Source organism: Homalodisca vitripennis, chromosome 2 (genome assembly GCF_021130785.1).
Source record: "Homalodisca vitripennis isolate AUS2020 chromosome 2, UT_GWSS_2.1, whole genome shotgun sequence".
Classification (NCBI taxonomy): domain Eukaryota; kingdom Metazoa; phylum Arthropoda; class Insecta; order Hemiptera; family Cicadellidae; genus Homalodisca; species Homalodisca vitripennis.
This window is the reverse complement of record NC_060208.1, coordinates 228,342,832-228,414,920: the sequence shown is the minus strand read 5'-3', so window position 1 is coordinate 228,414,920 and position 72,089 is coordinate 228,342,832. Positions and strand designations below refer to the sequence as shown.

General features: G+C 32.9%; 4 protein-coding genes across 6 annotated transcripts in view; 1 reads left to right on the top strand and 3 right to left on the bottom strand.

The window, feature by feature from the left end:
* The window catches only part of LOC124355470 (leucine-rich repeat neuronal protein 1-like), a 13,838-nt gene extending 980 nt beyond the window's left edge, over positions 1–12,858 (bottom strand). Inside the window, exons 1-7 of one of the 2 annotated variants that reach the window (XM_046806620.1) lie at positions 12,611–12,858; positions 9,545–9,904; positions 6,879–7,076; positions 3,059–3,237; positions 2,678–2,888; positions 2,104–2,238; positions 1,713–1,765 (exon numbers count right to left, since the gene is read on the bottom strand). In XM_046806620.1, coding sequence (XP_046662576.1) covers positions 1,713–1,765; positions 2,104–2,238; positions 2,678–2,888; positions 3,059–3,237; positions 6,879–7,076; positions 9,545–9,901 — 1,133 coding nt within the window. In that variant the 5' untranslated portion in view covers positions 9,902–9,904; positions 12,611–12,858. Of the gene's footprint in view, positions 1–1,712; positions 1,766–2,050; positions 2,239–2,677; positions 2,889–3,058; positions 3,238–6,878; positions 7,077–9,544; positions 9,905–12,610 lie in introns of both variants that reach the window. The other variant, XM_046806619.1, reaches the window with a different exon arrangement.
* Positions 12,859–24,748: 11,890 nt separating this feature from the next.
* On the bottom strand, positions 24,749–44,749 carry LOC124355469 (platelet-activating factor acetylhydrolase IB subunit beta homolog). Its single transcript, XM_046806618.1, has 4 exons — positions 44,578–44,749; positions 39,304–39,510; positions 37,470–37,592; positions 24,749–26,403 (listed from the first exon to the last, which is right to left on the bottom strand). Exons 1-4 carry the CDS (start codon positions 44,641–44,643, stop codon positions 26,122–26,124), a joined length of 678 nt encoding a protein of 225 aa, XP_046662574.1. The 5' UTR covers positions 44,644–44,749; the 3' UTR covers positions 24,749–26,121.
* A 1,667-nt stretch (positions 44,750–46,416) lies between these two features.
* LOC124355468 (store-operated calcium entry regulator STIMATE-like) lies at positions 46,417–65,116 on the top strand. Of its 2 annotated transcripts, none has more exons than XM_046806617.1 (6): positions 46,417–46,583; positions 48,544–48,687; positions 50,318–50,462; positions 51,050–51,171; positions 60,157–60,353; positions 64,507–65,116. In XM_046806617.1, exons 2-6 carry the CDS (start codon positions 48,570–48,572, stop codon positions 64,705–64,707), a joined length of 783 nt encoding a protein of 260 aa, XP_046662573.1. In that variant the 5' UTR covers positions 46,417–46,583; positions 48,544–48,569; the 3' UTR covers positions 64,708–65,116. The 2 variants fall into 2 exon arrangements, with proteins under 2 accessions (XP_046662573.1, XP_046662571.1); XM_046806615.1 differs by having other exon boundaries at positions 46,417–46,733.
* A 6,972-nt stretch (positions 65,117–72,088) lies between these two features.
* The window catches only part of LOC124355467 (tRNA wybutosine-synthesizing protein 5-like), a 4,413-nt gene continuing 4,412 nt past the window's right edge, over position 72,089 (bottom strand). Inside the window, exon 2 of the mRNA XM_046806614.1 lies at position 72,089. This exon is cut by the window's right edge and continues 307 nt beyond it. The gene's annotated coding sequence lies outside the window, so the exon portion shown is untranslated.

Sequence of the window (72,089 nt, the reverse complement as noted above, 5' to 3'; positions counted from 1 at the left end):
CAATTGCAAAACTGAAATGGAGAGAGTCGTGCAGACCAGCTTTCAAAAACCTGAAACTGTTGACATTTCCTTGCCTCTACATATTGGAAACCTGCATTTTTTTCAAGTCCAAATGCGAGACCATAAGAGGTAGTGACATACACCCTTATGCAACGAGAGGCAGGGACAACTACCGATCTGTGAGACATAGAACGGTAGCTCATGAACGACTGCCTTCTCAGGCAGGAGTTCGATTGGTCAACAAATTGCCAAGCTCGATTAAAAGTGCCCCAATGCTGAAGGCATTTAAGACTCGTCTAAAAACAACACTGACCACTTACGCATTTTACAGTACGGACGAGTTCATGGCACACAACTGGGAGACATAACAATTGGCTTACTGACTGGGGAAAGGGTGGAACAATTCGAATGACTGGGAGAGAGTGAATGTCAAAACTGTATGTTAGAAAGGGATTTTGATGCAAGTATGAGTGAAAAATTTTAGCTTAATTCAGTTATCTGACGATTGCATAACATGTAATATGTTCACGCAATAAAACATTATTATTATTATTACTACCCAAGAATAGATCTCATAAACTGTGTCCTATTCCTCAAAATCACTAAATACATTCCCTAAAAGTCTATCATTGTAAGGTAAATTAACATTAACATAATTAATGTGACACTATGCCTCTGAATCAAAGAAGCCTTCAACCTGATGTTAATGACTGGCTTAAATATCAGAATTGGGAATCGATCACTAAAATTTATTATTACGTTGAAGTAACATTAAAATTTTAATTCTATCTCACATTTAGTTCCACGCTTTATTTTTTTAAAACCGTAAAAATATTTTGTACAACTGGTGATGAAGTAAATAAATAAAAAGTCAAGCTGTGACCATCCATATATTTTGTGGTAGTACTCAAAACTCTTAAGTGTTTGCTTGTGACACCATCTTTTCTTTATCACACAGGTTCTCGTCGTCACTTCTTCTCTACTCATACTCCATCGATTCTTGAGTAACTGTGCGAAGGGCGTCTAGCTTGTCATTAAGAGTATGATGATATACTTTCTCTACTCGCCATAATAATCAGCTCTCACACTTTTATTACGCAAATAATCACCAACAGTGTGATGTTTGCACTGAGACAACAGTTGATACATTGCACTACAGCGCATTGTGCAGTTTTTATGTGAGTTAGTGTGTTTATTTTTGCTGCGCCATAGCAGGGGGAGTACAGTTTGGTCCGTTACATTTGTACGCGTCCAATGTGCGCTACAAAAGTAAACTACGGTGTACTGTAATTTACTAACTGTACATTCACAGTCCAACACATTTGTCGTATGAAATGCGGTACAACAGTCAGAAAAAATGTTTTAATAAACAATGTTGATAATTTTATAACAAAACCCATTCTCATAGTTAAAACCGTGTTTTTCTGTAATTCCGGCTAATCCGAACTGGGTTTGGTCCCAATTAGTTCAGATTAGTTCTGGATATCCACAGTGTCCAGTCGGTCCCAGTGACAAGTCAGATCATGTTAAATCAGATACTTACACAATCCCAGCGACCATGTGCTGAGTTGAGTTGAGCTTCTCCATCATGGACACCAAGGTGGACACAAGCCACTGGTTATGACACTCACAGACCCAGGGGTTGTTCTGAATATCCACAGTGTCCAGTCGGTCCCAGTGACAAGTCAGATCATGTTAAATCAGATACTTACACAATCCCAGCGACCATGTGCTGAGTTGAGTTCAGCTTCTCCATCATGGGCACCAAGGTGGACACAAGCCACTGGTTATGACACTCACAGACCCAAGGGTTGTTCTGGATATCCATAGTGTCCAGTCGGTCCCAGTGACAAGTCAGATCATGTTAAATCAGATACTTACACAATCCCAGCGACCATGTGCGGAGTTGAGTTCAGCTTCTCCATCATGGGCACCAAGGTGGACACAAGCCACTGGTTATGACACTCACAGACCCAGGGGTTGTTCTGGATATCCATAGTGTCCAGTCGGTCCCAGTGACAAGTCAGATCATGTTAAATCAGATACTTACACAATCCCAGCGACCATGTGCTGAGTTGAGTTCAGCTTCTCCATCATGGGCACCAAGGTGGACACAAGCCACTGGTTATGACACTCACAGACCCAAGGGTTGTTCTGAATATCCACAGTGTCCAGTCGGTCCCAGTGGCCAAGCAGTTCGAAGTCTAAGAATCCTAGGTTGTTGTTATTCAGTGTAATCTGAAAGGCAAATTTAAATAAATTATTGCATAGTTGTAGATGACAAGTAAAGGTAACTTGATCATATTTAAACATATTAAATATATTTAAGAATCAAGAAGCTTTACTGTCATTAAATACACAAGTGTACAATAGAAATTGTCATGAACGTAGTAAACATGTATTATAAATAAAAACTATATTATGATACAATTATTTTCCTTTAGATGGTTGATGTATTTGTAATCTGAAGATAAACATTATTATACTGTTAAAAATTACTCCAGTTGCTCCAGATTTCAGGAGTCAACTCTGTAACAGCATCAAATTACAGACGCTGCACATGAGAGGAGGGTGAACTGGAGCTAAATTCAACTTTCACATCGAATCAGCGCTTTCCACCATAGCAGCTGCTTTATCTGTAAACATTGTTGTAACAACAAGTAATTAATTACAGTACCTTCTTGATAGGAGGCCAAGTCTGACCTCCAGGGGAACTGACAGCAGATTTGCTGAAAGCGGTGGCATTGATCTTCTCCAGCTTGGGATTATGGGAACAGTAGAACTCCTGTAGGGACACTAGATCATTCATGGCCTCAGGACCGATCTCTACCAAGTCCGGCATCCATGACATGCTCAGCACTTCTAAGTAAGGTAGATTCGGGAACTTCCTGAAGAATAAATATTTCTGTGATTAATAAATGACACAAGAAGAAACATGTTGCTCTTAAATTATGAGTAAATCCTCTAATATCACCAACACCTATTTAATATCAAAAATACAAATTTTTGAATAAGCTTGTTCTTATGTTAATTCATATGAGTATGTAAATGGGCTTACGAGATGTTGACAATAGGGTTCTCATCAATATGAAGCTGTTTGAGAAAGTGAGAGTCCTCCAGTGATTCTGGAGGTGAAGTAAACAAGTTACTGGAGAGGTTCAGGACCTCCAGGAACCTGGGTGTGTGGAGTAGATGAGGGGGAAACTCTTTCAGTGAGGTGCTCGAAAGGTCCAACTCCTATAAGAACACAGTATTTCTAAATGAAAATACATTTGAATTTCCTCTTCGAAGTGAAACTCTTTATATTATAGCAATTCAAGTTATAAACTGTTCATGATCTTTAACAATCCAACAAGTCCAATCTTTAACATTTTTTCTAATGTGTACTGAACTCTTAAATTCTTCTAGAGCATTTTATCAAATGGTTAGAAGCTGCACTTTGCCTTCCCTTTTTTACGAGTATCAGTTTAAAGCAGTGTTGTGATAAATCAAGCAATCACATCCAAGTTTTGCTCAACTCACAATAAGATGCTTTTCCAACGTTAGTAAGTTTTAGCCGTTTTATTGCTTAACGTAATTGAGGAGCTTATTTCCAAAAGCAACTAAGTCCAAAACTGACATTTCTCAGAAAACACTTTTTTGTGTCTTTTGCTTACGTGTTTTTGATTGATTATCTAATAATTCCAGTATTATATACGTGAATATATTATTCCTGTATAACAGATATATTTCCATATTTATGTCTGAAAATGGTAATTTGTATAGGATAGTTTTCCAAAAATGCACTATGTCTATGGACTTAGCAGTTTTAGGAAAATAATATTGGACTAAGTGAGGTTTGGAAAATAACATTTGAATTATTGTTAAATTGTAAAGCTTTATTTATATAATAAACTAAACAGTTAAAAAAATAATGCAATAAAATATTATTACTTGTAAATTAAGACAATATTGAGACATTTTAAGGCACGTTTACTATTTAAACAAAATGTTCTTCTTTATCAAACTATGTGAGGTTGGAAAATAGCATTTTGTTGTGACATTTGAAGCTTTAGTCATATATAAAACTAAACAGTTTTTACAATAAAACAATAAATTATTAAGATGCTAAAATATGAAAAGATATTGAGATATTTCAAAGGCAAGAATAATCAAACGAAAGGTTCTTCTTCATCATACTGGACCACTTCATGATCCATTACGTTAGGCTGGTCTGCATTGTTTTGAAGTGCTTTGTTGTAATAAGTTTCTGCCTCTACTGTAAGTTTTACAAACTTCAATAGATCTTGCACATCCTTCTTCTTCTTGGTACTTATTTTATTACTTTCATTTACAATGTTTATCACATTAAATACAGACAGCCAAATGTTTCGCATTTTATTTTTTTGGATCTGATGCTCATTCTCAGAATCAGTGTAAGTGTTCTTTACAAAAACAGCTGAACTTCCCTTTTTGTAGGCAAACACCCTTTGTTCACGCATTTTAAAAGGTAGAACTGATTTAATGATAACATTTGCACATTTTTTGTAGTTTAAAACTTTCCAATCAACCCCTAGTACTTTTAACTGGCCATACTGCTCAAGAATTCTGTAGTATTCTTGAGGTGACAGAATTTCTTGTTTTTTTCTGTAGATCTTTTCAACTCTGCCAAAGAGCCTATCTGGAGGCATAAAACTATGTCCCCTGATAGGAAAATGATGATAAACTTCTTTAAATATTTCACTTCGATGAACATAGTTTAATAAAAATGCCATCATTGTAGCATTTTTGTTTTGACTACATGTCGCATCAGAAAAAAGTCTAAGTTTAGTTGGAACAGTTGTATTATTGTCTTGAGCTTGACTCTTAACTCTTTCTTCTAAGGATGTCAAAAAATTTCCAAGGGCTGAAACAACCTCATTAGATCCTCTGCCTGATTGGTCTTCCTTCCATACATACATAAAGCAGTTCTCATGACTTTGTTGATCCTCGTGAATAATAAAAGTAAGATTATATACCCAAATCTGCCGAGCATAAAAAGTCTCAGAAATCCGTATCACAGGTAAGGGTTGGTTTTGTTGCATATCAAATGCTACTGTAACAGTATCAGGACTCTTCTCTTTAAGAAGTTCATAAAAACGCTGAGAACGTAATTTATGAAGTCTGTAGCGGCCCATAATCTGTGCTTTTTCACCTGGAGATTTAGACTGTTTCATCTCAATTTTACACTGTTCGCAGTAGCTACAGGTGTCAGATTTTGGGTTTCCGAACCCAATGTTAAATCTGAGTTGAAATATTCTAAAGAATTTACTGTAGGATGCAGCAGGCTTTCCAATCTCATTTCTTTTTGATCGCCACAAATTCCAAATTTTTTGTACAGAAAGTGTTGGATCCATATATACACGAACACTTTTAGCTCGCCCATAATGACTTTCCCTGCACTGTAAGGTGCCAATGAACTGGACAATAGAGTTTTCTATCTCGACATCTGTAGGTTTTAGTCTGCTACCACCCCTTTTTTCAATTCTGTCCTCACCAGTTTTGGAAAAACTCTTTGAAATACTGTTTATCCTGTACCTACTAATTCCAGTAATAGATGAAAAGGTTTGTGCACAAACACACAAAAGCTGGCAATTGCATTTTCTTATAAAGTACTCAGTTATTAACCTAGGCCTACGGTCTTTGGTCCTTGGCCTTCGCCTTTTCGGTTCTTTAGCAATCATATATTTTAATAAAAAGTTGTCTTGGTCTACTTTTGATTTATTACTGTACAACTTATCACGAAACTGTTTGATGTCATCTTTACTTAAATTTATTACTTTGCATATTTTGCTTTCTTGATGTTTATGACTGCAAATCACAGCAGGCTCACTGTGGGCAGAAGAACTATTGCGAGCGTACTTACGCATATTTTTAGTCCATTTTGTAGGGTCCCTTTTTCTCTTTCTGCTCCTTCCACTATCCACTACTGGATTAACTAATCCCTCAAGATCAAAATCACTCATTGGTTAATATCACTTATCTGTAAAACTTGACAAGTAAAATGTCAAACTGCAACACTCAGATAGAGGAACAACAACTAAACAAAATAATAGGTTATAATCTATTTTGTTTGCTAAATACAAGCTGGTTTGGAGTTTGTCCATGCAGCTTAAAAGTTCTTCATCATGATTGTTTTGTTACTTTGTGGTATGTAAACATCTTTTTATTACGGATTTTTTCACACAATCATGTTATGTAATATTTCACTAGAAGTAACTGCTGCAGTGCATGCGCAAGGACTTAGCGGTGTTAGGAAAATCACGGAATTGGACTTAGCATAGGTTTGGAAAAAGAACCAATTTTTAACAATGCTTTTATACTGGACTAAGTAGATTTTGGAACGAATAATTTTACGAGCAGATGATTGATAGTTGAGGCAAACTACCCATAGCATAACTCTATTATTCACAAAATGGACTTAGCAGCTTTTGGAAACTTGCTCTTCAATTGTAATTACTAGTGAGTGCTACTGTAACAACATTTAAAAATGTTAAACTGTCCCCCAAAAAGCCCATTTTGGAGAAATGGTTAGATTTTGTTTCCTAGAGGGGGTGTCCTGAATTTAATTTTTTTTTTTTTTTTTTTTTTTTTGTCCATTGAAGGTTGAGCAGGATCCAACCATGTTTTAAAATTAATTAATTTCAACTAACTTCCATTTTGTCCTGGGTTGAGATAGAAAGCTCTAGTTTCCACTGTTCTTTTATTAAGACCTTTCAAATAAGATGTCACTTAATGGGTCTTTACATTGTAAAATATTGAGCTGCCCGCCCTCCTTAAAATTATAAGGTCCTTATAGGACTAGGTGCAGTTTATGAGCTAAGCTTCTTGCCCTAAGAGAACAAAAGAAAAACAAATACCTTTAGAAAACTGATAGAGGTCAAGGCAACCATAGTCTGTCTGTCGATTATCCTCAGTGGATTGGAGTCCAGACTCAGATGTTCCAACTGTGGCATGTGCTCGAACAAATCTGCATCCAAAGTGTGTAGAGCATTTGCGCTGAGTTTCAGTACTCTCAGGTTACGCAATGGTTCATAAGTCTCTGGTGCATAATGGCCCTGACAACAGTACAACACAGAATCAGTATTATTTTAGAGACATTACTCAGAAACAAACATCACCATTTCAGTCCTTGAATTAACAGTCATTCACTATATAGGTGATATGTAAAGTGGTTTAACAGCTATTCCACCGGTAGAAAATAGTAAGAATCAATGGTGTGCTGAGTCAGTCGGCAGATGTAAAGTACCTCAAGGATCTGTGTTAGGTCCAACTCTCTTTATAATTTATATTAATGATTTATGTAATGCTCAGCTCTATGGTAAAATATGGTTCTTTGGCAGAAATTGAGAGGAAAACTAATCTTGATCTAGAGGCTATACAATGGTGGTTCTCTAAAAATTACATGTTATTAAATACCAATAAAACTAAAATTATAAATTTTAATCTTCATGGAGGTAGTCATTTTAAAAATAAAATTTTATATAAATGTATTTTGTTTGTAGTAAAAATGTATGTTTCTCAGATTGAAGAAATTAAACAGGAAACTTGTGTAAAGTATTTAGGGGTTTTCTTGGATAATGGCCTAACCTGAAAGCAACATTTACACAAATTGACAACAAAATTAAGTAGTACTATTCGTCTGTTCTTTTTTTAAGAAATTTGTTTGACAGTAATGTATTGATAACTTTATATTTTTCATTAGTGCTTAGTAGGTTGGAATATGGTATTATGTGTTGGGAGGGACGTATTATTCAAATTTGATAACTCAGAAGAGATATTTGCAACTTAAAGCCAAAAAGCCTAGGTATAAACCTTTTCCTCTTTTTGATTGCTATAAGATTCTTCCACTGACACTTGTACGTCTACAAGTATTAAAAGTTTTTTTTCTTAAGAAGTCAGGGCTGCAATTACAGTAATGAATATAAATCTAAACTAAGAAATGCAGAAAACGTTAATGTACCTAGACCAGTGTAAGTACTGATTTTAAAAAGTCTTACAATTACTTAGCACCTTATCTATTCAATAAAATTCCTTTGAGACAGATGCTGTAAAAATGTTTATATTTTTTGTAAACTAATTAGAAGTTTCTTATTTTCTAAGGGCAGTGTAGAACATTTCTTAAATGATTAATTAGTAAACAGATGTTAAGTTAGTATGAATTAATTAATATCAATTAACATTAATTAGTATGCAATCTTTAAGCCTTGTTTGTAATGTATTCTTACTTTTATTTTGTTTTTTTAACTCTGATTGTATTTATTGTTTTATGACACTATTGTTTATTAATGACAAACGAAATAATAAGTAATGCATATAAATTTCAATATACTTGTTTAATGTTTAGGAGTTTTTTCTTTTGTTTTCATAATAAAATTGTTTTATAAGTGTGTTACTGTTTAAGCCTATTTCAATTTTTTTTAATTTAAATTGCCCACCACACAGGCTTGGCCTTGGAGGTTCACATTTATTTTCTCTTCAAGTTTTTTATGTGTTTTTGTAGTCATAAACATATCCAGGAAGCTTGCGTCTTGGTGTGAGGTTAGCCGCAAAGTGGCAGTGTCAAGGTCAGGGGATAGAGCGAGCGGATGAGTGCCAAGCAGTGGTGGGGATACTGGGAGAGGATATTTACTGACATTGTAAATATGTCAATCACATTAACAACATAAAATTACTGAAAATAATTTTTGTCCTAAAAACATTTTGGTATGAGAGATTACTATGCTCTCTTATCAAGACTTATGGTAGTCTGTGGGAATGTACAGGATAGTAATGTATGTGTGATTGTGTAGAAACAGCACTGTGGAGTAGGCTTGCTTGACTTCAGGAACAATCTCCAGAGAAGTTTTAAAAGATTGGAAAGTTGTAAAAGAATAAATTTTTAATTCTAGAAATGACAAATTTTACATTTAACTAACACATTTTAAGAAATTAGTATATGCATAATCATAACACCCAGAATTACAGTGATTTCTATCTACCTTAGACTATCTACAGTGACTTAAACTACCAGTGTTTGATAAAAAAAAAACCTCACCCTACTTAAATGAAAAATCTAAAATAAAATACACCCAGAAACAAAAACTGCTGGATTGAAGACCATCTGCAATCTTTTTGAGAATAAAACATGCAAGAGAATCAGTTAGCAAATTGTAAGATGACATCCTATAAAAAACATTGATATGGAAGACTATGTTTTTTTTCATTGTACATACTACTTTATAAATCAATATAATTTATTTCAGATGAGAAAAATTCTTTAAATATCACTCTATCACTAGATGAAGTATGACAAATTAATTAAATTTACTATGAAATGTTGAGGAATTCAATACACCATTAATATTTTGTTAGTATTTATAATATTTATTATGTACTGTGTATGAATAAGATATTCTATCCACCCTGGATTTGAAAAGTATTTCCATCAAAGCGTTTAAGATACTTTCTATCTAAGAATCAAGCAGACATATGCACTTTGTTTGGCAGATATATTATGTATAAACCAAAATTGGAATTCACTTACCTGAAAAACAGCTGGAACCAACTGTTCGGAGGTCAAGTGGTTGTGACCAAGATCCAACTCTGTAAGGTTCTCAAGTTCTTTGAAACAAGCCGGATCAATCTTTACAATCATGTTATGTGTGATGGAGAGTTTCGTGACTGGAAGCTTAGGAAAGGCCTTGAGATGGATGATGTTGTTGTGATCAAACGAGATGATGGTATGAGTAGAACCAGCCCAATCTGAGTCATTGAAGTGGTCTTCTAGTGCTATGAAGCTGCAGTCAAGATGTTCGTTGTCGCAGATACATTTATGGCAAAGATCTGCCTCAGTGAATGCCATAAAGCCCACCAGGACACAAACGGTAATTAATATGCCCATGGTCTGAAAACAATTATGTAAAGTTGTTGATATACTAAGACTAATGCCAGAAAGATTTAAAATGTACTTCCTTACTGTTTTATCCTACTTTGTAGCTGTAAAAATATCAGATTAAAAGGTTGACAATTTAACTTTAATGTTTCAGATCAGTTCTGAATTTGTAGCATTTTGAGATCTATCTACTTTGATGTTTAGTTGATCTGTTATATCTTAACAAAAATATTAAGTTAAAAAAATTAATATTTTGAGAATATAAACCAGAAAAGAATTATTGGTCTCTGACAAAAACAAAAATATTATATGTATGTAATAATTCATTCTCTTACATATTAAGACTAATATACAAAGTTCTATGAGGTAGATTAAATTTATATAATTTGTTATGTTATTTGTGTATCAAGTACTATAAATTTTATACAAATATTTTAATAAGTTAAAATCAAATTTGATTTTTTAAATGTTTTTTAGATGATTTGAAAATCTCAGAACTTTTTATCACATAATTCAGATTAAGCTGAAACAATTATTTATTAAAATACGAACATACTGTAAACACACTGGAATTTAAGCCTGGGTCCATGGGTTGATAAACCAAAATGCTAATCGCTTGGCTACCAGGTTCAGCAAGTGCAATTAATTAATCTTTTGCAATAAATTATCTATCATATTATGTAATTTGTTTTTTATATAAATTGGAAACAAGAAAGCAATACTTTAAAATTCAATTGAGATTTTCCAAAATGATTGGCTGTAACAACATTCAAATATTTTTTATCTATGGAAAACTTTAAACAAAAGTTTCTTTAGCTAAGAGCATCAGTTTGAGAGCCCTAAAATTGTGAACGTGTAAACTTACTTGTCTACAATATTTCAGTAAAAATAAAAGTACTTAAAATTGAAGATTACGTACAAAGGATGGTTTTTAAATCAACAATACATGTATTTAAAGGTACTTCAAGTATAAGTTACAACACTTAATTAATTCCACAGCCTTCATAATTGTGAATATTTTGTTATACAGCAGGATTTATAATGGGGTGCAAGCGTTAGAGTGCACCAATAAATTTTATTTATTGAGAAAAAATCAGAACAATTTGAGTGTTATTGTCATTTCATTAAACACATTAATTGAAGCTTAATTATCATGTATATTGACTCCTGTAGCATATACAAGGAGGGAGATGTTTAGAAGGTTAACCCCCCTGAATAAGAGACATATAGAGGCCCCAAAATATAATCAAAGAGAAAAAGGTATCAGAACAAATTTATCATCGTTATACCAATTTACCAACTAATTCATTTATATTTGAGATATCAAACTGATTACACAGCTGCCTATCCTACTTAACTTTGTACAAAGTTTTTATTGACAAGATGATTTGAAAGGATACTGTAACAGGTTTTCAGATATTTTCAATTGTTATATGTTATGAAATAGATATCACATGTAAGTAAGTGGTCGAGTTTACTTATATTTAACAGTAAAATTATATTCTCTGAAACTGAAAACCACATTTCAAAACAGACAACACACGTAAGGACATTCAAGACCTTACGAATCCACACATCAGTAACCCTGAACATTGTCGAGGTAACTACAAATATCTTTGATTGTAACTAAACGATGATAAGGGACATTCATGATCATGAAAAACACCAAGTCAATTAATCACAAGGTCTGCCAGTACATAGGTCCATCGTATTTACTAACAAGCCATCATATTCTGAAGCATAGCTATTAAATATTTTTCCTCGTTTCATTATAGATGGACACAGATCTATCTACAAAAAATACTAAGAAAGGAAATTTACTCCTAAGAATTGTTACATTATATTGAGCAATTTCATTGCAGAAAAACCATAAACTTATCTGTTTTGAAATATTAACATTTTTATATACTCATTAATTTATGAAGAGTCTTGGAGCATTGGAAATATTTTCTTTTAATACCACTAGTGAATTACAACACATTTAATTTCAATTAATATTGGGAAATGTGTTGTAATTCACTAGTGATATTAAATTATTAATTTATGTTTATGTATTGATGCCATTTATTCATATTTTAACCATATTGAATAACGATTTTTTTTTTAACTGATATGACTCGGATACTTTGATTGAGGACCAATCTTCATTACACATTTCATGTTTTAATATAATTTTAGAGGCAATTCCAAATTATTAATTACTAAATGTCTGCATTTGCTGATAAGACTTGTACAAAAAGATTTTAGATTTGGAAATTAAGTACTTAATAAACATCGGTAGTATGTTGTATTAATATTTAAAAACCATTAAATAATCCAAAGATTTCCAATTGCTTTAAAAGATACAGTTAACCTTTATAATGAAAATGTAAGTGATGAACAATAACTACACAAATCCTAAGTTATTAAATGTTAAATTTAGTTCAGAAATTATTATGGATAACAAGTCAACAGATTGTTCTAAGTGTGGTTTTCGATTTCAGAGAGTATAATTTTACAGTTAAATAACGTAATTTTCATAATTGACTGAGCTGAGTCACTTTCAAACTCATGTACTTATACTGAATGCAAACTATATCACGTGAATCCCACTTCACAACTATGTGCTGTATGTTCACACAACAATATCATAGTGTAGGTCAAGAACAAGCAGATGATTTGCTCACTCTGTAAACTATTGTGGAAACAATGTTTGACAGACATAAAGCAATAACTTACCAAATTTACTGCAGGTAGTATAGAGCAGAGGTGTTTGCCTGTAGGTGAGGAGAATCCAGTGCTTCAACTGATAACACTGGCCCAACCCATGAGATAGCATGACAGATATCTTGAGTCAATAAAGTCTCACTCACTTCTCAGACCATAACTAATTATTCTTTTCCCCCTTTCCACATTTCTATTTTGTCACAAATATCACTTACTCTGGGCAAAACAACCTCTCAAACAGACTCAGTATGAGACAATGGACCTTATGTCGCAAGAACAAACGGTAACGTGTTTGAAAAAGATTGCAGATAAAAGTGTACTCTAGTAGAAATGACTCACTGTATTTCTCAACTATGACAATACGTCATGGCCAAATTGATGGTGACAGGTTTGAATAATACTTTGAAGAAATGTTCAGTGTTGTTTAAAGTATCTATTGCTCGTTTAATACCCTATAAATATAAAACATTGGAAATCTACAGCAAATATATGGAGATTTTGTGTTAATTGTTGATAATAATAATATAAATCGCTCTCTGATTATTCTGTATAAAAAAATTATTAGGGTTTTAATAACTATATATTCTTATTAAATATAGACCATATTTAATATATAATTTTTACAAATGGAAACAAATTGTGATGACTTATTGTCTGTGTAGCCATTTGGTCACTTGTTTATAGTATAATTTAATAAAACTCGACTCAATTTTAGATAATTTAATCATTTTAGCCATTATGGAGAGTGAAAAAATACAAGTGTGGCTTAAGAGGGTTAATCTATGATTTATCTTGAAGTTACTTAAAAGACAGTTATCAGAGTGTTAGGGTTAGAATTTGTTTGAATGAATTTGGACTGATCGAATATAGAGTCCCACAAGGCATGGTTCTTGGTGCTTCTTTATTTCTTATTTATATGGTAAACACAATTTATTTACAGATGATACAGCTTTGTACTACTCTGCTGATGATTCTGTATAAATGAAATAGAGCAAGAAGTAAACAGTTATATGTTTACTCTTTGCTAATAGTTTCTTGAAAGTGGTATTGAGTGTAGAAATAAATCAAATATATTAGTACCTGAGAGGAGACTGTGGGTTTAATCGAAAGATTGTATATGATACCTTAATTGTAGGTGTAATAAAAAGATGAGCTGCATTCACTGTAAAGAAATAGTTGTTTAGGATTCCATTTAGGATTTTGTAGCAGTGTTTAAATATTAAAAGTTCTGGTGAGGTAGGGAAGGTACTACAATGCAATGTGCAGAAATAAAATTTTATCATGGACTTTTAACATTAGTTTTTCACAGGATATTTTTCTCTCTACTATATGAATAAACTACAAGTCTGAACATCACATGTTCAAATCTCTACACTTGTACTCATTTTATTTAAAAATATATTTAGTCCGATATTTTCTTGTTGCCATCATGGTTACCCATAAGACAAAAAAAATTATTTGTTAACGCTCAGCCCAATGCCATGGAGTGGCACGCTCAGTCATCAAACTCAGTGTTGCCTTTGTAGAAATGAAGCTTCACGCAAAATTTCAAGTCTGTAGGTCACTTTGTTTCCGACATAATGTGACGTCAGACAGAAATACAATTTCTCCAACCCCACCAGAGATAGACTTCGCTTACACTCAGCCAATTAATTAGTTATGGATTAAGTGAATTTGACTGTATTATTTTAATATGGACAAAATAGTGTAATTAAATCTTACCTTAGTATAACTATCCAATGATCCTTAGAAACAGGTAACATAAACGCATATGTATCAGTAAGAAACGCAAAGAATCACTATTAAAACAACTTGTTTATTGTTTCAAGATGCACAACACAAAACAATTAAAGACAGGTTTGATTACTTGTGAATGGGTTCAAGGGCGGTCAGAGTGCTATCTACTTTCCCCTTGTTAAACTCGAGAACAGCTGCTGGGCATTGTTGAAGGGTGGTGGGTGGGTGATTGCATCTGAACCTATCCACTGAGATTGAACCTCATATTGTTGATATTTTTAATTACTAGATGAATGTATAAAATTAATTTTAAATCTATAGTGTAAAGTACATTTTCAATGTTTGGATAATTGTATTTAAACTTATAAATATACATCTGCCATCATGCATAATTTAATAAGTGGTGAATAAAGGCTATTTAAACTTGTATAATACTAGTCTTTCAAAGGGAGAGGCGAAAAGACTTAGCAAAAGCTTTAACCATTCAAATCTAGATGTATTGTACATGAATTTACACAAAGATATACATAACTAAAATCAAACTAAGAAATCTGTCCATTTTCCATTGATCCTTCTCTGTATACCATCCTTTCTTCAAATATCATTTGTGCCGGCCACAATTTTCTCCTATATTCAGTATATCTCATCTTTTTAAGAGTCTCAGCGTCTGTCAGACAGATTAGCTGACTCAAAAGGCTTTGCTTAGCCAGTTTGTTGGCTTTGTTTTGGAAACAGTGTATAATTTATAATAGTAGATGAATGCAGTATAAAAACTGATAAGAAAAAAATTGTAACTTTTTAAAAATATAAACCAAACCAAATTTAATACAAGGCAAAACAGTGATTTTGCTCATTTTGACCGCCTGTAGCTTTGTACAGAAAAATTTGTATGGTCATTCAAGTTGGAAAATCGATTTCTATTGCATTTTTCTTATGTATCAAAACCTAAGAACAAAAATATAAAATAATATGTTTTGAAATTTTTGTGATTTTGGACCATTTTCAGAAGCAAATTCCCTTAAATGAATGTATCAACATGAAATGGAACTCATTTCAAAACTTGGCAATAATGACCGATTTTAATAAAAATTCAACACTCCTGCAGTTGTATTGTGGTGAGTATTTTAAGAAAAATATGTTTGTGTGATTCATGAGTGAAAAATATATTAATAAGCACTCTATTGAAAGTTATTTCATTAGTAAAAGAAAACTTTTAATTTTAATTTCAGAACATAATGCAGCTCATACATATGACCCACATGATGTTTATTCAAGAGGCTGTGGTTTCTACAACTTGAAAATAAACTTCCACATGTCAAACTCAAAAGACAAGAAGTGATAAGTGTTTAAAGTGGAGAGGAGATGTACGGTAAATAATATAAGTTATATATAATCCTTTACCGCAATTATTTATAAATGTGGTTTATAAGCTTTTTTATATAAATGGAACCAATTTATTCCATTAGATGTACTAGGATGATGAATTTCAAGTCAGTAAGCTATTATCAAATCCATCAGAAGATCTCATTTCTCTGCTGTACATGAAGTGTACAACAAATAAAATAATTTATTAAATTATCAATAACACATGAACACAGACACAGATAATTTACAAATATGTGCATTATTATACATTTTGAGAAACAGTAGGCATGTGCTAACTTGCTTGACGACCAAGCTATGAGGATTGCTGCATCAGCTAGCTTTTGTACCATTTCTTTTATTCAGTATGACACCAATCTGATTACTTATGATGTTAAAATTACAATAAAATTGCACCTTCTGCTTCTTATTAAGGGTATTTTGTCTGTTAGTCGGTAATTCTAAGCAATATATGGGTCAACCTTGATTTTTCTCATATTACAATATAATGTTCCAATAGTCAATTAGAAAAGGAAATGACTAGAATTTCTTGCCGGAAAGCAGTTATAGGGAGCAGGCTACCGCCAGACGGTCATATATTGCTTAGAATTACCTATTAGTGATCAGGGGCACTGACGTGATCAGGGCTTCAAATTTGGAACTACTCGAGTTAATTTTTTTTCTAAAAGAGCAAGCAGCGCGAAGCGATCGTGCGTGATCTGGGTATATACTGAATTAATTTCAGTCCGCGCGGCGTTATCAGTCACTGGCGGCCGGTCCTAATCAGTTGCTATCGTGATGTGCAGCCGTTCGGATGTTATGACCGTCTGGCGGTTGCCTGCTCCCTATAACTGCTTTCCGGCAAGAAATTCTAGTCATTTCCTTTTCTAATTGACTATTGGAACATTATATTGTGATATGAGAAAAATCGAGGTTGACCCATATATTAGTTAGAAATTACCTGTTAGTCTGACAGCATGGTGTATAAACCACTTTTTTCTTTGGGGAGTTTTACTTTCAAAAATAAAAGAAATTCAATTTTTTTATTGTATTTATGTGGAGTACCTATGCTGTTTATTTTAAGACCAATCTTAATACAATCGGATTAATACTTTTTATTTTATAGCAATTTTGCAATATTATGTATGGTAGAATGCAGGCCAAAAGACCCGAAAATTTGTGTAAATAACAGTGCTGTGGCAAGTGAGGAAGTCTATGACCATAAAAACTATACACACCTTCCCAGTGTTAAAATGCAACAGATAAAGTCAATTTTTAATGACTTCTCAAAACTAGAGCTGCTTAGCAACCCATTTTCTGATAAACATCTGTTTTACATATTTAAGATACATCATCTCAAAAATAGTTTAAGTTATTATCCAATTTTTTTAACAGCATTAGGAAATTATTTTAAGGACATGGAATTTCCTTCTTAAATGTTTTTTTGAAACATGAACTTAAACAGAGAAAAATATCTAAAAGTTAATAAATACATAAACAAAAATAGAAAAGGTGTTTTTACTTCCTATTCTTAAGGGTGCGCTCTACCCAGTGCTTGAAGCCAAAAAGCAAGGGTCTAGGACAAATCGTGCCTTTATAATTGGGAGATGTATAGGAAACGTATAATCAAATTAAAACTAACATTCCACAGTATGCTTCTTGTAAGCCATTTTTCTAAATTTCATTTTGTATTGCAAAAACCAGATATTGAACCTACTAGTACGAGTGAAGGCAAAGTTGTGAGCCTTTAAAATGTGTACAAGATAAATCTTGCCAAACAAACAAAAATTAAGTTGATATTTTGTACGTGTCCTGAAAAATTGTAATAGAAAAATAGAGATTTTAACACAAAACAACTACAGCATCCGAATCACTTTAATCTCTTGTAAATGTTATACTTTAAATGTTGTAATCTTTTGTAAATTACTCGTCTTTTTGTATATAGAAAAAATTTTTAATTTCTGAAAAAAATGTATTTTTTAACATAAATTTCTTTAACAACAACAATTTATAATATAATTTTCTAAAACCTGAGTTAGCAAATGCTCTGATTTGTTTCATATAATACTGAGGGAAAAGATAGTTACCTTAACAATCCTAATTATATTGGCAATTATTAAATTAGATCTATCAAACCATAAAACATTTTTTCAGTACATTCCATATTATTGCTTATTTTGGAAATTCCATAAACATTTGTCACAAACTGTAATTATAAAATCCAAAAGACAAGAACCAATCCGTTACACAAGAACACAACCTAGCTTGTGAAACCCATAGAGGATTTTTTTCTAAGAAATTAATTAATCATCAGTTACAATACAATACATTACAATCTATTTATATAAAAGAAAGTCGTGTTAGTTACACTATTTATAACTCAAGAACGGCTGAACCGATTTGGCTGAAAATTGGTAGGGAGGTAGCTAAGAATTGGGAGAAGGACATAGGATATTTTTTATCCCGTTCCCATGGTCAGGATTCCGCCCCACTGGTCTCTAAAAGTTACGGAAATATCCGTAAGAAATGCACTGCAGCAAACATATATAATGCGACAAAAGAAATATATGTTTACATCATTTAAAGTTGGTTCTCAGAACTCCGTGCGTACATATTCTCTCGATCGAGACAACAAAGCAAGCTCAATCATGGCATCGGAGATATAACTAATTCGATCCAGAAGTGATACACGCGCAAAGCCTAAAATAAAAACCATACGCAATTTCGCTTAACATCTGAGGCTCATAATCATTAGACTGTAATAATAAGTACCTACAATATGCCTATTTTCGTTTCAAAATTACATTGAGCGCCATCATTTATTATATCGTATGTGCGCTAATGAATTCTACTTTTTGACTCCTGTCCACGCTGGGCTAATATAGTTAAATTATATACAAAAATCATAGAATATTGGAGAACAATTCCAGTTATTTCACAGGTGCATATTGAGACTGTTTTACAATTTTAATCTTAAACAGATCATGAGCTTCGAGTATCTTTCGGTGACTACCATTTATCTCAGAAGGGTAATAACAACATTCAAAAGAAATGTGCCTCCTATGTCCCAATTTTTCTGTAGGAAATCACATGCGAAGCCGTGGGTAACTGCTAGCTCTATATAAATTTGTTACACAATGTGATTCACAATAACATATGGGCAATAAGACTCATAAAAATTGGAATGTATTTATTATTTATACAAAATCTTTGGAAATTCACAAAACAATTCCGAGCAAATAAGGTATACTAAAAAATAAATACATATGGTTGTTAAAATATTACAAAAATTTCAACTGGTTTTTATTGTTAATATAAAATACTGAGCAAAACAAAGGCATAGAATTCTGTTGCTTGTAAAACGTAAACTAGGAACATTTTAATAATTGATATTGAATAACTAGGATACAATATATTTTTATTTTTGAAAAAACTTGTTTCAGAGCACAGATACATAAGAAATTGAAAAACTAAAACCTGATATTGACTATACAACATTTTGCATTTCTGCCATTTCATTACAAAGTCATTATAATGTAATGTAGTGTTTCTAGCTAAAATTTTAACTATAAACAGTCAAAGTATTAATTTACTTTATTTTACATTATTTAAAAAACTTGAAAATCTATGTTCTTGACAAATATGACTGTAATACCTTTAACACAATGGATTCATCTTCATATTTATATGGTAAAATTATGTTGTACTCATAACTGTAATTCAGAGATCAAAGTGAAAATATGATAGGATTTCAAATGCCACTCACAACCAATATATTAAAAATAACTTTTACTCCTCACACCAACACAGCAATTTCATTTCATTTCAATATAAAATTAAACATAAATTAAAGGATTTCTAATATGAGGTGTTCATTTTTAAAGTGTTTATACCTCTTTTAAAGTACACTTTTATTATTCATAGGGTAGTGAAAAACTTTGAGAAAATTATTTTGGGAGTGCAAAAATCCCCCTTCTTCCCCATACCAACACAACCACTTTAACTGTTTTAGTAATTTTTCAGTTTAGAAATGCCCTTATCAAATTTAAAATTTGCAACATTGGTTTCTAATTTTTATACTATATTAAGCTCTTAATTAAAAGTTGGGAGACAGTACATTTGTATATGATAAAGGAATGATTTTAAAATTAAATCAGTAAACCATTTTTATCACGATTTTTTGTACCAAAGATTAACAAATCATGTCTTATTCAAACACCTGCAATGCTCTAAAACAAACTTTATAGAGTGAAGTGTATTTTTCGGATAATTTATTTCTTTGACACATCAACAAAGTTATAAACTTGTATTAAAAACCGAATATAGCCACTTGTTTGCTTGGAAATCTGCTTTACTAGTATCTAGTATATTTTTTAATGCAAAAGCAATTATTTCAAATTTTATTTTGTTTTCAACAAATCCTAAAATTATACATCCATAATTTTAGATGGGCAATTACTAATTTACCACTTTACTGGAGGTGAGGGAATTTTTAATTTCATAATATTATATAGTTCCACCTGAGAATTTTTATCCAACTCAAATTAATCATCCAACAAACCAAGTAAACCAACAGTGGATATGGGCAGTTTTAAATTGAGCACCATGTAGAAGTTAAACATTAAAATAAAGACGATTAGTTTTACTTTTTTTAAACAATATTTTGGACCTCAACTTTAAAAACCCCTACAATTTAAAGCTTATTTGAAGGAAAACATGCAAATTAGAAAATTATATAAAAATAACAATAGAGATTATTACACTAAAACCATAAATAGTGTAAGATTTGAATGTTGTGTCCATTACATTTTTTAGCAAAATCAAATAACTAAATTGATCAAGTTATAACAATTTTAACATATGTGTAATAAAGTATTTTTTATGATGCACTTAAAACATTACGTCAGTGGTGTGTTGTAAACCAATTTTATAACATTGAATAGGAGTAATAAACTTTCATCAGAAGCTGTTAACCTTTTGGGGTCCAGGTGACTTTAGTCTGACAGCTGTTGCAACGTGAATATCTCACAAAAGAAGTAGGTTTGTGAATAAATTGGGTTTTTGTTAATGTTTATTTTGATGTACCATTTGATAAATCATTGTTATAGCCTAGTGACAATCTATACATTTTGGATTTTTTACCATTGTACTGATAAAATATTCAATGTTGAAGAACAACAGAACCCAAGTACATCACTATATCTTTCAAGTACACCGTTTAAAAGAGAACACCAACTAATCCACCAGTTTTTCAGTTTATCAAAGTAAGTATTTCTCTAATTTCATTTTATTTCCATGTTCATTTCACTGAACAAATACACTGTATTTATAATACAATATACCTTGTTATTTTAAAATTATATGTTTCTTACGTTATGAACTTATTTATATAGGTACTTAAAACATGACAAATACTTATTATCCGTACTTCCTACAAGTTTTGACTCAGGAAAAAATAACATAGGTAAGAACCTAATTAAATATATGTATATTTGCTTTATTTTTAGAAATAAAAATTGAATAAATTATTAATAAACTTTTTATCTGCCTAACTTAACTTTGTATAACACTGATATGAGGTTCTACCTTGAAAAAACTACAATACTTTTACAATTTATTGGTTTATTGTGACATGTACTTAAGTAATATTGAAATATTATTTGAATATATTTAAGTGGATTTTCATTTGCTTTGTAACTGCAGCAGCACACTTTTGATCAATTTTTTTAGGAGCTTATAAAAAAATCAAAGTTTTGTTGAAATTTTCTTTGAGCTGAAAAAGATTTTTGTTATAAAAGGAACCTCTCCACAGGCACTTGCCTCTAGAGGCCCTAGTTATTTTTGAAAATATTTCTTTTAATTTACGTGTTTTTTTTTTTATTTACAAGAATGTTAAATTTTTATTTAAGTTTGCTCATTAGGTTTGTACATTGTGTATACATTTGGTTGTTTAGGTTACTTTATTGATTTATTACATTGTGTATACCATTGTATATAATGTGTTATTGTAATATTTTCAAAAATAAATCATATTCTATTCTAAAAAAATAAAAGCAAATTTATCGTAATGAATTGGAGTTTTTGAGTAAATAAAAAACAGACCCCAAAAGGTTAAGGAGTTATGAACTGGAAATATAAACTGTATGTACTGTGTTTTTATCCTATCGTCTGTAGATGTAGTATCAATGTGAAAAAGAAAAAGACATCAATGAAAATGCAACCTCTTTGTTGTAATTTGGCATCACTGGATATTTCAAAATCGAAAACCAGTAATCTCTCTTTCTGGTTGACTGAGAAACCAGAGCATAATAGTTTGGGAGCATGAAATAATCCACTTATGTTCCACATTTGATTTTCAAATCATGCTCCTTAACACATATGTAGAAATGCATAACTTTCAATTAGGCAAAAGTAGGCAGCCGCCTAGGGAGACAGCTTCAAGAAGCTGTAAAAAGAAGAAAAATTACAAAAGTATGTCTAAATTACTTTACTTAACCCAGGAAAGATAGTTGGATAAAACGGGCTTGTATTACTTTGAAACTAACTTTAATCAGATCCAACATTACTGAAGTATCAGAGTAACGTAAACACTGAGTAAGTTGACAAAAGTATAAGGGGCCTATTTAGCTTTCCTCTATTTCAATTGATAATAAACATGTGTTTGTATCTCTTTGTAACAAGTAACCTTGAATACTTTTATATTCTAGACAGTTGGAACCTTCCAAAATTTCATTTGGATAGGTAAGTGAGAATGCTGAGCATAAGTTTAAAATGAATAGTATCAAATCTCCAATCGTAACTCTCCATTTTTGTATACACAGAAGAATGTAAAATGTGTTGAGAGACAATTTCCACAGAAATCCGATAGATCACAGCTTTTTTTCACTTGTTTCTGTTAAGCAAAAATCCTTACTTGATCAAATACTAGTAATGTCTTCAATTTTAAAATTTTTAAGTTTTAAAAATTAAGTAAACAATTAATTATAAAGGTTGCAATGGTATTGAGGAAAGCTACTGGACAAGTTCATTTTTTATCATTATTTATTATTGAGAAAGCCAGTGTTGCACAGTCCAAGGCATCAGACACTGAGTTTGTTAGACATATTCAATTCTGGCCCAACCAGTACTATCCACTCACACTGTACTGATTCTAACAATATATTACTCTGCTTGTTACATTTTTCATGCAAATCTACAAATTTTTTATATAGGCAATGGGCAGGGTGAGACTAAACATGATGAGCATCTACTTGTAAAATATTAAAAGAATGAATTCTTTGGATTCTAACTAACATATTTTTGTCCATTATGTCTGAAATATAGATACAAACTCGCTAAAAGAAACTTTTTCCTTTTGCTACCAATTTATGATACCTTTGGGCATGGATATAAGTATCCCCATATGATTATGTCTTTAAGTAAAATCTCCACATTAGCTCCTACATAACAATATCACACCCAGTGAGCTGGCAGTCTTCATACCTAAACAGCAAGAAGATTTTTGTACCTAAATGACCACTCACCAGTTCTTTGCTTGTGTGGTACTGACATTTTATTTTCGTTCATACAACTTCTCTAGCATTACAACGATATCTAATATAGTCAGTCACATTAAATTAGTATTTTATTAATTATTTAGATACAAAGCGTGTTGTTTGTAAATTTTGACAATGCACAGCACAGCACATGTGTCTGATATGAATTTATTATATTTATTGCATGTTTGTAATACTTAACGATAATAAAGAATCCATTTTATCTATCAAGTAGAAATTATCAGAGAATGACACGTTATAAGTCCATAAAACTTTTTTCTTAAAACAAATTGATGACTTGTTTTTAGTTAATTAAGTTATTATAATCATAATACAACATTTATGTGGTAATTTAAACTGAGATATGTTTCTAATTAGAACTTTCAAATCTATTATCAGCTTATGATATAAAAAGATGGGAAAAGGTAAGCTATTTTTTGAGAAGTAGAAAACGTACATATTCGTATAACTTCCAATGATGACAGCCTATTAATTCACCCGAGCAGAATGGACATAATTATATTGTTATTTGTTACTTTGTTAAATTGTAAAAGTAAATTCTGCCCTTACTTTTATATTAGAATCAATAGTTGTATATTATTTGTTCACACATATTATAATTAATGTATAATATCAAACAATGTCCTTCATAACTGTAATGAATTTTATTCAACAGGAAAATTTCAATATTTTTTATACCTTAAGTATAATTAATATAATTTACTATTATGGAATATGTTTTAATAAAAATCATGAAACACTGTTTTTAAATATTATTAAATATTAATAAAAACACTACTTTTCCAAATTGTTTATTATTTCAGGCGAGGCCTTTCAAAACCAAAGGTTTCATCTTCAGGCAACTCCACAAAAAAAGTTTTTTTTTTTTTTTTTTTTTTTTTTTTTTTTTTTTTTTTTTTTTTTTTTTTTTTTTTTTTTTTTTTTTTTGTGGAGTTGCCTGAAGATGAAACCTTTGGTTTTGAAAGGCCTCGCCTGAAATAATAAACAATTTGGAAAAGTAGTGTTTTTATTAATATTTAATAATATTTAAAGAATTTCCAATTGCTCCAAGAGTCTACTGTTTTTAAAGTCTAACCTTAATTATTAAGAATAGAGATACCATATTTATTAATAAACTATATTATCACAATACAGATATTTATATCTTAGTTTACTAGGCTCAAAGGTAGATCCTTGTTTCATATTGAACTCGCTAGATTTTAAGTGTGATTGTTTCAATGTGCCCAAACACCCACATTTTGAAGCTCAACAGTATTATTATTAATTTTATAAAAACAGTCTCGATAATACAATTATTATTGTAATGAGTTAATTATCACATTTTATGTATCTTTGTTTGGTAATATAATAAATGTTGACTAATCAGAATATTACACAACTTCAGTAGTACAGTATTTACAAAGTTTTAGTGGTGCAAATTTTAAATCACAAGGAATCCAAGTCTAATTGTTGGTTTAAGTGCTCTTAGAATATTTAGAATTAGGAAATAAAATGGTTTAAAGACAACAAATAGATTCTATAATTTACAAAGTAAATAGTAAATACAAACATATAAAATCTCTCAGAGACAAATGAACAATAACCGAACTAAGTTATTTGCTAAGTTCTACTTTAAGGAAAAATTATTATAAAAGATACAATGAAGAATTTCAACAATTACAAGATATGATTTGAAACAAAACAAAATCATCTAGAGGCTAACTGATCACAGACAAACTATCAGCTTGTTATCAAATAATGATTGAGAAACCAGTCCTTGCTTGGACCAACGTAGCGATAAAATAACTTAGCCTATCGTATTTTACATCTCAAATAGTCGGTGAGAAAAGTGTACTCTTTGAATAAGTAAATATAGGAGCCCAAATATATCACTGTGAAAACGCTTGTCTACTGTAACTACAGCAGGACTACTGAACCGTACTTTGGTGATGCTGTTCACTTGAGAATATCCCTGTAAAGTATGCACAATAATCGCACACGTGGCAGTGACCACGCAACCTAAGCCAAGCAATGCCTAACTACACATTCACCAAGCTCTGACCGGTGCAATGCTGGCCACTTCAAACACAACAGAGAGCAAATAAACTATACCTAGGCAAGTGAAATTACAATTTACTTTACAAACTTCATAATGAGTAGAATACAAATCCCACATTGCCTTAAAATTTAAAATGTATACAAACAATTTTACTAACAAGACATAACTATTTAGAAAAATAACAGAAACCCCACCAATATTTAAAATTAAAAATACATACAAAATTGAGAATTATTATAAACTTATGGATTATGATAATTGAGCAATTTTTATCTATTATCTGATATAGAAATTGTTTACAACTCTCACTATGTTTTAAAAATAGAATTCCATCTTTTATTAGTACAAAGAAAAATAAACTTGTGAATTATTTTTTTTACACAATATGATCTTGACATTTCTTTCAAAACTTAGTCAAAACGTTTACGATCCTTCTCCAATACATTCTGTTTACTGGCTAACTGTGTGGCTTAATAATCTCATAGTTATATCACAAAAAATAGGCAGTACATTTATATCATCAGAAAGCAAGATTTGTACATGAAGAATTTTTTATCCCAATCACCAATTACTGGTGAGCATTAAAACGATTGTACAAACTGCATTTTTCATGATTTACACATTAAATTCCCATTCTGAATATAATTACATATCTCAATTGACAAAGTACTCAGTCCGGTTGGCAGCGCAACAATAAGTGGTAAAAATATTATCCTAGATAAAGCATCAATCTTGTAGATAATAACGGCACAGCCGAGATCAACCGACCCCCAGATCAGAGCTTGCGAATGCGTGACACGACGTGATGTGACATGACGCATCAGGACACTTCACTCAGATGGCGTGAGGTCCCGTTCTTCCTCACCCTCCGTCAATAGCTGTAACAGCAAGTCGTGTAGAGGTTCCAGCGCCTTCCGGTACCCGGCATCTGAAAAGTGTAGATAGTCTGGCATATCGTGATGGCTAATAGTGCCGTCAGCACCGACCAGCCCCTTCTCACAGCTCACCGTCTGCACGCGACTTCGGCCCTGCAGCTTCCTCCTCACCAACTCATTCACTGATGCATTCCGTTCACGCAGGGGGTTTGGGTGCTGACCTCGTGGAAACAGTTCCTGTCAAAGATACAAGAGTGAATAAACATATCCGTATAATTAACGAAAAAATTATTGAAACATAAAAACCTAATTGATTTAAAAGTAGATTTACTTACACCCTATCAAAGCATATCGTTGAAGCCTAAGAATTTGGTCCAAAATAAGTTTAGAATTTGTTTCATAATCCTTCATCAACATTTCAACCACTTTTACAACTAATTTTAGTGATTAATAATGATACTCAATGTGATAGACATATCACATTAAGTATAGTACTATTAATCACTAAAATGCTTATAATCTAGCCTATTGTTAACACAATACTTATGCATTATAACAACCACATTTAAATTATCTGTATTTTCAGTTAAAAATAACAAAAATGGCCTAATTATAATTGCCCTTCACATGTATTAACCTATCCTGTCCATATTTGAAACTACCCAACGCATGTCTTAACTAGCCATATTGTATCTGAAAAGCCTAACCTAAACGAAAAGCCTAACCTAAACGTAATGTCCTGACTGTCACGTATGTGCTTAAACACACCTTGTCCAAGGACCATCCCCCTAAATAAGAACAAACTATCCATCAGGACCCAACTGACTGCCCCAAGTTGACTGCCGCACCACAGGGAATTTTTCTGTTGACTTTTGCCTGTCAAGATTAGAAACCAAACAACGAGGAAAAGATTAATCTTATTTAAGTTTCTTTAATTTTTACTGGAAACATATAACAAGTGTGGTCGGTATAATGCGTAGGTACTAGTAACATTTTTTTCTCACATTGTGTAAAATGCATGAAAACAAACAAGACTTTTCAACAATACCTAAATATATAAAAAATATTAATATCTAAAAACTCATCGTTCGAGCCACAAATTTCAAATACACTAAAAATGTCTTCAGATACTTCTGAGGTCTTGTACGACTAAGTTCTCCAGTACTGTTGTGACATATTCTTGTACTAATAATGAATTGGAAGTGTTTTTAACAATTCCTCAAATTGAAATATAAACTGCACACACTTTTGAAATATCTCTTGTTAAACACCATAAAAATTATTTATCATGCATACGTAGAGTCAATCCTGAGATACGGTATAGTTCTGTGGGGCCAATCCTCAAATATCAAGTATGTTTTAAATATCCAAAAAAGAATAATTCGCATAGTTACAAACTCCAACCCACGTAGTTCATGTAGAACTCATTTTGTGAATTTAAAAATTTTAACAGTAATAGGATTGTACATCCATGAAATTTTAACTTATATTCACTTTGAAAAAAATGCTTTGCCAGACCATCTCAGGTTTCAGCATAATTATAATACAAGAAATGGCCTCGTTTTAAGATATCCATCCCATCGCTTAGCTCTTTTTCAAAAAAGTCCTATATATGCGGGGTTTGAAGCTGTACAATGGTTTACCTGCGGCATATAAGGAAATGAACCAAAAAGAGTTCAAAGAAAAATTGAAAAATGAACTATTGAACACAGCATTTTATTCATTACAAGAATATTTTGAAAGTGATTTGTATCTTGGTTTTTAGGATAAGTATTTTATTTTCTCTGTAATTGTAAATTGATACTAATTGGCCTTATTAATTTTTTATAAGGTTTGACGATGCACCTGTTTTTCTATGTGTATGTACATATTGTAAACGTCTTGTGCAAATAAAGTATGTCTAATGTCTAATGTAGGCCTGGTATGATTTGTCTAATCTTGTAGGACAGTTTATTGTTGGATTTGTCTAATCTTGTAGGACAGTTTATTGTTGTTATGGATATCTCCAAGAATAGGGATACATTTTTATATATTTAAAGAATACAGGAAATACTAAGAAAAATGTATATATAACTTTCATTAGTTAATGAAGATAACCATAGTTTCCATTATTATCTACAGTGTTATCTATCATACTCTCTAACAAGACTTATAAATCATTTATGGTATATAACAATATCCCAATGGATCATTAATTAAACAATTTCGCTAACCATTAAACACAAGGATTTTCACAAACCCGCTTACTGCCAGCCATGGGATTTAACCTCCTGTCACTAAAATCGTCAGTTATCTACCAGGTCATTGCTATTTACATTCATTTGGAGGTTACTTTTATAAGTACAATAAAACATAACTGTCTAAAATGCCCTTCTTAGTTTAACCCTTTTGGTGCCGAGAGCCTATATAAAGGACAAACCTGTGAAGTCATAAAAACCAAGAGCCTTTATTTAGACTCATGCTAGGTCGGTGGTGAAACTCCAAGAGCCTATATATAGCCTTGAGTAAGGTAAGTTAACAGTCAAGAGCCTTAATTTAGGCTCTCAACATTTTCATTCAGGACAAATCCACTATTTATTGACTAATATCAATAAAATTAGTACTGATTTATACAGAACTATATATGCTTCAAGAATATAATAAAGTTGCATTATTCATAAGGCAGTGGTGTTAGACGTTAGATGATAGCCACCTGCAGCCGTTAATATTCTTGTTATCTTATCTTACTTACTTTTAAAGCTTCTAAAAAGTGTGTCATTTACAGCAGACTTTCCTTTATTTTAGAGAAACTATTTAAGTGTTGTTCTTACTACCTAATTTAACAATTTAACATCAAAACTTAATTTTGATCAATGAAAGAAATTAAGTTTATTTGATGATTCTATATCAAATGTATTATAGCAAGTAGCATTGTATTGGTATTAATATTTTATTCAAACAAAATAATAATATGCACTATAATGTTTTATCTAAAAACATTGGTGTTGTTATGGTAAAAGTCAGTTTTTTACTTTTTTTATTAATAAATACATAAATCTATAAATTTTTAGTATTATTAAACAAATTTGCACAGGTCTCTATCAATTAAATGTGTTGCAAACAATATTTAGTGATTTATAGAGTAAACATTCTTTCAGGTATTTATGGAACTCTAAATTTACAAAATATAAATAAATATCTACTTTTAACCTTACAACAGGCAGTCATTTCATCCTGTGGTGTCAGGCTTTTTAGAGCTTTATGCAAGGTTTAAAAAATATATTAAAAATATAATTTAGGAGCAAAAAATGTAGAATATATAAATGTATATATTTTTTAGATTTAAACAAAAAAATAATATTTGCATCAAAAGCAGGCCAAAAAATATTTTATTTCAAAATTTGTTTAATGAAATGCAAATTTTTCAAATTTGGGGGAGACCATGCCTATAAAATCAAGTTATAGTGAGAAACATTTAAATGTGAGATCACCATTTTGTGTCAAATTTTATCTAGTTTCAGAAAAACATAACCTGTATACAAATATATGAAACCATTTTAAAGCTACAAAACATTAAGCGGTTATGCTCATAAATTATGAAAATATGAAAATCAGGTATGTACATAAGAGTTTGGTAATAAAAGTTTTGCTAATACAATTGTACATGAATATATATATATATATATATATATATATATATATATATATATATATATATATATTAATAAATTAATAAATTATTTAATATAAATTATTTCATATATTTAGATGTAGTTTATGATTTTCTAAAACTAAAAATCATTTCCTATTAGTTATAAACAATACATTTTGATATAGTACAAACTTACAAAACATCTTGTACTTTTTACTTGTACAAAGATGTTTTAATAATGACAAAAAGTTACTTTTTTATGCTTTTCAAAAAATGAGTTATGGAATTTATTTTATTGTTGTTTATATATATATATATATATATATATATATATATGTATATTTTCTTACTCAAAATTAAATAAACTATAGAGCAACAATAAAATAAATTCCATAACTCATTTTTTGGCTTTGTACAGCAAAAAGTATAAGATGTTTTTGAAAGTTTGTACTATATCAAAATGTATTGTTTATAACTAATAGGAAATGTTTTTTAGTTTTAGAAAATCATAAACTACATCTAAATATATGAAATAATACCAAATTTACAAACGAAAACATGACAATGCGCACTAGTTGAAAAAAATTCAAATCCACAACATAAACAGTGTTGCTAAATTAGCTCATCTTTATTTACATCAGCCTGAACATTGCTGAATTAGAATGAATAATATGTGGTGATAATATAAAAGTGAAAAACAATAAAAAAACTATGTGAAATGAAATTTAGCCAAACAAATTCTAATGCCCAACTCAGAGCCGATAATATATCAGATTTCAGTTAAAATATATGTATCTGCCCTATTATAATATCTAACATCACTCTACACATTTAATACAACACTAAAACACTATTAAAACTACTAAATCTTCAAATTATACACGATTCAGCACAGACGTAAGATTTAACAATGCTGGCAAGTTCACAACAAGCAGCTGACGTTTTCATTTACATTTAGAATAATCAATTTGCTACGAACCATAATAACAAGAGGTATAAAACTTTAGTTCTTGTTAGCATTTTTCTTCTCAAATCCAATGGTGCATGAATCAAATCGATACATTATCACAGTATTCTATAAGAAGTGATTATGTAATGTTTGACCGACAATATTATGTCGGTTAACACTACAGAAATACCAACATACAGCATAATTTTGATGATTAACACTACGAGGTTTAAAGGTATACAATTTGAAAAAATCAACATTTCATAAATTTTATTAAATGTCATTGTTTTTCTTTGAACAACAAACAAGATTACCAAAATCATTATATTATCTTAAAAGTTAGCAAAATGAGAACAATGTATGTCTATGTTGTGTTATAACTCGTAAAATTGCTCTGGCACTACTGCGATGTACCCAGCAGCTATGCCACGACATCAGACAGGAAACCCCACACCAGTAACTCTGGCGTTATGAGATACGACCAGCCCAATATACTTGGCGCTAAAAGGGTTAAAGTTTTCTTTTAACGATTGTGAAGTAACAGGATTTTTCAACCACCTTTCAGTGACACAAGAAAAACATAATTTTAAACCAAATTGACATTTATGTGTGGATGCAATATGAGACAATATAATACGTAAACCCATTATATGATTAATACATGATGAAAGTTTTTTCTGATAGGAAAAAGACTGTTTTTAGCATCTCGCTTCAGGCAGCCAAATACAATACTAAAATTGACACAGTTGGAGCCAGACAAACCATTTATAAAAAACTGAATGATATAACACCCCTTCCAGAACAACCTAACTGTTCTACGGAAATTGACATAGTTGGAGCCAGACAAACCACCTATAAAAAACTGAATGATATAACACCCCTTCCAGAACAACCTAACTGTTCTACGGAAATTGACATAGTTGGAGCCAGACAAACCACCTATAAAAAACTGAATGATATAACACCCCTTCCAGAACAACCTAACTGTTCTACGGAAATTGACATAGTTGGAGCCAGACAAACCACTTATAAAAAACTGAATGATATAACACCCCTTCCAGAACAACCTAACTGTTCTACGGAAATTGACACAGTTGGAGCCAGACAAACCATTTATAAAAAACTGAATGATATAACACCCCTTCCAGAACAACCTAACTGTTCTACGGAAATTGACATAGTTGGAGCCAGACAAACCACTTATAAAAAACTGAACTGCACTCTTCATTTAACACAGATACAATACCCACCATCAACTGCAAAAATCCGTCCCAATGATGAAGACATAGAAGCATTTTTTAATGGACACATAGAGTTTTACAAAAACATAAATAATAACTACTTCTATACTCTCACCAGACCACACTCCGCTCCTGTACAAATCTCCTCCTCCCACTCAGAAGCTGATCCTGCAAACACTCTTGAAAATAATTTTTTTAGAAACCCTCACTCCCAAAAAAAGCAGACAAAAACTAATCACAACCGTATTGACCAAGGAAATCAACTAAGGATATTTCATCAAAACATAGACTGCTTAGGTGGGAAAATTAACAGATTGACACACATTCTAGAACTTCATTCACCTGACCTGATAATCTTGTCAGAGCATGGTCTTAAAGAGTACCAGCTCTCAAGTACTAGACTGCCAGGCTACAACTTAATAGGAGGTTTCTCTCGGCATACCTGCAGAAAAGGAGGTGTAGCAATTTTTTTCCAGTGAAACACTAGGAAACCAAGTACACAATTTAACAACTGAGCTTGCTTGTGAACTTACGTGTGAAACTCACGTAGTACATGTGACTATTGGCAAAACCACAATCTATGTAATTGGAGTCTACAGACCACCAAGTGGAAGCCTTGACAATGTCCTTGACATTTTATCTAGTACTCTGGACCTTATTCCAACATGGAAATGTCCTACTATAATCATGGGTGACATTAATGTAGATGGGCTGAATCATGACTATAAAAACCAAAAACTTAAAGACATGTTGGCCAGTCATAACATCACCAGGATAGATCTCCCACCCACTAGAGTAACTCTGAACTCTAAATCATCAATTGACTTTGTCTGCTCTAACCTTGACATAGGTAAAATTGACGCTGATTTAATTATCACTGGCCTATCAGACCACAAAGCTCAGCTCTGCTCAGCTAGTATTCCGAACAAAAAATTACCTTTGCCCATTTTAACCAATAGACATTTCTCACAGAAAAACCTAGATTACTTCAAAAACCTGCTTCATTTAGAGACATGGCAAAATGTATATAACTCCCCTTCTGTGGAAGAATCCTATGAATATTTTCATGAAATACTCATTCAAACTCTTAATGCAACATGTCCACACAAAAAATCCCACCCGAAAATAAAATCAAAATTCAAAGCAACCAATGAAGAATCTGAAAGGTTGAGAAAACATTTTCTAAGATCCCTGGAAATGGAATTAACAACTGGCAGTGAGGGTGATAAAATAGAAACAGCTATCAGAAAAAAGAACTATGACCTCTACTTGAAAAAACTGAGGAAACAGTCAACCTCAGACTTCATTAATAACTCACATAACAAACAAAGGGCTATTTGGGAGGTTATTAACTACGAAAAATGTAATAACAGTAAAAAGGACGAACCACTTAAACTTATAATCAATGAAAAACTGATCCAGGACCCTTTGGAAATAACTGAATACTTCAACCATTACTTTACAAAAATAGCTGACATCACTCTCTGTAACGCTAACCAGGCCATAAATAATCAGCTAACAACATGGAAAGACTATGGCAATGTACCTGACTTCATCCCACTCTCAACCACAACGGAAGAAGTCCTTCATATACTCACATCCCTTAAATCAAAACCAGCCGCAGGTATCGATGAAGTCTCTTCCACACTCCTAAAACACTGTAAGGATGAAATAGCAAATCCCTTATGTCACATAATTAATCTGTCGTTTTCACAAGGTGTCTTTCCTATGAAACTGAAACTTGCAAAAGTATTTCCTAAACACAAGAAAGGCAATACAACATCAGTGGAGAACTATAGACCTATATCGATTCTTCCAACAATATCAAAAGTAATTGAAAAAATCTTTCTGAATCAATTGACAGCACATCTGACTACTCAAAACATCTTGACGCCTCAACAGCATGGCTTCTTAATAAATAAAATAAATAAACATGCCTTTTATTTCAAGCGATTATCAGATACATCTGTTTTTCATAATAACTCACGTCAACATGATACAATATATTTTAGACACTAAACTTATTTAAAACAGTTAAAAGTACAAAGTTAAAAGTATAAAACATTCACTCCAGTGAAAAGAGGTGCTTCTTTAGCTGAAGTTTAAAATGGCGACCTTTAAGCAATTTAAGGTCACAAGGGAGACCGTTGTACAACTTTGGACCAAAATGGGAAAATCCCCTTCGACCAATCTCAAACCTCACTTTATTAAAGTGAAGTTGGTCACTCTGCCGAGTGTTGCGGCAAACGATCTCAGCACGACTGCACAGCCTTTCTGCCAGGTACCGTGGCTCCCGCTGGAACAGTACATTGTTTATAAGGCAGCAAGTCTGCATCCTACACACGGCATCCATGGTCATGAGTCCTGCAGCATCTCAAAAGGGTGACACGTGATCTCTTCGACAGAGCCCGTATACAAAACGAATTGCAGTGTTTTGCATTCTTTGAATTCGTTCTGCGTCCTCCTTTGAGATGCTATTACCGTATGCAGGAAAACAGTAATAAAAAATTGGCAACACGACAGACAGGACAAGACGCAGCTTAACGGACTCTGGAAGGGTGGATCTCAGCGTATACATGCCTCGCAGTCTCCCCAGTGCTCTCTGAGAAACATACGACACATGGTCAGAAAACCCCAGCCCACTGTCCAGCACAACGCCAAGCGTCTTTACAGTGTCACTTACACTCAAGTTTTCATCGCCAATCCTGATTTGCACGTTGCTCTCTTTGATACACTGCACCTGAGCCGCTGATGCTATGTAGAGAACCGTGCATTTTTTAGCGTTCAGCTTAAGACCATGTCTCCCCGACCACACTCGCATGCTCTCCAAATCTGAATTTACGTTAGCAATAGCCTCCTCCAACCCATTTAACCCAAATGGCATATGCAACTGGCAATCATCGGCATACAGATGGACTTTGCAGTGGCGCACACAGTTGTCCAGATCTGATGTGTACAATGTGAAGAGTACCGGGTCTAGACAACTTCCTTGCGGGACGCCCCTAGCTTTCACCAGAGGAGAAGAAGCCATTGTACCCATCCTCGTCATCTGTTGCCTCTTAACAAGATATGACCTAAACCAGTTTAGTGCATTATACCCGAAACCAAGAAACTTCATCTTTGCAAGCAATAAAGAATGGCTGATTGAGTCAAAAGCCTGGGAGTAGTCAAGCATGACTAGTGAACTACACCGGCCTCCGTCCCGAGTCTCAAACAAGTCACTAAACAAGTTAACCAGTGCAGTACATGTCCCGTGATGTTTCCTGAACCCAGACTGGAGTTTCGGTAGAATATTTTGCTCATCAACAAAATTCGAAATTTGTCTCACAACCAATTTTTCTACTATTTTCGACATGGCTGGTAAGATTGATATGGGTCTAAGATGAGAAACACTTGTTGGTATCTGTGTTTTCGGCAATGGTTTGACTATACTCATCTTCCATGTCTGTGGAAACTTATCTCTTGCCAAGGACATATTTACAAGGTGGGTAATGGCATCAATAGCATATGGGCTTACTGCTCTTATCATATCAATACCGATGTCGTCTGTTCCTACTGCCTTAGAGGTAATTTCATTCATTACTGACACCACCTCTTTTTGTGAAACTATCCTAAACTTAAACTCGTTAGTTAGTCCTACCCTTCTGTTCGTATCATAAAACTGCTCCAATGCTTCATCAGGTTCGCAAGACGTGCCCATCTCTGTGAAGTACTTGTTTATATCATTAGTATTCATGTTTGGAGGCAGTTTTTGATCTTTTGACCCCACTATACCATTCTGCCGTAAGCATTTTCAGAAAATACTGGAATCTCTACAATTATATAGTTGTAGAGACTACTTATCGGAGTTATATAGTTGTAGAGACTACTTACGAGGAAGATCCACCACCACGGCTATAGTTCAACTGACAGAATTTATTATCGACAAACTTGAAGAAGGTACAACAGTAACCGCCATGCTACTAGACTTCAGCAAGGCTTTTGATTGCCTAAACAACTCTCTACTGCTCCAAAAAGTAGGGAATATGGGCATTAGGGGAGCATCACATGACTGGCTTGCTAGCTACCTGAAAGATCGACAGCAACTAGTGGAAGTAAATTATACCAGAAACAACACATCCCATAAAGCAAGATCAACCTTACTCCCAATCACTAGAGGTGTACCTCAGGGATCTATACTTGGACCAGTGCTCTTCATATTGCTGACAAATGACCTACCAAGCTATCTTCTTGACTGGGCCCAAGCTATGTTATATGCAGATGACACCGCTCTTCTTATTGCAAAAAAAGACACAGAATCTCTTGAAATAAATTCATTTATAGCCCTGAATACGACAAAGTAATACTGCCAACATAATGACCTAGTTCTTAATGAGAGCAAAACACAACAATTAATATGGAAAGGCCGAAGAACCAATGACTACTATGGCTTACCTGAAATAATCCAAGATAATGAAGCCAAGTATCTCGGCATAACAATAGATGACAATCTCTCTTGGAACTCACACATTGATGGTCTTTGCAGCAAGCTCAACTCTAGTATCTATGCCCTTAAAAGAATAAAAAGTATTTGTAACAATGATACTACCAGGACAGCATACTTCTCTCTTTTTGAATCTCATCTGAGGTACGGACTACTCGTGTGGGGCAACTCCTCAGTAAGACACAGGGAGCGGGTTCTGGTTCTACAAAAGAAAGCAATTCGAATTCTTGCGGGACTGACTCCTCAAGACTCATGCCGTCAGGCATTTGGAGAACTAGCGATCTTGACAGCTGTCTCACTCTACATCTGCGAGACCATCTGCTTCACAATAGCTCAGAAACCTGACCAGCTAGGTGACACACACAGCTATGACACCAGAAACACCTGTGACTATGCCCTCCCCACACACCACCTGACCCTATTTGAAAAGAAACCTACATACATGGGGAGAAAACTTTTCAATCAACTTCCAGAGGACCTCAAGAGACGCAGAGATGAGAAGTACTTCAAGACAGCACTCAAGGCCTGGCTGCTGCAGAAACCATATTACACCCTAGAAGAATTTTTAAATACCTGATTGTACAACTAAATTATATTGACACAATTCTGTACTCCATGTATACGAATAAAGATTTCTGTATTCTGTATTCTATTCTGTATTCTGAAATGAAAATCACTACAGCTGATATTGGAGAGCACAATAGATCACTGAATAAAGTTTTATCTGGATCAGCTGATATACCAAAGTGGAAAGTTGTAAATTAACTTACTTTGAATGTTAATAATGCATATAATAATCGTAGAATGGAATCTCTCTTCTTCAACAATAATTATTAGTGTTATAAAATGCTAAGAACTTTCAACTTAAGAAATGAATTAATTTGAGATACTGTTTAAAATTCCAAGTAGGCCTACATAATTCATAATAAAATTATTTTATCTATTCATAATAAAATCTAGTAATAAAAATTTATTATATTATTCAGAGCTTATACTTACAACAAAAATAATGTATGTTTCTGGATGTCGTTCACGTATAACATTGACAATTTCCACAATTCCATCAGAAATATCATCGGGTGAGTCTCCAAAATTGTTTGTTCCTACATGTACAACTACTACCTGAAAAGATAATTTTGATTAGACCCAATTTAGATTAACCGTAAAGTTTGTATATGAGTCTAAAATAATACAAAACTGTCTATGTATTGACTGGATCTTCTAATATAAAACATATCATACACTGTATGTGAAACAGTACGTACAATGTTTATCACACGCATTCACATATCAACATCCAGTTTCTGACAACAGCCACATTGTTACCATGAATGTAATTCCACATGTAAACACACACACGTAGATTTGGCTACATCTCACTAAAGTAACTGGCACGAAAATAGTCTGATGGTGGTTGATACATCTGAACCCTCCCTCTACTCCCTGTGCTAATCATTAAAAATTGCCAGTTTTACGTTTAAGGTAAAATACTAATTCATCCCAACATCTTTTTCAATAAAACAACATCAACTCTTACAAATATGTGTACGTTTGATTTAATTTATCTATTATGCAAACAAAACAGATGTAAATCAAACAGGCATTATGTGACAATAGCATGTCATGACGGGAACAACTGGTGGTCAGCAGCGATTTGGCAACACTGCATCAAATGTCATCAGACTATTTTGGTGCGGGGTGCTCTAACTATAATACACAATGTCAACAAAACATTTGCTGGTTCTATAATAGTTTTAGAGTGAAATCTAAAAATGTATTTTAACACAAGGAACCTAATTCCAACTGAGGTAATTGTACAGCTGGTCTGAAATGATAGAAATTGTGTTGTAACATTATTAATAATGTGTAACATTGCTTTGCAACAATAAGTAATTAAGGGCCTCCTATGCATACATCATGGCATATATAATTCAAGAGAAATTGAGGCATATTTTAAGAAATGGAAACAACTGAGCCTTTTTATACTCTGTCACGCACAATGCCTGTTGCTCCATCTTTTACTTGCAAAATGTTTTAGAAATGTTGTATACCATATTATTCAGCTGGATGTCTGAGATACAACATATCACCTAATCTATAGTGATGCCAACAGTGACAGCTAGGTAGTACTGTTGAGTTCCCAAGTCTAGTATTGTATCATCTGCTTTAACCGTAATTGTGGCAATCAATATTTAAATGTCGGTGACATACCAATTACAATTCACAATCAACATTTAAATGTTGTGTGAGAACTATAATTGGTTCATAACTGACAACTAATTGTTGTGTGCAAACTATAATTGGTATGTCACAAATGTCAGTGACATTTAAGGTGAATGATAACCTCTGTGTTTTTTGCCTTAAAAATTGAATAAATAAATGTTGTAAATGTTTCTTTTCACCAGAATAAAGGATGAGTCAAAGTAATTGTTTTATATACATTTGATGATGCTGTTTGTCTTGAGAGTAAGTCAATGCACCAAGCATGTAATACGGCTTAAAGTCTATAGGCCATAGTGATTTTTTTAAAGTTGTAGATGTTGTTGTTTAGGATCGTTCTCAGAGAGTTAACATATCAAATAAATTCAGAAGCAAAACATTTAATAGGTTACCGTTTTAACCTTTCATATATATAAATGTTTTGCTTCTAAATTTATTTAATATGTTAACTTTCTTAGGATGATCCTAAACTACTCAGCTTTAAGTTCCACTAGCATACACTAACATTATCAACAGTCCTGATCTTAATGGTTTAGAATTCTATTTTAAATGCACATTTGGAAACATATGTAATATAATTTCAAAACCTATGTAATAAATTATTTGGGCTAACCTTTGGCTTTATATTGTCCAAGGCACCATTGTGTATCCTCCAGAGAACATTCTGTGTGGTGTCACCAGATAAACCGAAGTTCAGAGAATGAAGCGGTTCAAACAGATCATTCCACATTGGTCTCTGCTTCAAATGGCTGATAATGGAATCTCCAATCCACAATACATCTGGTTCTCTATCTTTAGTGTCAGCTAAATGTTGGTTATGCTGGAAAAAAGAAACTCTTTAATCATGCTTGATGGAAACTACTATCTGATTCTACTATTGTGATTCTATTTATTATATAATAACATCTTCAACATGTTTCACAATTACATAAACACATAGACTTTTACAAATTAGAATAAACACTATTTTCACGTAAAATCATAACTAACAAAACCATTATTTTCTGATGAAGGATTGAAACAGTATTATTTTCAATTTACTGTAATCTAGACATTATTCTAAAAATGTGAATATTTCATTATCTGCTATATCCAGTCATTGCCTGGATAGCTTTTGTTCTTGAAGTTCCTGGCTAAAGTGTTAAGCTAGCCACTTTTACATGACAGTGATCTGTACAATAAACTGAGCAACTGCATTAGATCTCAACAGCATCTCAGAATTTATTTAAATGTTTAGTATAAACTTTATATTATTTTGTTCTGAAGGATGAGAGTCAAGAGTGGCCTTCTTCTCACTAACATCACTTCCTTTTGGGAGGTAGAAGACAAGAACCGATCATGATAACGACATGCAATTTTCACAGTAAGTCAAATAAAGTTTGTTCTTTATAGTAATGTATTTTACTAAACAAAAATATATTTGGTCTAAATCACAAATAACCATGTTTTTTAAAAACTGAAATGTAAATGTCAGTTTGTGGTTATATTTATGCACTGTGCTTCTTGTTACATATGATTTTCAGTGTTATCTGCTCGCAATAGCTTATCTGAGTGTTCTGTGTTCAGAACAGCTAGTACAGCACCAACAACCATTCCGTGCAGTGCCTCCTGCCACATGAATAAGCATGGCGTCCATTACTCAACCGCCACATTAACTCTAATACCGTCAACTAGTTTTTTTAATATTTACGAATATTAAGTGTTGATTAGGTAAGTAGTTAAAAATTAGGATATTAATTTATTCCATTTTAATAGGTCATTATGTTTTGTCATGAGTTCGTTGTTTAGAGTAATTGTATGTTATTTTTAAATGAAAAAAGCTATTTTAAGTGATTGAAAGTTACCACGTGGTACATAAGTAGATAATAGGTACATACAAAAGTTATGGTTATGTTACTTTTGCTTATTTATTAAACTTATGTTTGTTTTATTTCACTACTTATTTGTTTTAGAATGTTTGATTCAATTTTTATGCATTATTTTCAAACTTATTTGGATCCAAACTTGTTAAAGAGATTTACGTTAAGTAGTTCAACTTTTAATGTTGTAAGATACATTATTTATTATTTTTATCCCCTAAAACCTTATTGCTCCGTTGAATAAAAAGACACTCGTGTTTTGCCTTTCCGTCCGTTAACTTCACGTTTACCAAAATCAGATAGGCTAACAAGAAGTACAAAACACAAATATGACCACAAAATAACATTTCCATTCTAATTATTAGAATTCATAGATTTCCAACCCCCTAAGCATTTTGTTTTTTTTGTTTTTTCCCCCTTGGGGCGGCCTACTGCCCCAAACACCCTCCCCCCACCCCCAAGGGCTTTTTGCGCACCCCGGAAACACACCATGAGGCCCACCAGTCTACAATTTCAGCAGTTCAACAAACTGCCGAAAACAACCTATCAAGTCCTCCTGGGACCCCTGTCCAAACTACCAAAGATGGCATACCGCTCTCTTGCTATTGCAGGGCAATCAAAGAGCAGGTGCTCAGCAGTCTCCACACACCTCCACATGCGTGCACCTCCATGGTGCTCATTACACCTTCCACAGAGCGGATCCTCCTGAAGGATGCCGACTCTGTGAAGATGCTTCCTCAGGTGACCATGCCCCGTAATGAGACCAATGACATTGGAAGACATTGATCTGTTTAATGAGAGAAGGTCTGAAGCCACCCTGGAGGAAGGTGACTGTAATACCATTCTACTTACTCTCAAACCCGGATGCAACCTCCACCTTCTCTCATGCTCCGCGCGAATCCATTTCGAGACAACCCTAGAGGATTCACACCTTGGAACACCGCAGAACGGTTGAGGGCCCGTCATAGTTGTCGCTGAGCCCTGGTTGGCCAGGGCATCAGCTCTTTCGTTCCCAAGAAAACTATATAGAGTTTTGTTCAATACAAGCAGAATACACTAAAAACATTGAAATTAAAGTATGGGTTGTAGTTTATTTAAGCCACACAAGCTATAACGATCTCAAACCACTTATAAATTTCTTAAAAAATATTTTTCATTGCCAGAAAGAATTTTCAAGTGGTCGCAATCCATAATTGCACAATAACTAATATAGTGTTTGAAACATTAAATAATTTTTATCACAAATAGTCCATAAAATTTAGGGGACTGAGGAGAATCGGGGTTTTCTGTGTGGGGGAGATAACAAGCTAAGGATGGATAAGGTGGAGGAGGTAATCGGGATACCAACACACAGGCCAACAAAAAGGAATATTAGAGGTCCTAGCATTTTTGCAACACGTTCTACCTCTATAGTGAAGATTTATTGATGTTTATTTATCAGATTCTACCTGTACGTTGACATTTCTCCTCTGTGCTCTCGGTCTTGTTCCTATTTCTCAACATTTTCGGTACTTTCTGATTAAACAGAGGCCACTGATAATAAACAGGATTTAGCAACTTTGGGTGGGCAGTTGCACAATAAATACTAACATGTTAGGTTAGGTTAAGTTAGGCGATTTAGGTTTCTAAATCGCCTAATCACATCAGCCGCAGCGTGCTTTGAATAGGTTGCCTCTGTTTAATCAGAAAGTACCACATTTTTCTACCAAAGCGCATCTTATTTTGCATCTCGTTATTAAATCATTATTTTTACCTATTTCGAGATTGGTAAGATTTTTCTGCACTGTTCATTTCAAAATAAAGACGTACTTCGTCATTGCCTTAGCCATTTTCTGTTCGTGTTTTCTTCCTTTGTATCCTTTTTGGTCCGACATGGAGTTATAAAACAGGTTTTCTTTCTGTGTTAAGTGCGGTGACCACTGCCCTCTAGCTGTGGACACACTGTTGTTACGTTGTTGTAGGCGGTCCTCTAAATCAAAGAAAAAACAGAAGCAGTGTACCTATAACCTATCTGCATGGGTGAGTTCTTTTGTTGAAAGGAGACACATAAGTATTCGAGAGATTTTTCTTTTGTGTAGTGTACTCCATCATCTTAAACTTCCCTGACAGGACTTTATGTAATGGAAATTAGATTTAAGCAGTAGAACAGTAGTCGACTGGTATTCATTAATGAGGGAGGTGTTTATTGTTTACATGACAGAACAATCCGAAAAACTTGGCTGGCCTCTTTCTGTTGTGCAGATTGAAGATGCAAAATTCTATAAGACAAAGTTTAACCAGGGACGTTGCATCGAGGAACAGTGTGTTTTTGGAGGTATAGACCCTTCGGTACTTTGGGATTATACCGACCACACCCAGACATGAATCGTTATTTGACATTTGGCTTCTATTGATTACTAGATTAGCATAGAACATTATTTCATCAATATAAAACAGGAATTGTCTTATCGCAAACCCCTCCCCATCCTCAGACAGAGGTCAAAGTCGAGCGTTCTAGTAGATAACGTGATTGCAGAGTCTCGCCGCCTGCTCAGCTGGTGCGTCGCTTTGTTGTACTTCCTTGATTTACCCCTACATTTCTCCAAACACAAAAATTCAACAAAAACAAACATTACCAAACAAAAACTAAACTCTTTATTGAAAAAAACACACATAACTTGTTTTTATTCTTGATCACACTCCGCCACCCAAAATGAGAGTGCCTCCGGCCATCAGTGCGGGCTTCGGCAGCATCTTTGGTGCTGCCCCATGCTGATGTCAATGAAAGAAAAACATCCCTCGAGATAGTACCTATCAGTAAAATATCAAATTCTAGAGGGGCTGATCAGAAATATAAATTGAATTGTAATGGAAAGGCAATTATGTACCATGCAAAAAACTTAAATAATCATGTGATGCCACTCGGCCTGCCGTAATCGGGGTTCTTGAGAAAGATAAGATAACAGCGACAACAATATTATAACGATCACAATACCTGGAAATGCTTGTTGATTGATGGAATGTTAGTTCTGTTAGTCAACTACGTTGTTTTATAACGTTCTAAGTTCATTGAAAAAAGTTTAAGCGTTGGGGGCATATAACGGAATCTGACCCCATTAACAATTGACAATCGTTTGTAATTAATTAATTGTAATTAATTAAGTTTGTAATTAAAGAGTTGTTTTTTCGTTCTATCATGTTTGTTTCTATAAATTTATATTTTTGTGTTCTTCATACTGGTGTGGTCGGTATAATTCCAAAGTGCCGACCCTTCTACAGAGAAATTCTTCCTTGTTCCTGTAGATTCAAGGGACTCTATGACATTGCTGGCAATTATAAAGGATTAGATTCTTCCTGGGAGAACCATCATGAGTGACTCTGCTGGAAGGCCTAGACTGTTTCTCTCGAGAGGGGTACCAGGTTTGAGGTACTGGTTTGCATACCAACACCATTGAGCAGGTTTGGAGAGAGGTACGGGCTACTTTTCCCTGGTACGGCATCCAGAAAGAACATTCTATTGGATATTTGATAAACTTGGGACAGGGCGGAAATAGCACTGATGTGATCTAAGCTCGAATTTGATACTATCTCGAGGATGTTTTACTTTTTTGCCAGAAGTGCGGAGTGGCTAAGCACGCAATGATAGCCAGGGGTATTTCCGACGTAATTTCAGTCATTATTTCCTCCCTTTTATATTTATTGTACAAAGCTAATCTTCTATACATTAAGTTTCTTATTTTTGGTTGAAATTTTGAAAAATATTGTGAAGTAGATAAAATAGATATTTACACTTAAAAAAAAAATGTAGTCTAGGCTACTATAACTCTCCTAAGCTACTATCATAATGCCAGATTATTAGATCCTAGCCCACTACAAATTCAAACTTGAAGTCTGACTGATAAGAAAAATGTATAACTAGCCCTATTAATCCTGGACACTTACAGATACTTCATGTAGTTTACTTTAGAATTTATGTTTGAAATGTATACTCGTATATAAAGTAAATTTAGCATAGGCTAGGTACGGTAATTTCCAGCTAGAAAACTAACCTGGCTCATCCATCTGTCATCACCTTGGACATCTTCACTAATAGCAGGTATTACGCATCGATTCATTTTAACAGTAAAAATGTGCGTACCAATTCAATTTGTACACGAACAAGAATTCAAGAGATAAAATGCATGTAAATTTGCAAAGATATTACCAAAAAACTTCCAAACTCACAACAACTAACAGTACAAGATAGAGTAAAATACTGCAACTGAATTTATTCTTCTTCTTCCCTGTGCCTCAGATTGTGAAGGAGATTGAACTATTTTCCCGACAAGGGCTGATGTATAATAAACACACACACACACACACACACACATACACACACACACACACATATATATATATATAAACAATTATTACTGGTATTAGTTTCTTTTCTTTTAGACAAATAACTAGTATTATTTTCAGTCTTTAACTTTCTGCTAATAGTCATGTTTTGTTTAGTAAGAATCATTAGAAACAAATACAAGGTGTTTTATATCGAGTGAAAAATATTTTAAACGTTACTTTTTTAAGTACACATATCTAAATTTTATTTGTATTACAGTTTGTCTTTAATACCATACGAAAAATAAAAAAAGAGCTGAATATGTCAAGTGAGAAATAAAGTTGCTATAGTTGTGATTTCAGAAATAAATATTAACATCTTGAAAATGATCACATTTCAGTTATTCTTCATAATATTAGTCAAAAAAATAAGGGAATGACCGACAGAAGTGACTACTTGTAACGGGCAGTGGACATATATGTTGATAAGGTACCATTTCTAAATATCTCATTTACGTAATTTAGCCCATTCTTTTCGCCTTGCTTGAGGAATATCAAGGTTTTTTTCAAAACGATTTGCTTTTTTACTGTCTTTGTATTAATGCGAACGTTGTCTTGAAAGTTCTTTTGGACGTAATTTGGCTCATTAGTTTTGCCTTGCTTGCATACTTGATTAGTAGTATCTTCATTTACACTAACTTCTATTTTCTGCCTTTTTAAATTGCAAATTCTGCTGTTGCCAGACCTTTCATCTCCGCTTTTTTATTTGGTGTTGTAGATGATTCGGAATAATTGTCTCAGTTTTCTTCATTACAGTTATTAGCTGAAAAAAATAAATAAACATGTATTTACTACCTGTGAATCCAAATAATAATAATAATATATACGCTCCGTCACCTAGCTGATTACAGACACCATTATCATTGCCTAGTTGTTGACTGCTGGTAGTTTCAGTAAAACATACTATTGGCATGTCAGTTAAGATTAAGTTTATATAACGGTTTGTTTACGTTTCGGTAAACCTGCAATCCTACTTCTACGTGACGTCCGTGACACGAAACGAAAATTTTCTCCCTGTGCATAACGTCCAAAGCCCGCCAAAAAAGTAGTAAATTCAAGAGGTTCTGGAGTCATTCATCTAGAAAACACTAAGTTCAGTACTTACCAGTTGTCATAATTCTGTAGGTACCATTCACCTAATGAAACGCCAACACGTTATTATGAGTTATAAATGGCATTGATTATTTACAACCTTTGTTTACTGGTTGTACTTTATATTGTCGTGTATTATAATTAAAAATCAATGGGTTCAAAAACACGATAAGGTGATATGTTAAATGGCTTACACCCAACGCAGTGGATTGGGCTTGAAAACCATGCTGCAAGCAAGTCAGAGAAAATGAAATAAAAGGGCTAACAAAGCTGACAAAATTTTGATGTAAATCAGATTTCATCCACAATCTAGAGTGTGGCGTCTTAAAACAGCTGTTGGACTCAGAAATTATTAGAATATTGTTGAATGTCTATGATATTAGGTGTTCACTCCAACCAATCAGTCCAGTGTCCAGCTGTCTAAGAAGTAAGGACTGAGGAGGCGTTTTGTAAACACTAAACAGTCAACAGTGATTGATTAGAATTGTATTATTTAAATTGTTTACTCCTGTCCTGTGATTGTCGGCAAACTTTAGTTCTCTCTCTACAAGTTTTTTCTGACTGATAACATCGGTTTTCAAAAGTAAAATCCAAATTTAAAAAAACTTTTTAACCCTAGTTTAAATTTTATTTTAACCTAACTTCAGGATATTCAAATCTTGTTATGTTAAAATATTGAAGTTATTTGTCAAGAATCATAATACCGTTACATATTTAATGTAATTCAGTACTTGTAAGTAGTTCTTTATTTATCAAATCTTCACAAACTGTAGGTTTTTAATTTATTATCTCTAGAGCTGGTATTCATATTCTTAGTGACCTAGCTAGTGGCAGTGTTTTAGTCATACAGACGAAACAGTCAGTGTTTTTGTCAAAGATTTATCATAACCTTAACCAATGCTTTAAATGTAACATTTTATAGCCTGGTTTTTAATTTTTTTTAAGGGAACAATATTTTGTTTTACCAATTTTGGTAGGCTATGTAAAAACATCCAATATAATATAACAATTGCTTTTATGGAAACTTTCATGTTAATTTTAGAAACGTTTTTATTTTGTTTATATAACTGAAAATATATTTAGGACAGACATGTAGCTACGGTGCTATATCACTTAATATAACCATCACTATTTAAGGTCGTAATTGTGAAGTTAACGGCCGAACCGGCAAAATACGAGTTTCGCCTTATTAATCTGTTGCTATCGTCTTCCTGAACAAAACCAATAAGTTTTCAATGGGTGGGAATGACAAATAACGAACATTATATAGGAACATAGAACATTAAAATAGGAATTACCTTTCTTGCACTGAGTAATATTTTATTATTCTAAAGGCATCATATGGTCTTGTTATGATCGTAAGTCAACCGCCTGTTGGTTGCTGCTGACGTCAGCCGTTACGCCACCTTTGGATACGTAAAATAACAATAAGGTTGAAATCAGGAGAATTTGACCCTTTAAAAGATGTTTTTCATAATTTAGATCTTCTAAGATTAAAAGTTAATATCAGCCTGACACAAGTACACCTTTGTAGCTGCCCCGTGCTGGTATACCCGCGACGTATGAAAAAAATCCCTTGAGATAATGGCTATTAGTATAAAATAAAAATGTAAATGGTGTGATCATGAATCCCTCATGATTCTGGCCATTACTGCTTTATAGGAAACACAACTTGAAAAAACACAAATATTGTAAATTCACGTAACAGTAACTTTCTACTATCTTGCAAGAAAAGTAGTTCCACTTTTAATGTTCTAAAACTTATTATGTTCCTTTTAATACACTAAAACTTTATATTGTTTTGCTCAGAAGGACTATAGCAATAAGTTAATAACGCGAATATTGTTTCCGGTATGGTAAAAATAAATTTGAAAATGATGCATACAAATTGAATTAATCTTTCAAAAACCAATAAATAGTGTAGAAAAAAAACACAAGTTTAATAAATAAGCAGAACTAACGTAACCATAACTTCGTATGTACTTAGGCCTACATATCATGGGGTAACTTCTTATCACATAAAATTAGCTTTTCTAGATTTAAAAATAACACATGATTACACAATAAACTTATAATCAAAAACAAAGTTATTAGCGATTTCCACCCCTTAAACCCATATATATTTTTGTTCAGGAGGGTGGGCAGAATACGTTAATAACATGAATCACGTAATTTTCCTGTGTTAACCCATAGATACCCTTAATGTAAATAATTGTTTACCGTAGCTCACAGAAAAATATTAAATATCTAAACATTTGTTTTAACTTTATTTTTTTAAATACAGTACATTTTGTTTGTTTTAAATAAAATGTTTTAAATTTCATTCATCTATAACAGGACATTGTATCTCATTCTTCACTTTATTGCTAACAAAAACAAAAATAAAAAATCTAATAGGTGAACATTTTTCTAAATACTTTATATGGACTTTACGACTTACGTACCACAACTTTGGGAGATGATTGCAGCTCTCAGGGAGTTTATAATATTTTATTTAAAATATTATTATAAAACTGTGTATTTAAGTATACTGTTTGTTTCAGATTGTAGCTATTTGGTTATAAGCATCATGACGGTGGCCATACTAAATGCTCATGATGAACACTGTACCAAAGGAGCTTTGACAGGGATATTTGGATGGTTGCTGCAATTTATTCTAGCATCACTGGCCTTTACATGTCTTATAGGTAGTTATGTAGTTAATATTTTATTGAGTTATCTAGAAAGTAGATTACGTTTCGCTCTGTAGCTGCTAGGGGCAGGACTATTTCTCCGTTCAGTGGCTATCCAGCCGTACTAGTGAGAGGTTAGTGTCGCTCCTTGTTGTTTTACGATAGCAGTTTAAAATGTGTGATGCAATTGAAAACTCCACTAGTTATGAAGTATGATTGGTAATATGGTTTTTGTTGGCTAAGCACAAAAAAAACCAATTGAGATTTCTTGCCAACTTTGTGAAGTTTATGGGAATTACTGAAGGTGGAGTGCCTCAGTGGTGCATTAGATTTAAAAATGGCCGAGCTAATGTGCATGATGATGAATGAAGTGGACGGCAAGCATTGTGGCCAATAAAATTGTCTCCAAAGTATTTGAAAAGATTAAAGAAGACTGCGGACTCACAATAACAGAACACTCACTTAGTTTTCCTAAAATTTCAAGGAGTTTGTTACACGATATTGTTACGCAGAATTTACATTACCGTAAATTTTGTGCAAACCATAAAAATCAGCGTATGGCTGTATCATTGATATTTTTGGGCATTTACTAAAAAGATTGTGACTCACAGCTCGATCAAATCATTACAGGAAAAAATATTTGGGTAAAATACATGGATTGCGAAACCAAATTATAGTCAATGGAGTGGAGGTTCATAATTTTTCAAATTTTTTTTATTCATGTCGCTAGATAGCTGTATGAACACTAGATGTGAAAAAGTTTGATAAATATAGTTTTAAAACTTGTAACTATCTGGGTGTTTTTTATTTTACTTTTCAAACTGATTAAAAGTACATATTGACTCAGGATTTTTTATCTAATGGAACCAAAATAAAAGTATAAGAATCTTACTTTTTATTTATTCCTACCACATTGTCATTGCTTAAATGTTAACAGTTCTTGGTTTATTGACTTTAAGTGTTCCATGTCATATGCAAGATATCTTGGGTATCAACGACTGTTTTTAAAAATATCTTAAAACGCCCAAATAACTTTGTCAGATGAAATAAATAACTTATACACTCATTCTTATAAAGATTATAAAACTAGAATAATTATTTATAACAAACATAAAATTTCCCCACTTTAGAGCTCTTTGCCAGACCAATCTGAAATCTACTTTCACGGAATGTGCTTTAGCAATAAAAGATCTCTGACTTCAGTGTTACATCAAATTTTGTCTCGAATAATCCTTAATCAACATAAACAAGCTGTTGGAAATTTAAATTATTTTTCAATACATGAATAAGTAAATTTTCTTTCTTTCCAAACAATACTTACTCCACAAAAAAATGTGCAGAGTAGCTACTCTGCTTTTCTGACTTTTCTCGTAACCTCATTTTCGTGTTTTAACTGTCTAGTTATCCATTAATATTGTGATTTAGTGAAGTGAGTTATTAAAATAATAATCTGTATTATACCTAAATAAATAACTTATGATAGGCAAGCAATTGTATTACCTGAGAAATATCAATTTTGAACGTAAGACAGTTTGGAAATGTATTCTACTGTTAAATGTTTAGCTATGTAATATATTGTGTTGTAAACTTTTGTTACTTAGCATTGGTTATCAAAATATAATGTTAATTTATAATATTATTACAGCCAAAAGATATTGTGAACCAAGATTTGAAAGACGGCCGTGGAGAATATGGTTTTACGACACTTCTAAACAAGGTCTTGGATCGTTGTTCATGCATATGTCCAACATATTTATATCAGGGCGGTTTCAAGGTGATCCTTGTACTTGGTGAGTAATGACATTTTTTACTCTCCCTTTTTTGTTGTCAATAGTGGTTGTTAAAAACTATTACATGAAAAGTTCTTTAATGGTCGTGCAGGTAGACCCCAGTCTACTTCCAAATATTATTGAAAATACTTCCAATTATTAAATACAATTAATTTAATACTTTTGAAGGGCATTAGATGTAACATGATCATTTTCATTGGAATGTATGAAATTATTAATATCTGTTTATATCTAATATTGTATGAAATTATGTACTGCTATTAACAAGTGGATTAATAAACTAATTGAAGAATGTTTTGTTTATTCCCTCCAATGATTAACAGATAAATAGCAAAACTATTCTTGTTAATACTTTTATCTAAGTTGCTAGAAACACTTAGATGTACACCATCAATAACAGTTGCTCAGACTTAGTTGTTTTTCCAAGTTTGAGAACTTGTGTAACTTTATTTATTTATCCTGTCATATCTGATAGGACACTATATTTGAGTTGGTCATCTACCTTATAAAATATTAGAATGGCATTTATGGTAGTTTTAGTTTTAAATTACTGTATGTGTCACATTTGATACGATCATTTGTTTTAGGTACATAATAAATTTTCTGTTGGATTCTTCAGTTGGACTTTTGATCATTTATATTGGAATCCGATTAACTCAGTTTATTGCAAAAGAGAAAAAATGGAGTGCAATTAATTTTGGTGAATATGGTGAGTATCTTGATATCTGTTTGAAACATGATTTGAATAAAATTAAAAAAATGTATGTTTTCATCAGAAATTACAATATATGTAAATGTATTTTTTGGCATGCACTTACAACTATTATTGAGATATTTATCAAAATACATTGCTTTGGTAATTACTCTTCAAATTCCTGTGCAGAAATATATTTGTTGAGGGGAGGGGAGAATCAAAATTTTGCATATCTGAACTTATCAATGTATTACTACATTGATATAGTAGTAATACAACCATATTACTTGGTAAACTTATCATGTACTCCTATGTTAATAATTACTAATTTAACCACAATACTAATTTTGGTCTTTGGATAGTAGTTTGAATCTAACGTATTTTACTAGTGCAATTTATTTTACTGTCTATACTTTGTTATTGGTGCTCAGGTGTATTTAGACTATATTTATATCATCAATTGAACCAGAGTGAGTGCATCTACCTATTAGTTCTTAAATTCTATTGTTTAATCTTTGCATAATTTAATTAATTTTTCAACCCTATTTCACTTACCGTTGAGAGTGCAAACGATCTCCAGCTGTCATCATCACTCAGCAAGTCATAGACACTAAAATTCAACCAACTGAATCCCAAGAGCCTGGCATGTTATTTATGCATGTAGCCTGTATATTTTAATTCGCTTCGCTTAGTATGGTTGTTTGACGAGTGTATTATCTCGTTCCTTGTTGCTTCTCGCTGCTTTATAACACAGTTCGTGAGTTGTCAGTCAACGTGACAAATATCAACTTACTTTTCCATTTATGATGAGTTCATGATGGGCCGCTGGGATGAAAATTTTTGAAATTAACAATAACCACGAAATCCCCGGTTCTGATACATGCAATGTAATATAATTCTTGTATGTATTTACCTTGACCAACATCATTTATCTTATGTACTTATTTACTTTATATAGTTATGTTGACGCATGCCATGCAATATTTTAATTGTTTCACGCAATAAAGAATATTATTATTATTATTATGATACATAATTTACTCATGTTTTGAAATTATTGCTTAGTGTTGCCAGTCATTATTTCAACATTATTCAATTTAGGTGATATAAAAAGCACACTTTCAGTGGTGAACTGAGTAGCTACTGATTTGTGAGCTGTTTGCTTTCTCGTTGTTGCATTTCACAAAGTATAGTTTTGAGATATAAAATACAGTACATTCTTTATATTATGTCTACTTCCTGTCCTGTTTGCGTAAAAGAAGTCTTAGATACAGAAGAAGGCTTGTGCTGTGATGCTGAGTGTGAGAGATGGTTTCACAGAGAATGTGTGAAAATGTCTAAATCTGAATACCAACGATTTAGCAACGACAACAATACAAAATGGTATTGTCATAGAACTGACTGTAAAAAGACGCTGGCAAGCCCAATAGATGCCAAGCTGGATACCATTCTCTCTAAGTTGTCTTCCCTTGCCACTAAAACAGAACTCTCAGAAGGACTACAACTTATAAAACAAGACCTGGAATTGGTGACCTCCAAATTGCTGGAACTTGAGCCTCGCTTGGCCTATGTTGAATCTGAAATAAGCACTATCAAGGATAAACAGGTAGCGGGTTGTGATCAGCTTTTTGAAGATGTTTTATCCGAATGCAACGATCGTAATCGACGTGCCAAAAATGTTATTGTACATAACATCCCCGATTCAAACACAATCTCAAAAACTGCGGATGCCGTTTTTGTCCAGGATTTTCTAGCTCATTTGAAATCTAATGTTCAGTATTCAGATGTTCGTCATTTTAGATTGGGGAAAAAAAGGACAAATCGTCCTCTCATGCTTTGTATGCCGTCTGAAGGCACTGCTATTCACATTTTCAAAAACTTCAAGGAAAATGATGTTCCTAATAGCATGCGTGGAATATCAATCTCTCATGACCGCACTCCTCGAGAGAAAAGACATCTGGAGACTCTTCGTGCCACCTTAAAGTCCAAACAGGATGCTGGTGATACTTCCCTAACGATTAGATATAAGAATGGAACGCCTTCTATTGTGCCAAAAAACGAATAAATTCCAACGGTAAGCAGCAGCATGTTTCTCTGAATGTTTACTGCCAAAATGTAAATGGTCTTCGTTCGAAGCTTATTGAGTTAAAAAATAGTTTATCTGCATGCCTTGATGATGTTATTCTACTATGTGAAACAAATCTCTCTCCTGATATCCCCGACTCCGAAGTTGTTGGTGATACTGACTTCATTGTTCATAGATGTGATAGGTCTGCTGCTACAAGTCACAAAAGTTCTGGTGGAGGAACCCTACTTGCAGTTCGAAAGAAGCTTATGTCTAAGTGACTATACTCTGGATTCAACATCGAAAGCGTCTTTGCCCTTGTGAAATTAGGATTTGGTTTTGATCTTCTTCTGGCCTGTGTCTACATTCCCCCTTCAAGTCCTCTTTCTGTTTACCGTGAATTCTGTGATGTGGTTACTGAGACAGTCGAATTGGCAAATTTCCCAAAGAAGACACTCATTTTTGGAGACTTCAACTTGCCTCACTTCGATGTCAATTTACCTGTATCTGGCCTCCCTCAACATTGCAGCGAATACCTCCGTGACATGTCTTCTCTGCACTCTCTCTTCCAGATAAATCATGTTCAAAACCATAGAGGAGTAACATTGGACTTGGTCTTTCATTCTGATAGTGAGGTGCAAGTTAGCAGGGCTAATGATTGGTTGATTAAACCTGAAATTCATCATCCTCCTCTGTCCCTTACTCTTGAGTGCTATATGCCCTCTACTTGTGACAACAGCTACAGCGGCTACAACTTGGGGAAATGTGACCTCCCAGCTGCTTTTACAGCCCTACAGGAGGCAGATATGGGATTTATTCACCAGCCGATCTCAGTTGATGAAAAGTTCGACATTCTGGAAAGTTCCTTAGAGAAAATCGTCAAAAATGCAAGTCCGTTGAAGAAATTTGGTATCTCACGCTTCCCTAGGTGGTTTAATAATGACCTAAAAAATGCATTATCGAAAAGAAAGCTGCGCATGCACGTTTCAAGAGAAGTTTCAATCTTGCCCATTATTATGAGTTCTCGAGGCTGAGAGATACTTGTAGGTCGCTGTCTCGTGAATGCCACATTCGATATTTGTCCAATGTTCAATCAAACATATCTTCTAATCCACGAGCTTTCTGGGGACTAGTTAAAGCTCAAAGAAATACTCCTGATATGCCATCTAGTCTACATTTAGATGATGAAGTAGCCAGTGACACAACAAGCATTTGTCAGCTGTTCTCCAGTTATTTCAACTCAGTCTACTCTCCCTCGTTACGAGTTTCACCTAGCTTTAGCTATCCCGTCTTCGATTCTCTTTGTGTCATAACAACCTCAACAGAAGAAGTTCTCAGCAAGCTTAAGAATCTGGACACTACAAAGGGAGCTGGAATTGACAATATACCGCCATCTATGCTTCATCACTGCCGATCTCTCTTAGCTGAACCCCTCACAGTGTTGTTCAATGAATCACTTAACAAAGGAATCTTCCCTAGCTCTTTAAAGTTGGGCTTCATCATTCCTTTACATAAAGCAAATGATCCCAGCGACATACGGAACTACCGTCCAATCACTATTCTGCCGGCAATTGGCAAAGTTTTAGAAAGTATCGTGGTAGATAGACTGAATCCTTTTCTATCCAAAATAATCCATCCTTCCCAACATGGTTTTATGAAGGGCAAGTCTACTGTCTCCAACCTCCTGCTCTTTCAAGAATATGTTTTGTCTGCTTTTCGCAAGAACTACCAAGTTGATACAGCCTACATCGATATGGCAAAAGCCTTCGACAAGGTCGACCACACAATTCTTGTGTCTAAGTTGCTGGGTTACGGAGTGGCTGAACCTCTTTTGTCATGGATTTCTAGTTATCTTCAAAAACGTTCTCTGGTTGTGAGGATTGGTTCCGCCACTTCCACTCAATTCTCACCTTCTTCAGGAGTTCCACAAGGTTCTTTGCTGGGACCTTGCCTCTTCAATGTCTTTGTCAATGACCTACTAGACAAATTAACTGTAAAGGCCTTACAATTTGCTGACGACCTGAAGATTTTCATCGCTGTGTTTACACCAGAAGACTCTCAAGAAATTCAAAATAGCCTTTCCGGAATTGAGGATTGGTGTGTCAGGAATAACATGTCTGTAAATCCCAGTAAGTGCTCTTGTATAACTTATCACCGCATCAAATCCCCAGTCATATACGTATACTCCATTTCTGGTACATCCATTCCACGGTCCCAGTGTATAAAAGACCTAGGCGTTATATTTGCCAGCGACATGGGATTTTCTGGACATATAGACCACATCAGTAGCAAAGCAAACAAGATGCTTGGTTTCATAGCAAGATTCTCCAGAGGCATCGACAACCCTTCTGCTCTTCGCTCTCTGTATTGTTCCCTTGTGAGACAGCTTGTGGAATATGCAAGTCCCGTGTGGTCGCCTTACACTGTTGGCAATAGGACGAGACTGGAGGCTCTACAAAGGCGTTTTCTTCGCTTGATTGGTGTCCGGCTGGGTTTTGCCTATCTTGATGTGCCTGTGGAGGAACTGTCCAGCAATCTGAACTTGTCACCTCTTGCCCTGCGACGTGACGTGGCTGATGTTGTCCTTCTCTGGAAGATAGTGAATGGTCGCATGAACTGTCCAGATCTCCTAGCTGAAATCGACCTCAGAGTTCCGGCAAACACAAGATCTCGAGATCTGCTGGGTCGAAGATACCACTCAACCAACTTCGACTTCAACAGTCCTTTCGCAAGGTTTATTCGCCTGGGAAATCAGGTTGCGTCTGGGTGTGACCTGTTCTTCGATGGACTTCACCAGGTTCGCCGGCAGGCCTTCTCTCTTCTTTCTGTGAGGGACTAGTGATTAAGACCTACAGTAGTTAGCTTTAATCTGTGTTAAGTGCATGTTCATTGTATTATATGTTGTATTTATTTAATTTCACTGTTATTTGTTAAATGTTATATATTATATTTTAATTTATCAGCACAATTTATTTATGTTCGCTCCATACTTGAATAATTATTGTTGTTTGTTAATCTTTATTTTTATTTTTTGTTATGTTTTGGATATTTATAACTTGTTACATCTTTGAATACTAATTATTTATTATCAAATTTTGTATGATACCTATTTTGTTATTTTATGTAGATTTTTCATCTGTTCGTATTAATTTTATTTTCCGCTGTATCTACTATCTATGCTTGTATTTGTAAATTGGCTGCTGCCGTTGGAAAATAAATAAATAAATAAATACTTTATTATTTTTGCTTTTAATAATGTTTTTGACTATTATAATGACAAGCATAAAATTAACGTAGCCTTTGCTCTATTTGTCTTCTGAAACATAAATGGGCATAATTTTGTACAAGTAAGTTGGTTTTTTTTTCTTATTAAAACCTTTAATTTGAGGTACTCAATGGACCTTCACATTTAAAACTTTGGAGTATAAAGGGGTATAATATCAAAATATGCAAAACTATACTTTATGGCAATCTACCAATGGGCATTTAAAAATATTCAGTTGTTCTATGTTGAGGTAGAATGAATCTGGAGGCGTATTGGGTTGTTGTGAGGTTCCATGTGAGTCTGCAGGTTTAGTTTGTCTACATATAAAATGGCTTCATAGATGTAGAGCGGAGGTTTTGTGAGTAGGTCTAGAATCTGATAGGCTTGTCTACACCTTTGCTGGGACTTCAGGTTTGTGATTTTGTAATACAAATACTCTGTTTTCCCAAGGAGCTTTCCTAGATTGTAAGACCATATTTAATACGAGATTCTGTTAAGCGTAGTAGGCCATTTTTCCTGCTTTCAGAGTGCCAACCCATTTAATACGTTTAACAACATATACATCAGTGCTGATTTTATTGTAGGTGTTATTTACATGGTCTGCCTTTAAATAGTCCTCTGTCTAAAGTTATTCCTAGATAACTTAATCTGATCACCCACTGTTGTATTGAGGATACTAATGGGCATTACTTTTTTCCTGCAAAAGTGTACTTGTGTTGTCTTGTCAGGGTTTATTGCCAGGTCATTTTGTTTACTGTAGGCTGTGGCTTTTTGTAGAGATGCAATAGAGCCGTTATGCAATTTTTGAGCTGAGCCATTTCTGATAAGGCGAGTTGTGTCGTGTGCGCACATTATACAGCTGGTTGTGTAGTTTCAAATTAGAGCTGGGAAGTTGTTAGTCAACTAAATGAATAGAATGTGTCCTAACACAGATCCCTGAGTAACTCATCTTGTGATTGGTTGAGGATCTGATCTGAACGTAATAGTGAGACCAAGTATAGTAAGTTTGATATCTACAACTTGGGATCTCTCTTTTAGGTAGCTGACAAACCATTTGTTTTCTAGGCCTCCTACTCCCAAATTTGTAAGTTGTCTAGAGATCAGGTTGTGCCCTAAACAGTCAAAAGCCTTGCTGTAGTCTAAAAATAAGGCTGTTGCAAATTTTTCTTCATCTATGCCGTCGATTATAGACTCAACAAAGCTTATGGTGGCTCAAATAGTTGATGTTCCCTTTTGAAATCCATGTTGACAATCAGTAATTAAAGGATGTTGTTTGAGGTGGGTCATTAACCTTTCTAGTACTATTTTTTTTAAATAATATTTTAAAATTTTTGATTAAAGATATTGGCCTGTAAGTTTTTGCGTCTGCTTTTATTCTTTTTGTGTGCTTGGGGTATATCTTGGAAACTTTTAGCTTCGTTGTAAACTGCCCTAAGGTGAAAGAATTATTTATTATGGTTGTGAGAAGGGGAGTTAATTCTTCTGCACAGTGTTTTAAGGTTTGTGATGAGAATTTGTCTATGGCACTAGATGGTTTGTTTTTTAGACTTCATATTTCTTGATTTACTTCTTTCAATGTTGTGGGTCAGGTGAAATGGTTGTGTTACAGGAGTGTTCGAAGAGTTTTGATCTTCTTCTAGCCTGTACCGTCCTGATTGTTTATTCTTCTGTTGTTTTCTTAATTCTGCTATAAAATTAAAATAAGTGTTTAATTATTCATCCACCTGAATAGGGTTGTCAGCAACAGTATTGTCAGTGTTGAGCTTAGGTCAGTTTTGACTATGGCATGTCCTTCTTTATTTATTAGATTCCAGCTTTTGACTTATTCAAATAGTGGTTATCGATTCTAGTGTAGTAGTCAATTACAGTGTAGTAGTTTATTAAAGAAATCTTCCAGCCCTTCATTGTTCACTCTTAGTTGGGCCGATAATGTTACTGAGACTTGTGGCAGGGTGTTTGCTGGTATTCATAGTCTTAAGCAATTTGCTATTTATTTACCTTTGAATTTGAAAGTAATGCTAGTGAAGACCCTGATTTTCTGCCATTTCAATTACTGTAGCGAAGTTATAAATGACATGACGGTTGAGCTTTCGGACAGATTACAACGTGCTCAAAATTATTGTGTTCGCTTTATCTTCAACCTCAGACGATATGACCATATAACACCCTTCATCAATCAGTTACATCTGTTAAAGTTGAATCTACTCCGTCAGTTCCATATTCTCAGCATGTTACATTCTATTTTGTATAACGATTATTCCCCTTCCTATCTGTCTGAACGCTTTTCTTTCATTTCTGAAACAAGCAATTGGAATACTCTACGTGGAGCCTCTCTGTTATCTATTCCTGTTCATAGATCCTCTATTTACAGTAAATCATTCACAGTCTCTGCTTGTCGACTTTGGAATAATCTCCCGGATCATATTAGAGGTATTCGTAGTCGGGAACGGTTTCGGGGGGTGCTTAGGGACCATCTGTTTTGGACCTCGTCGGGTTGACGATATCATGGCATAGGGTATGGGACGATGGCTTTGTATGAATGGTGATGGATGAATGTCTGTTAACTTCCTTGTAAGTTTTATTCTATGTATTTATTTTTAGTTTCATAGAAAACCTTTGTTTCATTTTATTACTTTATATAAATAGAGATTATAATTTTCGATTGTAAAATAGTAATGTAAACTGTATTGTGGCTCTTGTTTTACAGTAATAGTAGAGTTTATTAATTTATGGTTAGGTGTAAGAGAGGACTTAATAGTCCTAACCTCGCCAATTGAATATGTTTTACGTTGTATTCAATAAAGACATTTTTCATTTCATTGTCAGGTCACATTCTTGCAGTCATCAGTAGTAGCTTTTCTTTCACAGAGCTTGAAGCAAGTTAATGAATGAGATTCTTTTTTGTTTGTTACAGAGGTTGTTACAACTATCTCTGAGATTTGATATCAATGGGGATTTTTGAATTTGGAATGGAGGCTTTCATTTTGTGCCTTTGAAGGGAGACACTGGATTTGTTTTTTCTCTTTCTTAAAAACTAAAATTTTTTCATAGTTGTAATGACTTTTATCTTTATGTGTGGGGATTTTCAATTCAGAGCCACCTTCTTCTGTGTTTTTTGTTTGATTTTTAGGGGACCTGCTAGCTTCTTTATGGTTGCTCCTAGGCTTTTCAATTTGTTTCCAAAACAGTATGATTATTTTTTAAACTTCCCATTTGCAGAAGAAAGATGGGGAAGGTGGTATATGTTTGAGAATCAGGTGTCAAAACTAACTCTTGCTAACCATTACACCATCTTAATGTTCTGTCATATGACTTTAATATTCATTAAATTTGTATTGTGTCTATTTAATTCCAATAAAAATTATATGATAAAAATTAGTTTTTACTTATTTATATCCTTGAATAAACTTCTACTTTAACATATAGGCTCTTTAGAATACAGTATTTGTTGTTGAAAAATAAATCTTATGCTGAGCAGTTGTTAAATAGATAACAAAAGGAATAGAAATAAAAATACCATTGAGTGTTTGCCCCGACACTCTTTCTAGAAGGAAAATCAAAAGAACTGTGGGCAGCTAATTTGTGTACAGTTCAGAGTGTCACATGTGTACAGTATCACCATAGGTATTTAATATTGTCACTGAAATTCTGAAGTCAGTTGTTGTTTCAGGGATGCCTCCATCAACACATGCTTGGATGATGCAGTGTTGTCTCTACATCTTGCTCATGTTTGTGGTAAAAGTGATCATCACACTCCTTATCCAGTTCAAGTTCTGGACAAAAGTACGTGAGTTCATCCTTTATCCCTTTCCAAACCAAGATGTTGAGCTTGCCGTCGTCATGTTGATTATACCCCTTGTGGTGAACGTAAGTATATTTTTGTTGTAGGCCTATTTTAATTTTGGTGTAAATATTAGTCATACGTTATAATCACTTAATTTTCTTCTAAAATTTATAAAGGAATGCCTTTTTTATTTGCTAATTCTTCTGAAGATGTTTAGTGACTCTTGAAAAACAAAATAATAAACAACGTGCCCTGCTTGTTTTGGTGAATACATTCCAAAATATTTGCCGTATTTGGTTTTTCTTTGTCGTAAAAACTCCTTTACTCAGGTTTTCATATACTTGATATAATATATAAATGATTTTTTTTTATTTTTGTTAATAATTAACACATAATACGTACTACTCCTAGTAGGTTTGTTAAACAAAGAGTTTTAAAGCAAGGGATTTTCCAGTTTAACGTATTTTTTTCAAGACGGCTCTCCAGAGTGAGGTTCCACGGGAAATATCACTAGATTTGCGTTGGCAATATTTTTATGTAGTGTGAACTAGAAAACCTTAATAAGAGTCAGTGGTGAAGTGTGGCGTATTTGCTTAGTCATCACTGGAGAGTGGGAACATCGGCGTGCAATAAAGGTTGTTGCCCTCCCAAAAAATGTACAGAGTCTGCGTTGTTTGTGAACATGATAAAAGTTATTCTGAAATTTGTTTAAATCCAGTAAACCTATAACTATCTGCAGTTCTACTTTGACGTTGCATTGTAAACAATATTTTAATAATAAATTACTAATTAATGAACAACGTTTTTGTTTACGATTGTGAATTAAAAGATTCTTGTTTTAACTATAAAATTATATTACTACAATTTGCCTCAGCCATTGCTACACCACACTGTTTCAGTTAAAATACTAGTAGTTACTCACAATAAAAGGTCTGTGAAGAAACCACAGCAAAGCCAGTATTAGATAGAAAAGTAAACAGACATGATGTTAGCGCATAGTGTGATGGTCCTTACAAAAGGAAGATTAATCTATTTCTTAGTGATAAGGAAGAAGATGTAGAATAGATTGATCAATCATTATGCGATGAAAAATGACTGGACCTAAGGTTACTGACTAGCCATAGTGTGAAGATACTTCAATACAATGTGTTGATATGTAACCTGAGTATTAATAAAATAGTCTTTGACTTAAGTTATCAACATTTACTCAATTGAAGTAGAACAACATGTCCACACTAACTAGCAACAAAATAGTCAACTATGAATATTGAAATTTAGTTTGTTATTTTTCAAGTGCTATTTGTCAAACCATGAGATATAAATAATAAATTATACAAATATAGACTTTCAGACATGCTTGTAAAGTATAAAAAGTTTAGTTCCTCATTATTGAATTGTATATTGATCAAAATCATGTTTGTTAACATTACTCATTGCAGAAAGTAACAATGCTAAGCGAGAGTGCTTTTATATACAGCGGATCCTTGATTGATATATATTAACCTCAATATATCAAATTCATTGATAAATCGAGGTTTTGTTCATCCTCTCTGAATGTTTTGTTTACTTCAATGCTAATTTTACCTCTACATATCAAAGGTTTAATGTAAATAACCTCAATATATACAACTTTTGGCCTTGATTTTGCCTACTCAAAAACCTTTATATATATAGAAGTTTCAGTTCATCAGCACAACAAACTGAAGTACAGTACCGTATTTTTCATCTCTAGACTTGAAATCCCCACCACCGATAATCCTTTGTTTTATGTTATCACTGGTGGTGGATCACCACTCCATCCTCAGTTTTATTTGGACGTTACCATGATTCAAGTGAATTTATTAAAATCAGTGAACTTTGTGTGTTAGATTTTTAGCTGTGTCAGTATTTCGCGATTTAGTGCTATAACAAAGTGAAAAATTTATCTTATCTAGATAAATTTAAATTTATAGAGACTGGATGCTGGGAATAAGAACAAAACTGACATTGCATAGGAGTTTGGTATACCGGTGAATACTCTCTCGATCATATTAAAAAATAGAGAAAAATATGAATACAGAGGAACTCGTTCAAGAGAGTACAAGAACTTAAATTCGAGGACATAGATGAAAATGTCTTTCAATGGTTGAAACAGTGCCGCGATAAAATCCTTCCTGGCCCGATTTTAAAATAAAAACAGTACAGTTTGCTGTGCAATTAAATAAACCTAACTTTTGAGCTAGCAGCAGTTGGCTTCAAAATTTTAAAAATAAAATGAAGTGATTTTCAAAAATGTGACTGGCAAAATCCCAAGTTTCAATGTAAAATAAAAAGTTTTTAGTATTGGTTGGTCTGTTCTAAATGTAATGATTAACTTTAGAATAGCCAGTACAAGCTCTATCTGGTCATTTCTAACTGTATATTCCTGAGCCATGTTGAAAGCTATATATGTATCAATTTCTTGTTGTTTAGTATTCCCACCGTCTGTAAGTAGCTCAGTGTTATCCGCATACATCATCATTCGCTTTACAGTATTCTCTTAGTTGTTCTGGAAAGTCATTATGAATAAGATGAACAAAGTTGGTCTGAGCACCGAGCCTTGTGGAACCTGTCTTCTTACTGGTAGAAGCTTGTTTGGACTGTACTGATCTAGTGAGTCTGCCGATTGTTTCCTTTGGTTCAACTATATTGTACGTCTCCCCGTGTCCGTGATCATCCCCCATGGTAGCTTGCAAACCACTTGAGTGCTGTATGTTGTATATTAGGTATTTTAGTTTTGTCAGTTATGTCCAAGGCAATCAAATGCCTTACTAAGGTCCAGGTACAAACTGGTGACTGTGTTGCTAATTTCTAAGTTGTCAATTAGGTCAACAATTATTGTGGTGGTAGATTTGCCAGTAATAAAGCTGTGTTTTTTGTCAGTTAAAACATGGTAACAGAGTTGTTGGTTCTCTCCCAGGTACTCCAAGAGGTTGATGAGTAGAATTTTTTCAATTTGAAACAGGAATAGAGAGATAGGTCTGTAATTGGTAATTTTTTGGATTCCTTGTTTTGGGTAGACATTGACTATTTTTAATTTAGAAGGAAAGATGCCTTTCGTCATTGAGATATTTTTTATTTCTGCCAGTTACTCTGTCATTTCATTTCCACAATATTTGATGATCTTAGTTGATGTCCCATCCGTTTCAGCAAAGTTGAGCATCGTAAAAACTTCAAAACTCTGTCCATCATCTCTTCAGCAGTTTTTGAATGTAGGGTTGTCAGATTCTCTCTTGGAATCTACTTGCGGGCAATTAAGCGATACAGACATTGCATCTGTTTCCGAGGATACAAATGTAAAAGATAGTGCAGGCGATGACAGCAAAGTGGAAACACCTGACCCCACCCTTTGCAATACCCAGTGTACAATCAACATTGTATAAATATTAATTTATACACAATAATTGTTATAATTTCTTACTCTGCATTTCCCAATAAAGTATTTATAATCAAGCCTACATTATTACTGTATTTGTTATGGACCTCTATATATCAAAGTCTGCTTATTTAACCTTAATTAATGGATATAATGAATAGCTAAAAAAACAATAATTGTAAACCTATATATAAAAATCCATCAAGAAACAATAGTAAAATATTTAACCTCATTATATTAAAATTTTTGATAATCAAAGTTTTGTATTTCCCCTTGAGGTTCGACATATAAAGGTTCCACTGTATTCAGAAAGAACCTTCATCCAGTCTAATTTGCATTAAAATGAAGACAAATTAGTTAATTTCAATTGTTTTTAAATAATAACAAAATGATTGATGTTTCATGCAGCTAAAAGGTTACTTCAGCTAAAATGGTGAGTAATATTTTGATGTGAATCTTCTAAAACGTTTTGATAATACATATTTTAAAAATCAGTTTAATTTATAATACATTACTGGTTAAACGTTAAACAATATATTGATTTATTTTTTAATTCTTTTACTGGAGATATATGGTTATCAGCTAACTAACAATATATGCAATAAAAAATCATATTTATTGTGCACAAAAGTTTTAAAGGTATGTGCTTAAAGTGGGAATCTGGATTATTGTGAAGTAGACATTAAGAAAGGCGTCATGTTTTGCTGTAGTTAATTTTTACACAAAATCGGTAATATTTCAAGTTTTTAAATAGTCTTAAAAATCTGTTTTATAAGTCCATATAGTTAGTTAGGCTTCTTATGCCTCTCTTTGCTTTAAATTTAAAATGTGTGTTTTTACAGGCAATGATGTTTTGGGTAACAGATGACTTCTTAATGCATCGGTCTGCAGATAAAAGTAACAGACTATTACAAAAAACAAAAATACATTATCGGCACGTGATGCTCCCAAGAAATGAGTCTGATTCTGATGTGGCTTTAACAACAGATGAGGAGATTTTGGAAGAAAGCATTCGCCACAACCAGTCGTCTGTGCTTTCATGATCCTCTCCATGCTTCAGCATGAGACATCACATTCGGTGGTATAATGTGGCTGAATTTTGCAGGATCTCCAAAATCACACCAAATTAGTATTTAAGGGTACTTAAGTTATTTATTATTATTATATTATTGTGTTTTATTTAAAGTTTATAACTAGCTTCACAGATGCAGTGGTCTTCTATCATCACATAAATATATTTATTCCATTATATCGCTTCACAGATGCAGTAGTCTTCTGTCATCACATAAATATATTTATTCCATTATATCGCTTTACAGATGCAGTGGTCTTATATCATTACATAAATGTATTTATTTTATTTTATTGTTTATTGTGTTATAAATTTTACTACTAGCTTTACGGATACTGTGTTCTTATATCATTCCAAATAAATATATTTATTTAATTTTATTGCTTGAGTTCTAGTATGTACAGCTTCATGGACATTGTAGTTGTGTTTCATTCCATAAACATTCAACACACTTATTCTGTTTTATTGTTCCAAATCTATTTAATGATTCAACACATAAGGTTTAAATCCATTCCAGAAAGCTTATGTTGTTTAGATCAAACATCTCTTAACTTCACTCATTGCTTCAAAAAGTAATTAATTTATAATTATGAAATAGTGTAGCTTCTTTATAATAATATTTTAATGTTGTAAAGATTTTCAAATCAGTCACAAAGAAATGTTACAGTTGTCATACCCAGTCAAACAACAATAAAAACATTCTTATATTAAAATATTAGATCAAAGTAGACTGACGTATAAAAAATATATACAATTTTATTTAAAAAAATCAAAATCAAAAAATAAATATTTTTGATACAAATTTGTTAAAACAATAAAAATGTATCAATATTGTTAATTTTAATTAAATATTAGAGAAAAGATCATTTCTTAAAAATATGGTAAATAGTGGCAAACAATCTCCTTAAAATCCGTTGTATTTTGTAAGTTAAATGTTTTTTTTAATTGGTTTCATTTTTATTTTACACCTCCAAGCAATGGTCTTCTTTTGATAAGACAATACAAGACCAGTGTCTAGGGTAAAAAATTGACTTACTAAATATAATAAGCTGTAATGAAGTGGATTGAATCATATGAATTGTACTGTTCATTATAAGACTGTTTAAAACTAAGTAACAAGAGTTTTTATACGGCCTACTAACTCAAAACGAACAGTTTTTGTCCTTAATCCTTATAATGGTCTTTGGTGCTCTGAAAATGTTGATTTGTACAGTATGATTCAAATAATCATTACTCAGATATCAGTTCAGTAGTGCCTTTCTTTCCTCAAAAATTCAATGTGGTACAAAATAAAGACTGAAACAAATAACATTGCCACATATTTTTTTATTTTTTTTTTACTAAAACAAGTTACAATAGTCTAGTTTGGGTAAATACTCTGACATTATCTCACTTAATTTTATGCAATACAGCCTATTCAAAGAATATCAGTTCATTAACCCTTTCAATCTCAGAAAGTTTTTTCAAAGTATCTGGCAAAAATCCCAGTGTTGTTCATAATAAAATCCCAGCACTAATTTGCAATTTTGGGAGAGTTTTGTTAAAATATTTTTTCTTTCTTGTTTTCCAATCAAATTATATATATATATATATATATATATATATATATATATATATATATATATATATATAATTATAATATATATATATGTATATGGCATGAAAGTACTCTACTGCAATAAATGTAGAAAGTATGTATACATGAAATACTTGTTTTGCATTAATAGAAATTACTTATCTAAAAATTTTTTTATTCTGGTTTGAGTTCTTGAAAGGTGTAGAAACAAATATCACTAATCTGAACACTGTGCATAAAATTACATTTAATAGTAAACAACTTCACCAGTTTCTTACAAATATAATTAAAATATTTAACTATTTTCAAGTTACTATATTTTTTTTAATTAACTTTTCCTCCAAATTATTTAAAAGACATCAAATTGTGAAAATGTTTTATGTCGCATAAAAAAACTTTTGTAAACGTGATGCCGGAATTTTATGCAGATACCATGAACATTCGTGTATATACGGATATTGGGATTTTATGCAGATATTTTGTACGTTCGTATATATGGACATTGGGATTGAACTGATCCTGTTGTTACTAGTAACCCACCTGCCCAACCAATTTTCAAGAGTTACCTTAAGTCATCGATCCCCTAGGATAGGTATTAAATAAGTCTTTTTAGCCCTAACAACCTTAAATATAAAACCTTTAACTTTATATACCATCTGTAACTGGGAAGTATCAAAACAAGTATATATATTTTCACTGGACGCTCATTTATTCATCTGAGGTGTGTGACATGTGAAGCATGAAGGCCATGTGAATGAATTGTGATGAGACTACATGGAGGTAGTCTAACAATAGTTTTGTTTTTATTACAAATTGTTAAACGTAAAAACGTAGTATATCTACATCAGGTGTTTTTTACTCTCTTAGTTCTTTGTTTTTAAATGAATAGACATAATTTTGTTGAGAAAATTGTGTAAATATTTTACACTAGTAACTATAATTACAAGTGAATTTTTAAAGAAACAAGTAAATTGTACACTTGATCAAAAAACTGCATACTTTAGTTCTCGTAAGAACATATCTATCATTTTACAAAGTGGCCACCGTTCTTTCTTGATTCAGATATTGCAGATTTTACGACTTTTACAGGGTATAGTCTTCCAAGTGTCAATTGCTTCCATGAAATATGTTTTTGTAGTGGCAATGGATGATTGAAAATGTAATTATTTTATATAATAGGCTACTTGAATTTAATGTAAATAAAGACTTTTTCATGTATAAACAGTATTTTGATTGTAAAAAATATTATTTGTTGTTTGAGTAATGATATGATCTGACCAAAATAATTATAAACTATATATATTAAGTAGCATATTACATTTATTTAATTCAGGTAGTATTAGTTATTATATCATTGTAATGTGATATCAAACATAATATTAATGTTATGACTTGAAATGCCTATATTAGAACTACATTTTGAGTAGTAACCTTCATATAGAAAAAATTAAAGATGACTCATCAAACTTTGTAGCCAAAATCCAGAGGGTCACTCTTATCACAGGATTCATTCTACATTAATTTTAATTGGAGGCACATTCTTTAAGTAAAGAGCCACTTGACAAATTAGAAAAATAAGCTTGTTAGAAAAGGATTTATTGACAGTAAGACTAATCTGCTATCTCGTTTTTCCACATAATCACCTCTCAGTTCTAAACACTTTTTGTAACACTGCTCTAGCTTTTTACAACTTCTGCCTAAAAGTCCGCCTTATGGAAATCAAAGCATTTGAAAACACGTCTTTAGTTCCTCTCTTCTTCAAATACAAGAAGAGAAAATGGTCCCGAGATGCAAGGTCAGAACTGTATGGAAAATGGCCAAAAAAATTCCCAACAAAAATCTGAAACCTTCTTCTTGGGCAAGGCAACACTCCAAGGACGTGTACTGAAGTGAAATTGGATTACGCTGGACAACAGGTTTCTCTGTCATCGATTTTGGATAACAAGTCTGTTTCTTGAGCAGTTAGCAGTATGTGTGACTGTAATTATTAACCGTGAATTATATTCCATGAAATCTTCCAATGTCCCAAAATCTGGCAACAATAAATGTTTTCTATTCAAGAATAGGAATTACTTATATATTTTCAGTTTGGGAGAAATTAACTCAACAACATTGTCAAACCCATCCCTTTTCTCTTTTCTATAGGTTGATGCTCTGGGTACAATCCCTGATAGATTACAGCAGTTGAAGGTCCTTTTGCATACAAAAATTGAATCACAGTGTGCAATTTTTCAGTTGATCTGATAATGTGACCTGCATTCACCAGCTGATAAAAATAACTACTGTATTAAAACAATAACAGCAGTGGCTTCAAAAAAATGCCTGATTTTATAAATACGCCTCTCATACATCCTGAGAAATTATTTTGTATTTAACTATATTTTAATAGTTTATAAAACAGTATGATATTAGTAATAAGTGCTGGATATAGAGAATCAACCTTGAGTTTTGATCCCTTAAGAACATGTTCAAACTCAGACCCTTTTATGCCCTAATCGTTGCCAGAATAATTATGCGAGGTTTTTCGTTTTAAAAGTACTTAATAAGCATCCAAATGCTTTTGATTTTTGCTTGTACAGTGTATTAATTTCATACACTAATAAAATACAAAAAAGTTTAGGTTTATTTTTTTAACCTCTAATAAATATGTCAAAAAAATGTAAAACCATTGGATGGTATTAAGTTTTTTTTTAATGAGACTTTTGACACAATTCTAATACCAAAAATAAGAACATTATTAAAGTGTTTCTGAGATTTAGCTTTGTTCTTAAAAAGATTAAGAACCATATCAGGATGACTGCCAGCACAGCTGGCTTTTAACTAAACTTACAGAAGTTTAATGAATGCCGAACCATTTCTTGCGATTACCATTTTGTTTTACCAATTATAAGAGACTATTCAGATAATGCTTGGTTTTTTAATCCTTTAACAAACTTGACTACAAATAAACTTATTCTAAATACAATAAAGAGAACATCAATGTGAAACATCACTGCCAAAACAGTAGAGCAGTGTGTGCTATAGAATTGTTGTATTTTCTCACAGTAATAACTAATTATGAAGCAAAAAGACAATATTATTTTGAATTTCTAATAAACTTTGATTCTAAGGGTTATTAATCTAAACCACTGCCCTTAATAATCTATATCTATACAGCCCTGAGGCTGTTTCACTCTTAAAGACAATAAGACACTGCTGTTGATGTTCACCCACCTAGCTATAAGTAAATTAACATAACCTTCATAGTATGTGACCGTAACGCTAAGACTTATTGTACATCAATCTGTATGGACACACAAATTTGGTTAATTTATGGTCTTGTGTTATAAGTGGCCATCCTGATCATAAATACTCTGGATAATGTTATTGGTGGGAATTCGTTCTGCCTTGATTGTGCCTTTGCAGTGTGTAAAAAGCTGTTTGTCTTTGAATTTGTCTAGTTAAACATTATATTTAATACATGTTAAACAAGGCATAACAGCAAGTTTTCCTGAAAAGTCATTCCTTCCCTTTAATTTTGTATATTAATTATTGGGTTTAAACATATTATGAAGTTTTTCGTAAATTCCACAAAATGGCCAGTAAACTAAACGAACCCATTGTTATGGATCTAGATTTCAATGTGATATAAATAGAATATTTTCATACATTCCTAATAGCATAAATAATAATCATAAATTGTTTTGTTAAGTGTTATGCATTGCTTATTTTATACCAATTATTTACATAACTGAGCTGTGTGTTAAATAATCATTTCCTTTTAATTAATATTTATGTGATATTCATAATAACTGTGTGATATTATAGTTACATTATGCTTTAAATAAAAAAGGTTATGTCTGATGTATGAGTAATAATTTATACCCATTATCATTTCTGTTCATGTTTTTAACATATTATCATGCATAAAAAGCAGTACAACGTATTTGTAGTTATTACTCACTTATACCCTTTGTCTGAATATCTTCACTTGAATTATGAGACCTCATATATAAATGTGGCAAACCAAGTGTGTTTTTGTGAAGGATCTGAATCTCTAATATGGAATATTCTATTATACTACTTTTCAGGCTAGCCTCATATGATTAACTATAGCGTGTGAAAATGACATGGTAGAACCATTAAAATATGGGTCTCAAGTTGTTAGCAACTTGTGATGCTAATTATTTAGCTACCAAGAATGGCCAAAATTAAGAAGTATATCAATAATCATTACAAGGAAATTATTAGTGATAAACTTGATCAATAATGCGTCCCAGTCTTTTTGCATCCATGCAATCATACCAACATCATCAAGTGGTTGTTAGGACACAATCAACACTTCACAAATGTAAGGAATAATGATTTAACAGTAAAGTTCCATCCCCAATGGAATTGATCTGGTCTGGATGGAATGGATCTTGGTTTATGGCGATGCTTTGAATTGTATGAGGATCACTGATATGAATTAATGCCATAACATAATAAAATACGTTTCATACAAAATTAAATACCATCTCAAATTAACAACGATTAGTTTGGATGGTAGTGTGGAAGAAAAACATCAACTTTTCATTTTTGTTGTCACTCTTTCTAGAAAACAAACACATTTTGTGTTCACTTCAGTTTAAGTGAGGTTATAACACAAATTTTATTGTGTAAAATTAAGTTAAACTACGAAATAAACTATTGTTGACTCACAAAATTTGACTTTCTGTACCAGATCAGTAATTAGGGTCCTACACATTGATGCTGCCATTTGTGTAGGATTGGATTTGAGTTATATATATTGGTAGCCACATGTTGGTTGCAACATTTAACTGGATCAGTGTGTCACAATCTAGCCCGTGTTAGTAGTAGTTTGAATGTGATTGGTTATATGTTGTCGACTCAAAAAGTTGTAGCCACTTCAAGTGTATCGATTCAGTGGGAAATTGTTATTGCCTCATGTTGTCTGTGAGATCTGTGTGTGATTAGTTATATGTTCATTATTTTCACGTTTAATTACACTCAGATAGTGTCACTTGGTTTTGTAAACTATTACAGAACAACTTTATAATCATCTAATTTCATCATCCTGTTTTGGATCCTTTTTATGAGAGTTGCCAACATGAAGAGTATACAGATTAATGAATTAATAATTTATTGCTAATACTTAAAGTTGGAAGAAAGTAGATACAGATAATTATGTAGTTGTAGCCTAGCTAAATGAGCAGACAGTGATCTGCTGTAGGATAAAGGGACACTGTGTCTTTGGCTCATTTTTTTTCTTTTTTTGTTTAATTGCAGAAAAGAGGTGAACTAATAAAAAGTGAATTTACACAGAATTTGACTTTAACTAAATAGGGCCTTACAGCCATGTAATGTTTAGGAAACGTTACCTGGCGTTTGTTGTGTACATACACAACCCCATAAACAGATACACTAAAAAGGACTACACACTCAAAGTTGATTCCATACCAAAAGAAATGTTACAGAAACTGTTTGAAAGTTTTAACATTAAGACAAAGAGAAATGTGACAGCATTTAAATAACGTTAAAGTTTAATCTTAGAAGACAGTTTTAGTGTTGTTTACACGACTGCCAAAAGCTTGTAATATTCAGAACAAATATTTATATTAAGAATAACAAATTTTTAGAAATTAAAACATTTATCTGTTTTGTTTTCTTTAACTGTCAGACCTTTGCCACATTTTCTATACTGTAGGAATTTCACAGTACGAGTACATCATATGAATATGATATACAGATCTAGACAGGCTTTGATTAGATTGGTGAGAGATAGAAAGAAATATAAT

Bases quoted from the DNA above. Each gene is read 5' to 3' on its own strand.
- LOC124355469 (XM_046806618.1), bottom strand. From the start codon at position 44,643: ATGAATCGATGCGTAATACCTGCTATTAGTGAAGATGTCCAAGGTGAT. The intron at 37,593-39,303 runs GTTAGCCCAAAT...TTATCTTTTCAG, and splicing joins TGGACAATATAAAGCCAAAG to GTAGTAGTTGTACATGTAGG. The intron at 26,404-37,469 runs GTAAGTATAAGC...TATCTTTGACAG, and splicing joins AAACATACATTATTTTTGTT to GAACTGTTTCCACGAGGTCA.
- LOC124355468 (XM_046806617.1), top strand. From the start codon at position 48,570: ATGACGGTGGCCATACTAAATGCTCATGATGAACACTGTACCAAAGGA. The intron at 50,463-51,049 runs GTGAGTAATGAC...CATTTGTTTTAG, and splicing joins CAAGGTGATCCTTGTACTTG to GTACATAATAAATTTTCTGT. The intron at 60,354-64,506 runs GTAAGTATATTT...GTGTTTTTACAG, and splicing joins TTATACCCCTTGTGGTGAAC to GCAATGATGTTTTGGGTAAC.